Genomic DNA, 72,089 nt, shown 5'->3' on the forward strand with positions numbered 1-72,089 from the left:
AGCGTACGATCACACCGGTGGGATCAGTCTTGCCTGGTCCCTGAAGCGTACGATCACACCGGTGGGATCAGTCTTGCCTGGTCCCTGAAGCGTACGATCACACCGGTGGGATCAGTCTTGCCTGGTCCCTGAAGCGTACGATCACACCGGTGGGATCAGTCTTGCCTGGTCCCTGAAGCGTACGATCACACCGGTGGGATCAGTCTTGCCTGGTCCCTGAAGCGTACGATCACACCGGTGGGATCAGTCTTGCCTGGTCCCTGAAGCGTACGATCACACCGGTGGGATCAGTCTTGCCTGGTCCCTGAAGCGTACGATCACACCGGTGGGATCAGTCTTGCCTGGTCCCTGAAGCGTACGATCACACCGGTGGGATCAGTCTTGCCTGGTCCCTGAAGCGTACGATCACACCGGTGGGATCAGTCTTGCCTGGTCCCTGAAGCGTACGATCACACCGGTGGGATCAGTCTTGCCTGGTCCCTGAAGCGTACGATCACACCGGTGGGATCAGTCTTGCCTGGTCCCTGAAGCGTACGATCACACCGGTGGGATCAGTCTTGCCTGGTCCCTGAAGCGTACGATCACACCGGTGGGATCAGTCTTGCCTGGTCCCTGAAGCGTACGATCACACCGGTGGGATCAGTCTTGCCTGGTCCCTGAAGCGTACGATCACACCGGTGGGATCAGTCTTGCCTGGTCCCTGAAGCGTACGATCACACCGGTGGGATCAGTCTTGCCTGGTCCCTGAAGCGTACGATCACACCGGTGGGATCAGTCTTGCCTGGTCCCTGAAGCGTACGATCACACCGGTGGGATCAGTCTTGCCTGGTCCCTGAAGCGTACGATCACACCGGTGGGATCAGTCTTGCCTGGTCCCTGAAGCGTACGATCACACCGGTGGGATCAGTCTTGCCTGGTCCCTGAAGCGTACGATCACACCGGTGGGATCAGTCTTGCCTGGTCCCTGAAGCGTACGATCACACCGGTGGGATCAGTCTTGCCTGGTCCCTGAAGCGTACGATCACACCGGTGGGATCAGTCTTGCCTGGTCCCTGAAGCGTACGATCACACCGGTGGGATCAGTCTTGCCTGGTCCCTGAAGCGTACGATCACACCGGTGGGATCAGTCTTGCCTGGTCCCTGAAGCGTACGATCACACCGGTGGGATCAGTCTTGCCTGGTCCCTGAAGCGTACGATCACACCGGTGGGATCAGTCTTGCCTGGTCCCTGAAGCGTACGATCACACCGGTGGGATCAGTCTTGCCTGGTCCCTGAAGCGTACGATCACACCGGTGGGATCAGTCTTGCCTGGTCCCTGAAGCGTACGATCACACCGGTGGGATCAGTCTTGCCTGGTCCCTGAAGCGTACGATCACACCGGTGGGATCAGTCTTGCCTGGTCCCTGAAGCGTACGATCACACCGGTGGGATCAGTCTTGCCTGGTCCCTGAAGCGTACGATCACACCGGTGGGATCAGTCTTGCCTGGTCCCTGAAGCGTACGATCACACCGGTGGGATCAGTCTTGCCTGGTCCCTGAAGCGTACGATCACACCGGTGGGATCAGTCTTGCCTGGTCCCTGAAGCGTACGATCACACCGGTGGGATCAGTCTTGCCTGGTCCCTGAAGCGTACGATCACACCGGTGGGATCAGTCTTGCCTGGTCCCTGAAGCGTACGATCACACCGGTGGGATCAGTCTTGCCTGGTCCCTGAAGCGTACGATCACACCGGTGGGATCAGTCTTGCCTGGTCCCTGAAGCGTACGATCACACCGGTGGGATCAGTCTTGCCTGGTCCCTGAAGCGTACGATCAGACCGGTGTGATTAGAACTTTCAGTGTGTCACGTTATCAACTGCTGAATTTAAATCCACTTTCGCGCTTTGGCCGGCGCGGAGCCAGATCGGACACGCTGAGCGCTTGTCATATTATCACACATATTCAGCGTTTTCAAACATATAATGCTTATTTTAGGTTTCAGACATTTAAATACACATAAGTACTAGCAAAACCATACATTTACAGTATGTAAAATACACGCTGATGTCTATGGAAACGGCAATAATGATCCTTACAAATATAATCTGACGACATGTTTTTATTGATATCATATACAGCTTGTGTAGGTAACTATAAAGTTTACTCTGCTCTTCTCCCAGTTTACTGGAGAACTACTTTAACGTGTTTCGGGAGGAGAGGATGAATTTGCGTGTTGTAAACACGTATAGATCAACTAACACGGTCGATATAAAAGTGTTTAAACTACAAAATAGATTTACTTGCACATATTTCAGAATCGGAATATCAGATATTTCATAATATAGTGAGCATGTTTGTGAATCTTTTGAATAAAACAGGACAAACTAAATAAAAGCTATACATGTGTCATACAGATCTATTGTGGCTGCGTTGTGTCACATGACAAGCATGACGTGTTGCCATGGAAACAATAAGGCAATACATTCTAAAATAACGGTCGCCTAAAAAAAAAAAAAATCACGCCCAGCTAGAATATTTTAAACTCAGTGCGAAAGGGTTAATACTGTTCCTCGCATCCCCCTGCTCTGCACACGCTCTGCATCTCTCTCGCTCTCATTCAGCTCACCTCCAACAATGAACTGTTACAATTATACACTTATTTTCACATAGCTATGAGAAGCGTTAAACATGAACGCGCGTGCAGTTGCCGTACTGTATTAAAGCTTTAATCAGGATAAAACCGTATATTAAAAGCTAACATAAGCAGTATCATTTACAAATAACAGCGTATCTAAAAGTATGAGACTACAACAAACAAAAAACATAGGCCTACCATTAAAAGCCATGCTTGCACAGGTTCTGCACGATGCTCTTCAATAATATCCTGAGGTGAGCATGTCATTCCACCAGGAGGGAACATTTCATTTAAAAGTCCGTAAAATAGATTTTGTGCTTCTTTGGGATGGCACAATAAAGCGACGTTCACTTGCAGAACGCAAGCTTCTAGAGGGCACATGAGTATGAAGTAATGAATTTAGGTAAAGGGGTGCAGAGCCAGTGGTGGTTTTGTAGGCAAACATCAATGCCTTGAATTTTATGCGAGCAGCTATTGGTAGCCAGTGCAAATTGATAAACAGAGGTGTGACGTGCACTGTTTTTGGCTCAAAAATTAATCTTGCTGCGGCGTTCTGGATTAATTGTAAAGGTTTGATAGAAGTGGCTGGACGACCTGCCAAGAGAGCATTGCAATAGTCCAGCCTGGACAGAACAAGAGCTTGAACAAGGAGTTGTGTTGCATGTTCCGAAAGAAAGGGCCTGATCTTCTTGATGTTGAATAAAGCAAATCTGCAGGACCAGACAGTTTTAGCAATGTGGTCTGAGAAAGTCAGCTGATCATCAATCATATCTCCAAGGTTTCTGGCTGTTTTTGAAGGAGTTATGGTTGATGTGCCTAACTGGATGGTGAAATTGTGATGAAACTATGGGTTTGCTGGAACCACAAGCAGTTCTGTCTTGGTAAGGTTGAGTTGAAGGTGATGGTCCTTCATCCAGCAAGAAATGTCTGTTAGACAAGCTGAGATGCGACAGCTATCGTCGGATCATCAGGATGGAATGAGAGGTAGAGTTGAGTGTCATCAGCACAGCAGTGATATGAAAAGCCATGTTTCTGAACAGAACCTAATGATGCCATGTAGACAGAGAAGAGAAGTGGTCCAAGAACTAGGGATGCACCAGTATCAGTATCGGGCCCGATACTGCGCTCCTGTACTCATACTCGTAAAAATGCCCTGATACCAAACAGCGATTTTCAATAATTTAAAGATAAATGATATTAATGTTTTATGCCTTCATTTGATAACCAGATACACAACACAGAATTTCTGAGGAAAAATAAAAAAATTCATAAGGCTATTTTAAGAATAAATAACAATAAAACATTAGGTGAGAGAAAATAAAACATAACTTTATAACTGTCATTTTCTTTAATCATAGCTATAATTATTATAACACCTAAAATATGTTGCTTGTAAAAAGTGTTTGTTTCAGCCACTTGAAGGGTGGGTACATTGAGTGCACATGATCAGGATGGTACCACCTCCGCCTGAGAAAGGAAAAACCCTGTTTGCAGGACTATACATTATTTGGATAATTAGTCAAAAACAACAACAACAACAGTTATGTCTGATTCTGTTGCATAGAACTGAATAAAAATAATACATTGATATTTAATATTAATATATTTTCGGTCCAATTTTCTTTCAATAAAAGTGTTATTTTATTGGCTTGTGTTTTTTTCATTCCGTGTCATTAAAATTGAGTTAAATTAAAAAGTCTTACAAAATTACTTTATATTATTTAATAAAATAAATAATTATTACAAAGCATTTTCGGTTTCGGTTTTCGACCAAGCACATCCAGAATTCTCGGTTTCGGCCCAGAATTTTCATTTCGGTGCATTACTGGAACTACATACAGAGCACTGTGTTTGCAACCACATGCTCCTTTAAAGGATTACACACACAAGTATGCAGAGAGACATTTAAGAGGGTTTATTCTCCAAATAACTTTAAATTCATGTTACTGAAAAATGTGTTAATAAATGTTGTGTATGGACCCTTTTTTTTTGCCCTGCCCACTAATTTTTGCCTCTTACAAAAGACACAAAGCCTTCTAAGAAGACAGTAAAAGCTTATGTCATGCCCGAGCTGTAGTTAGGCTAAAACTTGAAAGTTAAGTTGCACAATGTTTAGGTTTTATTATTATTTTTTTATTACTATTATTCTGATTTATGTCTTAGTTTTTGGTTGTACGAACCACTTATGTCACATGGACTATTTTAACAACATCCTATACCTTTCTGGGTCTTGAACGTGTCAGTTGTGTTGCTGTATATGCAGGGTGAAGCTCTCAAATTTCATCAAAAATATCTTAATTTGTGTTCTGAAGATGAATGAATGTCCAACGTCTCGAAGGTCTTGGAACGACATGAGACTGAATAATGACAGAATTTTCATTTTTGGGTGAACTTACCCTTTAAGTACTAAAATTAATAAAACCAAACCTGAAATAATAATAAAAGCCAATAAAAATGATAAAAGCACAAAACAAAAATCACTAAGACTAAAACTAAAATTAAAATGAAAAAATATAAAAATGAATGTTAAATCAGTTTTAATAAATATTGTTTATGTGTGTAGCAACCACCCAAAATTAAATCAATTTCTAAGACAGTTCAGCATTGTTTTTAGTGTTTTGAAGTGTAGTTGCTAAGGTTTTTAATGTAGCCTGTTACTGTGCTGTTTCTAAGGTGTTGTGGGTGGTTGCTAGGTGGTTATGCGCTGGCCCTGTTTTAAATTTCTTGTCCCTGTATGCTGGTTCTCTCTTTAAACTGTCCAATCACTTTTTCTCCACAAGTTACACATTTTAGGTATTATTCATGCATGTGGCACAAGCATTGCAAGACAAGTTCACAGCTACAAGTCTAATAGAGAGTCATATGTTTGTTCAAAACCCTCAACCCTCAGTAAACCTATAACAGTGATTCTTGCCTTAGCAAGCACCACTAATAACACACATGCAGATCTAGCTGGGATAAGTCTGCAAACTCAACAAGGTCACTATGACAAAGCAAATTACATACTATAAACTCACTGTAAGGGCTTATGTTTCTACCCATTTTAAGCCAGCAATTCTAGATCTTGAGCACTGAAAATATAGAGCAACATGTCACCACAATCCCTGATGGGTTCATTTATCCTGAATCGAGACCTGCACGAGTCTGAAACATTCTGCGATTGATTTGATGCTATTTTTACACGTCCCACTTCAAGCAACTGGTTCAAATACACGGTCCATTTAAGTACAGAAAAAGTCTTTGAGAAACTAGACTCGCTCTGTAAAACTACAAGGCTTAACCCGACAATTTGACAGAAGTTTTCCTCTACTATCTCGCCATTAGTGGAAAATATTCTTGAGAGCAATGAAAATAAACTCTCAGTTGCACAAACAAAGTGCTTCAGGGTCATAAGCAATGCTTTAACCTGCACTGAACCTTGACTGACTGGATTTTTCTGAAGATCTCAGGCCTGAAGAACTATCATTCAGTGGCAGTAAAGTTTATGCTTCCATACCAAGCATTATAATATATATATACATAATTATCCCAAGCACTGTAATTTGGGCAATAATAGCGTGCTATGGAAACACTGCGCGCTGTGGGAGTGCTGGCATAGATTATTGTCTGCTGGGCCTTCTAACCTTCAAAGCATCTTTCCTGTAGAGTGCAGCCGTTCTGTAGAGTCGCCAGGCTGTTCCTGAACCTGAGGTGCCAATGAACGGCTGTAGTCTTAAATGATCCGGTCGGTGCCAGGCGGAGGGGAGGGGAACAAAGAGACACTGTGCTTAACACACACACACAAACCAGCTGTCCCTTCTTCCTCCCAAACCCCCATCTGTATCTGGTCTTTCACCAACCATCCCCCCATCATTATGGGCCGAGACCAAACACAGCCCTTTCCACTGTCCATTTTCCGGATCGTCTCCTCAGTCAAACCGCCTTCACTGGAAACGCCCAACGCAATGCCAGCCTTCATTATGTGTGTGTGCCCACACACGCTTTCATCTTTGGGCCTCAGCCCTGCTCTACCCATTCATTGGGGTTTGCTTTGGGCTGTTATTCTTCATGGTGGTACCGTTTATATCTCTCTGGACATCCTTCAATTGATGTAGATCTATTATAGGCATGGGCATGGCTACCTTTTTTCTTGTTGTTTGATTTTGGGACAATGACAAATAAGACATGAAATCTAGTTTAAAGCGTGCTTCAAGTTAAAACTGTCATGTGGTGTAACGATCGAGAAAAAATGTACATATACATCTTTTTATAAACCTATTTAAATTTATTTTTCAAGGTTTTTTTTTTTTACAGATATTATAATCTAATTGATAAATATCAATTGTTATTGGTCAGTCGCACCACATGACATTTTAATACATTATCTAACCCTTAGTTGTCAAAATGTATCTAACATCTGAAGTGACTTCACAAACAGTAATAATGGGCTATCTATGAAATAATTTCCTGTTTTGTGTTTCTTTTTCAGCATGTTTCTGAATGTTAGTTGCACCACATGACTTCATTTTTTTTTTTTATATTAATATGTAGAGAAGCACTTTTGTTCAAATATTTTTGAGAAGTAACAATAAAAAAAAAACTATGCAAGGTTCTTCTAAAAATCTTATTCTTCTAATGAGACATTTTTTCTTCATGCTATCAGGACAACTGTTTCTGGAAATTTTAATAAAGTTCAAACGAAATAAATATGAAAACCGTAAAGTTAAAAACCTAAATGAAAATTAGAAATGTCTTTGCAACTAACTGAAAAAAAGAAAAATTACAAAAGCACAGAACTAAAATTAAACACTTAAATTAAAACAATTCAAAATAAAACCAAAAATATAAAAGCAAAAGCTAATTCAAAAAACAATAAATACTATAATATTACATAAATAATAACAAAATTAACAGTGATTGTATCACCCTGACTCCAGAGAAAAAAAAATTATCAAAATGAATTTTAATGTAGAAAATAAAAACATGCTCATCATAGAAGAGGTGTATTCAAATCATAATAAGTGTGAATAAAATTTTTTATGTATTTTAGAACAAATTTACCATCCATACAAAAAGGGGCATCATGTTATTGACACTGATCCAGCTGGTGAAGTGTGGCTCACATTTTCTTTTTAGGTGAACCAGAACGATTTAAAAATGCATCATATAAAATTACCTTCCTATGTCTGCCACTGTTCTCAAAATGTTGAAGATTCTCTTTTTACACAATTGTTCATATTAAATCCATTACATCAGCGATAAAAGGCACTCTCAGAGTCCTGTTCTGGCCATGGAGAGAGTAATAACCCTCTTGAATGTCATTACGATGCGATCAAACATCAAACAGGAAAGAACATAATACTCATCTCTGGAAAAACATTCTACGCGTCCGTTATAACAGGAAATAGATGAGCGTGCGCTGTAGGCGGCACAGGAAGCAGCTCACCTGACTCTCTACTCAGATTTCCTCTCCGCTGAGGACGGATGTGCAGTTTCTTTTGTTTTTATTTTTTTCAGAAACAGTGGCTCTAACGTGACTCCAGTTCAATCATGTAAACAAAAAACTACAACAATAAAAAGCCTCAGGTAACTGTTGAAATAAAACTTGGCCTGTATTGATAGATTTAATAATACATAAATAATTCAAGATCTAATTTTGATTTTATTTGATTTTATTATTTAATTGTTATAATTGTATTTTATGTTTATTGTTTTGTTTCATGTTTATAGTTTTGTTTCATGTTTATTGTTTTGTTTCATGTTTATTGTTTTGTTTCATGTTTATTGTTTTGTTTCATTTTTTTGGTTTGCCACTGGACAGAGTTAGATTTCTGCACCAGTGCTCACTAACACACACACACAAACATGCCTTGCAGAAACGGGCCTGTCAGGGGTCAGACACTGTGACAATGTCTACAGCAGGTGGTCAGCAGACAGATGCACCGTCTGCCAGAGTTCAGAGCAGCCTGACAGACTGAAACAAATGGATAGACACAGAAGAGTGAGAGGAAAAAAGAAACAGCAGAACAGTAGTGAAGAAAACCACCTGCAGAACATTCCTAGCAGAAGAGTAGCACAGGTCAACCATGTTTTCAGAGGAGACATTCCAGCACCTCAAAAAAACAAGCTTCTCCCAGCAGCCACTGTGTCTGCAGCTTTAGGCCCTGCAGAGGGGTACATATGGCCAACGTCTGCAAATGTGCATATCTTCTTCACAAGCCCCAGATTTTGATCAGTATGACTGTAATTTCAAGAGACACAACTTGACAAGCTCTAGTGCATTTAGACAAGTTATGTTATCGCAGAGCCGAAACTCTAGACATCTTATGAAGCACTAAAAGGAGTGGTTTAGTACAGATACCAGCTTTATCCTCACATACGGGCAGCACTAGACACCCACCAGCAGGTTCACAGATGCATGCAGGTTAACCAAACAATCCTGGACCATTTCAAGACAAGGAAAAACCCACTATGTGAATCAACATTTAGATGACTTAAGGTAGATTTTTGGCTGAGACTGCTATAAATAATCTGCTTGTTTCTGCATGTCTCTGATTGGCGCCATTTTATCTACTGCATACTGAAGTGCGCATACTGTACATAAATGGTGTTTTCAGCGTCTACATAAACATTAACATCAGCAGAGCTCAAGAGAGAAAACGTAAACATTTTCTAGTTTTATTTGAGAAAAACCATTGTCAAATACACAGGTCCGCTACAACCAGTCAAAATAAAAGTTCGATTTAAATTGAAATTATGACAGAAATATATTAGCATTGTACAATGTACTTCAAAGTTATAATAACAACAATAATAATATTCTTTATAATAAAATAATTTATTTAAACATCGTTTTCAAGGAAAATCATGTTTGTCCATGTTTTAACTTTGCCAAATGTTCATTTGATAACATTTTAAAACATTAATAAAATGTTAAAGTGTGATATAGATATACAAAAGTTGTACAGCTTTATTTTTATTTATTACTTATTTATTTTTTCGGAAGGGAGACTTCAATACTTTCATTAAAATGGTTTCAAGTTTGTTGTAATAAAGGATTTGTTCACGTAAATGCACAATATGTAAGATTTTTTTATTAAAATATCCAAAAACCACTAGAACAGTGTTATATATATTTTGCTGACTTGTGTACTTACATTATCCCAAATGTTTCGAAGAATGTTTAAATCCAGAGAAATAAGCCATTTTAACTAGTGACACGGACCGTGTCCATAGTGTCATTGTGTCGCCTGCCAATGACGTCATAACACCTCGATTTCCGGTTTTGTTTTATTGAAAATATGGAAACACCAAATACGCTTTAATATGTTGTGCATTTTAATAGACCGGTGACGACCACACAGAGTAGCATTATACCAGAACTTTCGAAAAGTATCTAATATGATAAAACATACTGAAGATCTCAGAACAGCACTGCTTTTTTCCTCACATACGCACGACCGGAAGGAGCAGAAGCGGTCGACTGTGGCACAATAAAAGCTACGCTGCTTTTGAGCCGTGTGTCACGCTCGTTAAGCGGCCTCGTTTCACTTCGACAGCTTTCAGCCTCACCCTGCTTCATTCTACTACATAATAAATCATTAGCTCATCCGTGAACATGATTTCTGCCCGAGTCCCATCGGATTGCTTCGGCTGTGGGGATGAAGACCACAACTCCCATGATTCCACACTCAGTCACGACATCATCAAACTAGCCTTTGTCTCTTTGTTTGTTTTGAATATGCGCCCTCTAGCGCGAAAAATTACATATTGTGTCTTTAAATAACTTGTTCTTGTTCTTTTAAGAGTTATTGTTTAAAGGGGTCATATGGTGCTGCTAAAAAGAACATTATTTTGTGTATTTGGTGTAATGAAATGTTTATGCGGTTTAAGGTTAAAAAAACACATTATTTTCCACATACTGTACATTATTGTTTCTCCTCTATGCCCCGCCTTTCTGAAACGCATCGATTTTTACAAAGCTCATCGGTCTGAAAAAGCGAGGTGTGCTGTGATTGGCCAGCTATCCAGTGCGTTGTGATTGGCCGAATACCTCAAGCGTGAGACGGAAATGTTACGCCCCTTGCCATATTGTGATGATGCACTGTCAAGGCGATGATTCAAAAACATGAAAACCCATTATAAACGAGGCATCGTTTGCAAAATTCGTTGCATCCAGTGGGGACATAATTACGGATTATAATGACTTATACTGTCTTTTTACACGTTGCGTTGCATCGCGCAGCGTAAACATAAAACCATGTCTGCATTTGTGATCGGAGAAATGACAAACAACAAGCCCTACTCTACACTGCCCAAAAATATATAAAATATAAAAACTCTTTAAATATAAAAAACGTACTTACAGTCTTTGAGTCAGAACAGCCGGCACTGTAGTCTACTCTACTAGGATCAGGAAACAGTCCTCCATAAAATGTGCTGCACACATCTGAATATTTGGGTTGAAGTGTTCTGGAACAGTGTCATCATATGATCCGGTAATAGCATCATATGACCCCTTTAATATAAACCGTGAAACCGTGATATTTTCTGAGATGATTGTCATACCATGAAAATCTCATACCGTTACAACCCTAGATTGCATAATTCCTTAGATAAATAAAAGCTCTGTTTCATTGAATTACAGACCACAGTGGAATAGCGATTTAAAATATTACCACAGAAATCACCCTGTTCTTCAGTTCTTCCATCTGTAAAACACTCTGCAAATGTAACTGCATTTATACTGTAGTGTGCACTCATCACTTTCTGCAGTGATACTGCTTCATTTGTTTACACAGAGACACCCGCTGTTTACTGCTGTACATTCACCATCACACTGTAAAAAAGATTCTCATCATCTCTGATATGCACTCCAACAGTGAATAAAATTCCTTGCTAGCACATTACAGTCTCCTAGATCTTTATCCACAAAAGTTTTTAAAGTCAAAACCAGACAGCGATGACAAATTCAGTCCCACTGTATGTGTCTATACCCGCCTCAAATTGCAACCAAATACAGCCTGATGCTGTCACAAAAGGCACAGCCTGTGTCTTTTGTGACAGTATCAGGCTGCATTTGGTTCTGGTGAAACACAAATCTTTTTGATGAATCATCCGTCTTTAAATGAAACCTTGTGAAGGATAAAAGAGCAACGTACAGTCTATCCACTGGATTCATATAGCGCATGTCCGACCCACCTAGCACAAACATCTCTACTGAGGCTTGATGTAATTAGTCTTAATGATGCTCATCAGCAGGAAGAAAGCCAAAATGGGGGTGCAGTGTTTTCCTCTTTATACAAACAAACATTCTTGGAAAGGCATGCAACGCTGTTAGACCTCACTGAACCTGAGAGAGAACGAGACAGACACAAAGACAAAGAAACCTAAAGCTTTCATGACAGCAGCGCTCCTAGCATCCTGTCCAGACTTTCACTTCCTCTTCCTCTCATCCTTATGTCCTACATTTACATGCATGAATTTTCAGATTCATCCAAGGCGGAGTATTTAAATGGTCAATGAAACATAGAAATGTACTCTATGTTTTTATGTTGGTTTCTTTTGGTTTTGATAGCTTTTACAACAAAAATAAATAAATAAAATGTATTTAATGACTCTTAATCTTAAAATGTTAATCAATCGGATGCAAGCACAAACAAACTTCTGGTATTAAAAAAAAAAAAAGTAATTATTTGTTTTATTTTTGAATACTTATGAATAGTAATATTTATTCATATTTAATTTGACATAAGATTTTATTAAATTGTTTTATTAAGTTAAATTAAAGGGTTAGTTCACCCAAAAATGAAAATTAGCCCATGTTTTACTCACCCTGAAGGCATCCTAGGTGTATATGACTTTCTTCTTTCAGACGAATCCAATCGGAGTTATATAAAAAATTGGCCTTGCTCTTCCAAGTTTTATAATGGCATAGTGGTGGGTGTTTTTGTTCAACAGTCCAAAAGTAGTCATATACAGTATAGGGCTGTGTATTGGCAAGAATCTGATATGTATCACGATACAGGGGTTACGATACGATATGTTGCAATACTGTAAGCAAGGCGATATATTGGGATATTTCTTATTTTAAGAATAGGATATATTTTTAGGAAAGCTGTCATTAAGAACACACCACCATATGCAAACCTTAGCAATAAATGATTAAAAAATAAATAAAAATGATTTAACTAGAACACAGCGGGATCTGCATTTGCAAGAATCAGTCCCTGTAACATTCAATGTTATTGAACCACTTTTTGTGCAGTACGAGTAAAGGGGAAAAAATGTAAGTGCTTGCAGGATCCTTTAATTAAATGTATAATACGTATAAAAGGTATTTTATAAAAAGATCATATATATTTTTAGACCCTGCTTTAAAGGTTCACAGTTTAAGTTTACATATGTAACATTCAATGTTATTGAACCACTTTTTGTGCAGTACGAGTAAAGGGGAAAAAATGTAAGTGCTTGCAGGATCCTTTAATTAAATGTATAATACGTATAAAAGGTATTTTATAAAAAGATCATATATATTTTTAGACCCTGCTTTAAAGGTTCACAGTTTAAGTTTACATATGTAACATTCAATGTCATAACATTTTGATCTGAACAAAATAATTAAATCTGCTTAATATCAATGAAAAATAAAGTGCATGCAGGATTCCTAAAGAAAACAAAACAATTGTAAAACAATAAAATAAATACAGATGTTGAACATTCTCAGAACCTTTCCACTTGGATTTCTCAGGTTTTTCAGTTTGTATTTATGTTCTGCGTGGAATCGCCGAGACCATGACACGAGCACCGCTCGAGAGAAAGCTGCAGCCGCGACCCTACCGCCCGCCGCGCGAGACTCTCACACGGGACGCGGCAAGCAGTGGAACCGAGGTGGACGTTACGTTACCACAAAAGCCCAAATGACGCCACACTTCAACCTTGTACACCGAAACAGGAACTGGGACAATTCTTTCATCCTCCATTACTAGCAGCAAACTATATTAACATGCCCTAATGCTAGTATTTCCTATCACTGTTTAAGTTCAGAGATAAAGACTGCTATCTAGCCGTCGGGATATAAACTCAAAATGAAACAACTGCCATGTATCTTGTATGATTTTTTTTTTAAATATCGATATTCTGTTTTTGAGAATTGATACAGTATCGCCAAACAAAATATTGCAATACTCACGTGTATCGATATTTTCTTATTGTTCTGTTGTATTTATCTATACTTGTAATTTGTGAAGCATATTTGTTCTTATTTTTACTGGCTGTTCACTTGTCTCTTTAATAATGTTTGAACTTTCTTAGGCTAAGTGTTTTTGCTGTGGTATCGTACTTATGGAAAGCAAAGTTACATAGATTTTTTTTCTTGCCGATCTGAAAAACGATCCAATCCGTGGCTCAAAAAGCGTAATATGGTCCGAACCGTGAGATTTGTGATCCGTTGAATCACTAAACAAAAGCACCTGCCCATGCCAATTATAAAGCTTGGAAGAGCAAGGAAAATTGCTAATATAACTCCGATTGGATTCATCTGAAAAAAGAAAGTCATATAGCCTACACCTGCCTCGAAGGTAGGCCTGGGCGATAAAACGGTATCGATATTTATCGACGGTACACCTTCTTTTTGGATTAAGCAATAATAATTGTAATAATAATAATAATTGTTTATGCAATTTATGAAATTATATTTGATTTATAGGAGTTAATTTAGACGTAATGCATGTTTTTTATAGACAGTTATTTCCTTGCGTTGACAATTTAATGTGCTGCATTATTTTGCTCATTGGGCCTTCCTGTGGCCTTGGGAAACAAGCCAAAAGTTTAACCTATTTAATCTGCATATAAAACATTAGAAATTAGATATTTGTTTAATTTTTATTTTGACTGTTAAAACAAAAAAATATTTGTTGTTTGTCTCAATAAATTTAGTTAATGAAAAAATACAGTGGTTAAATGTAAAAAAAAAAAAAAATTATATTTCTCTTTGTTTTAAAAAAGGTTATAAAAAAAATCAATAATTATCGATACCGAACGATATGAAACATTATATCGTTGATACATTTTTTAGCTATATCGCCCAGCCCTACTTGAGGGTGAGTAAAACATGGACTAATTTTCATTTTTGGGTGAACTAACACATTTTAAAAACATTTATCAGCATAGAAGAGGTTTAAGTCTTTATTTTTTTGAATGGCAAATAAATAAATAAACAAATAAAAAGATCATGTCATTAACCAATTTCTCTCAACAACAGTTACTCAGCTAACTAATCCATTTTAAAAGCATGCAGTTTTGCACTTGACCTGCGTCTCTCTTCTTCTATTCTCTCTGACTCACACTGAGCTCACGGTCTGACCTGAAGCAAAACACCACAGATGCTGTTGCAGGTCTGTATGTGTTTACAGAGAGCCAGTGAATCAGCACTCCAGCAAACACAGCCAATCCAACGGCTCACAACAGGAACGAGACAAATCTTAACCCAAGATGAAGTCCTAGAAAAGTGGATCAAGATGTGGGCCATTAGTGCCCAACTTTAAAACCGCAGGATCCTCGTGGAGAGGATCAAAGCTGGATTTGTGTTGATCCCTACACATGCTCCAACACTGTTAATACGGCCATCCCAGACCTCTTGCTCTTTTAATGGCCTAAGTCTTGGCTAAGTGACGAGATGGCATCATAACAGCATCAGGATGCAGTCTGACACACTCGCCAGAGGGATAGAGAGCGAGCCGCCCCATGTGACGGACTTCCAAGAGAGAAAGTTTTTACTGCAAGAGCACAGCTGGAGCGCACAGCTGGGACGATCGTAAGCATGCAGCTGCGGTGACCTGAGGCTCACAAAGACTATCTGTGCCAGCTTAGAGACAACAGACTGTGCCAAATCAGTACCAGCAGGACCAGTTCAACCAAATGTTGGTACATACAAGCAACGCCGCAGGATCACTGGCTTCCCGAGAGCACAGGTGCGAGGAAAAGCTTCAAATCCCGCCTAGTGTCACTGGCACACCCAACCCAGTCACAGAGGATGTTTAGACAAAAGTACAACCAAACACAAGACACTGGACCCATTTGAACAAAAACAAAAGCTTTCTACTGACCTGGTTTTTGACTCACATTGATATTCATCATCCAAAGCAGGGAAGTAATAGAATAGTTTCAACCCAATAAAACTACGACAGCATCGCAGATTCTCTTTACGCTTCCACTGACACTTATTAAGCGATGTTAACACCTTCATTTAAACCTGTCTGCATCTGTAATTAATTAATTAATGTATTGCCAGAAGCAGTAATGACATGCGCTGCAACACTATCCACTAAACCAGGAAATTGATCTTGCCAGGCTTTGGAGGGTGGGGGTGTTGATGCCCATCAGATGATATCTGGAGCCATAAGAAACAATAGCAATCTGGTTTTATGCAGTGGAAGAGATATTGTCATGCTGGAAAGCATTTTCTTGGATAGGATTTGTATATTGTACATATTTAAGTGCAAGATCAACATTTTTTCAGAAAGGGAAATGCTCAATGATGAGTGAATTTTAAATGTGTACACACATTTGGGGTCAGTAATTTAAGAGATCAATTAATGCATGGACATATTAAATTGATAAAAAAAGCAAAAATTTTAAAGTTACAAATAAATAATTTGTAAAAATAACTTGTTCTTTTGAACTCTATGCATCAAAGATTATTTCAGTGCTGATAATAAGAAATATTTGAGCAGCAAATCAGCATATTAGAATGATTTCTGAAGGACACTGAAGACTGGAGTAATGATGCTGAAAATTCAATTTTGCCTTCACAGAAATAAATTACATTTTAAAATATTGAAATACAAAATAATTTAAATTTGTAATAATATTTTACAATATTACTGCTTTTAATATATTTTTGATCAAATAGATGCTGGCTTGGTGAGCTCAAGAGACTTCTTTCAAAAACAATTAAAAATTGTACCCACCAAACATCTGAATACAGTGTATACCTGATAAAAATAGACTGCCGACATTTACACTAAGCTTACAGAAATCAGTTAAAAGCTACAAAATTCCAGTTTAAGCTGAAGAGTGTAATTTTAAAGGGGTCATCGGATGCCCATTTTACACAAGTTGATATGATTCTTTAGGGTCTTAATGAAAAGTCTATAACATACAAACCCGATTCCAAAAACAGAACTGTGCTTCACTGAAAGATACGCATGACAATCGGAGCTTCTGTCGAATCGCGATCTCGATTCCATTTCGATTTATCGTGCAGCCCTACGTCAGCCATCTCGCATTCACCATAATAATCAATGAATATTAAAAGATATACAAGAGTATAACTTGCTGTTGTAGACGCACACAGTCAATGTGCTCAAAGATTCGCAGACGGTTCCAAAAATGGCGGATGTCTTACGTATCACGGCCCATAGAAACAGCCGATAATGAGGAATCTAGGTATATATATATATCTATGGAGCATACTAAATTTCAGCCGCGAAACTGGCTAACTAGCACATTATTAGGAATGGCGATTTGCAAAGATTCAAAAATCACAAAAATAATGTTTGTTGTTTCAAACTAAAAGTTTCAAACTAATTCTTATTAGCATAAATAGCAGTTCATCTTAAAGTCAATACAACATGTTTAAGCATCAACTACACCTAAAAAAAAACATATTTCAAAAAAATATCTCTTTATTGTTCAGATGAAGTATGGCACTCATCAATGGGCAAAAAGAAATCCAAGCATGCTCTCAGAAAACATAGCCTATGTGCGGCAGTGGTAGGCATGTCCGGGTTTCATGGCATATTTTCAGGAAATCATTAATACAAAGTAATTCATTTCAGTTATGTTATTATCACAAAGCAGTTTAAATTATGCTGATTTGCAGATATAATTATATTAATGCATATTGTGACTGTTTGTGTTTATGAACATGTAAAAATAAAATGCTGAATTATTTGAATTACTGATATACGACCAGCAAAAATTTGGATGCATGCTCTTTAGCTGGCGCATGCATAAGAACATTTTCAGTTTCTGCTTTTAAAAATCCCAATTTGTTGTTCCTCAGTTATGAGTTTCGACATAGGATAAAATCCATAGAATGTAGGACCAATCTGACCATATAGCCTACAATTCTACTGCCAGATAAAATTACAAAATTAATTTTATATATTCATTAATTTTTTTAATACATTTTAAATTACAGATAATTTTCACGCAACTCTGATGCAAGTGGCTTTTTTCCTTTTTGTAAGTGCAATAGTTTCTCTATGTGACCACACTGGAGCTGCATTGGAAGAAGACAAAGCCAAAGATCCTCACTCTTATTTTGGTGGCAAGAAAGATAAGAGAAGACAGTGATGAACACATCAGACAAGGAACGGTTGAGAATCCCCCTTGAGAAAGTGAGTTTAGATCTGAGATAAGGGGGCTGGGTGGTGAGAAAGACAAAGTGAGGAAGAAGGGAGGAACGTGAAACACAGAGAGAGAGAGAGAGAGAGAGAGAGAGAGAGAGAGAGAGAGAGAGAGAATCACTTGCAGTCAAGAACTCATCATAAATTGGCAAGGTTGCACTCAGAGGTGAGAGACTGAGAGACTGCAGAAAGTAATTTATATATACACATGCCGCACATGTGCAGAATTTCAATGAGCCGTTCACACAGCGACACCTTAAACTTCAGACTCTCTTAGAAAACTCATCTGATCTCACTCATCTGATCTGCCTCCACCGCACACACAGACAATGATAAACCCCCTGACATCAACTGACAATGAAAATCAGAAGCATTTCTTACTCGATTAAAAATGCCTCCCTCATGAGTTTAGCATGATGCAAAAAATTTAAAGAGGGGAAAAGCAACTGAAAGTAGTGCACACATTCAAACCACTGTGGTCTAGCAGTATAAGCTCTGATACATTGTGTCACGTTGCTCATTTGGGCTTTGTGGGTTCAAGTCTGGCTTGCAAGTAAGCAACACTTACTATTTTCCTTCCATGCTCTACTCTCTGTCGATCCTGTCCTATTTCTCACTTTCTATATAACAAAAAATAACACAGCGGCACCCATCAGACAGCAAAACGTGCATTTGACATTAATGTTGAGATGTGACTCAATTATTTCTGACCCAGAAAACATTCTACATGCCACTAACATGCACTGAACATGCTTACATCTCAAGACCAACAGCACATGCATGCGATCTTAAGGACCAATTGGGCAAGACGCTGAACTCACACTTGCCTCCAGACACAAAAGTGACTCAACGGCATGCGGATAAAAGAAACAGACTACCACTGCAACAAAACACATTCTCATCTGGACAACACAAGACCAGCATGCATCTGAACTACAAAGTCAAGGAAATATATGCATAAAAAAGATGAAGACTTTGAGCTACTGATAGTTTTTCGAATGAAAAGGAACAAACTATTTCCTGCCCAGAGGGCATGGAAGTTTCTACAACTTAGAGATGCCATTTCTTCCTCAATTTTGACACACTTTCAGAGCTATTTTGAATAAACCACAATATATTGAGTGTATCAAGAATTCTGCTGGTATTTCAACAGTCTCAAATAAGGTTGCAACAACTAATTGGTTGATGATAAAAATAGATAGCAACAAATGTCAGAAATTGTTTGGGCATGTCAGTGGCATCAATAAATATAATTTAACCGAAATAACATCAGTCAAAAAAAAAAATCTACAAAAGTGAACCTATAGTGCAGCAGTGGCGAACTCCGGTCCTGGAGAGCCGCAGCCCTGCAGAGTTCAGCTCTAACCCTAATTAAAACTCACCTGCCTGTAGCTTCCTAGTAACCGTTCAGACCTTGATTAGCTTGTTCAGGTGTGTTTGATTAGGGTTGAAGCAAAACTCTGCAGGGCTGCGGCTCTCCAGGACCGGAGTTGATGATAAAAATAGATAGCAACAAATGTCAGAAATTGTTTGGGCATGTCAAAAAATCTACAAAAGTGAACCTATAGTGCAGCGGAGCCGCAGCCCTGCAGAGTTCAGCTCTAACCCTAATTAAAACTCACCTGCCTGTAGCTTCCTAGTAACCGTTCAGACCTTGATTAGCTTGTTCAGGTGTGTTTGATTAGGGTTGAAGCAAAACTCTGCAGGGCTGCGGCTCGCCAGGACCGACGTTCGCCACCCCTGCTATAGTGCATGAGCACCACCCTCCTAAAATTAAGTAGGCTACTTTAATTTGAATAAAATTCTATAAAGACTGTTAAAACCTTCTATAAAGATTTGACACAGCACAAATTGGCAAAAAAATTAACAAAAATTCCTTACAGTAAGCAAAATGTGTTATTCCACTAAAGTTGGATAAAAACAAAAAGATTACAGCACAAATTGGCAAAAAAATTAACAAAAATTCCTTACAGTAAGCAAAATGTGTTATTCCACTAAAGTTGGATAAAAACAAAAAGATTTAAAAAAAGACTTTTCAAAGTTGTAAATAAAACAAAGAGTACTAGACTATATATATTTTACAAGAAAATATTATTTTAATCTTTCTAAAATTTCATATTTAATTCAACATGTTACTTGACGTTTCATTGTAATGAATTGTGAAATTTACTAGCAATTTCTGAGTTAAAATTGTTCCAAAATAAATCCTACACCATTTTTTTCCAGTGCAGAGCACAATGTATCAAAAATGCATAAAAACCTGTCAAATACATAAACTGTTACTGAATGCTAATGTTTTTAAACACGGTTTTATTCCATGTTTGTTTATTGCCCTCATACAGTGTTTTTTTATTTTATATAACTGCCTATTTTTGTATGAGTCATTTTAATAATACATAGGCCATACATAACTTTCTTTCATACATTTAGATTTTGCATCTCAAGTAAGATAATTGCCGTTTCATTCAACTGGGGAAAAAATAGCCTTCTTTATTGCATTAATCGAATCGACTATCAGCACTAATCTCAGTATTTAAAGGGACATTTCACCCAAAAATTAAAAATCTGTCATCGTTTACTCACGTCCGTGGAACACAAAAGGCGATGATGTTAGGCACTAGGCAAAAGACTGACAGATTCAGTCACCATTCACTTGCATTGCATCTTTTTTGTCTACAATGAAAGTAAATGGTGACTGAGAATATCATTCTGTCTCACATCTCCTTTTGTGTTCAACTGAAGAAAGGAAGTCATTTTTGTGTTTGTAACGACATGAGTGCGAGTAATATACATAGTAATGCCATAAGAGCAAACTATGACAGAATTAGGGTGAGCTGTTTAAAGAGACGGGACCTTTAATTCACGCACAGTCAAGAAGAGTCCACGAGGATCTTCCATTAAACAAAAAAAAATCGTATTATGAGCTAAATAAGTTTCAAAGTAGCCTACATAAAAGATATTGCTTTTCTTCCCTACAAAGATAATAGAGAGGTCATTGTCATTGTGCAGAACTCTCTAATCCACCATTCTCAATTTAACTCTGTTGGAACAGGATCAATCGTAAAATGAAACCACTGATGTTTGTGACACTCTTTTGACCTCACAGTCTTTTTGCAAGTGTGAGTGCGTTTGTGGAATAAAACACGCATGAAGTGGCATGCACTGAGCTCTGTCAAACTCTCCACCCGCTGCAAGCTGTCTGTCCGCGCTCAATAGAGGGGCTATTCATGACTGTCTTACAAGTGCACACTACAGCGCTTAAACTTCACCCCGCGAGGATGAAACAGCGCGAACTGGCGTGGGATCGCACTGACACCAGATCAACATCAGGCGAATCGGCAACGCGAAATAAATCGTACGAACCTGAAGCGGCGAGACGACTTTTCCTCCTTCCAGGGATTGATGTTTGGGAGTTTGTTGCTGTCGCGCGCTCCCTCCCTTTCTCTAGCGCACTAGATAGATAGTGCTGATGTTGTTTTCACTTCCTCTTTCCTCCTCCTCCCGGTTCATGATTGGCTCCGCCGCTTCAGGAACCCACCAATCACAGCACAGTAAATCCTGATCATTCAATAGACAGACAAAAGCGCGTCAGGGTGTTTTCTCAGTCTAGTCTAGTTGTTATCTTAAATGTGATGTTTTTGCATGATATAAGATATTTGTCGGCTATTATTTAAATATATAGTAAAGAAGACATATAGGGACTTCCAACGTTAAAATGGACACACTTCATTATATATTTCATTAAGAACATTAACTAACATTACTACTTTACTTTACTTTTAGTCATTTAGCAGACGCTTTTATACAAAACTAAAAGCTAAAACTCTATAAATACTATATATATACACATTTAAGAAAATAAAATAAATTAAATAAAAATGACAAATGCATACAACAACATTTCAAAACTTTTAAATGAAAAAAAAAAGCTAAAAACAATTCAAAATATTAAAAGAACAATATGTATGAGTATAATAATGATACTACATATGCGACCCTGGACCACAAAACCTGTCATAAGGATAATTTTTTTGATTTATATATCATCTGAAAGCTGAATAAATCAGCTTTTCATTGATGTATTTGTTAGGATAGGACCATATTTGGCCGAGATACAACTATTTGAAAATCTGGAAGCTGAGGGTGCAAAAAAATCTAAATATTGAGAAAATCGCCTTTAAAGTTGTCCAAATTAAGTCCTTAGCAATGAATATTACTAATCAAAAATTAAGTTTTTATATATTTACGGTAGGAAATTTACAAAATGTCTTCATGGAACATGATCTTTACTTAATATCCTGATGATTTTTGGCATAAAATAAAAATCAATAATTTTGACTCTTTTTTTTATTAAAATTATTTTAAATATCCCCTGAACCTAAAATATAAATCACCACCATTTTTTAATATATAATATTCAATGAATAAAATTAAACTTTTTTTTTTTTTTTTGCTTTGGATAAGAATGTCTGGTAAATTCCTGTAATACTGTAAATAATTCATGATTTTCTGTCACTGGGAATTAATCATCCAACATGACTGACATATTTCAAAAGAATTCTTAAATAAATTCTTGTTGCTTTCTATCTCTCTTCACTCTTAATTTAATCATAAATTAATTAATTAAGCTTCATAATTTATGCAGGGTTTATCATCTATTGAAAATGAATGATTCATTTTTGGTGTTACAGTATAACAGTAGGAGTATATAAAATATTGATATATTTAATTAAGCATTTTTTTAATTAACACCAGCAAGTCTTTGTCTGAAGAAGAAGAAAATAGGATTAAACCAGAAAATCATTGCCTGGCCATTAGTCTTCAGGGCATATTTGGCATTTTGTAAATATCTGTCCATCAGACCTCAACATCCTCACAGTGTCCACCCACACACAGCAATAGATTATCTGTCCCACACAAGGACAGTATTCAGACCCCCTTAAATTTTTCACTCTTTGTTATATTGCAGCCAAGTTCATTTTTTTTCCTCATTAATGTACACACAGCACCCCATATTGACAGAAAAACACAGCATTGTTGACATTTTTGCAGATTTATTAAAAAAGAAAAACTGAAATATCACATGGTCCTAAGTATTCAGACCCTTTGCTCAGTATTTAGTAGAAGCACCCTTTTGATCTAATCCAGCCATGAGTCTTTTTGGGAAAGATGCAACAGGTTTTTCACACCTGGATTTGGGGATCCTCTGCCATTCCTCCTTGCAGATCCTCTCCAGTTCTGTCAGGTTGGATGGTAAACGTTGGTGGACAGCCATTTTTAGGTCTCTCCAGAGATGCTCAATTGGGTTTAAGTCAGGGCTCTGGCTGGGCCATTCAAGAACAGTCACAGAGTTGTTGTGAAGCCACTCCTTCGTTATTTTAGCTGTGTGCTTAGGGTCATTGTCTTGTTGGAAGGTAAAACGTCTCAGTTCCTTTGACCTCATAATTCTCATTTGCTCTGACATGCACTGTGAGCTGTAAGGTCTTATATAGACAGGTGTGTGGCTTTCCTAATCAAGTCCAATCAGTATAATCAAACACAGCTGGACTCAAATGAAGGTGTAGAACCATCTCAAGGATGATCAGAAGAAATGGACAGCACATGAGTTAAATATATGAGTGTCACAGCAAAGGGTCTGAATACTTAGGACCATGTGATATTTCAGTTTTTCTTTTTTAATAAATCTGCAAAAATGTCAACAATTCTGTGTTTTTCTGTCAATATGGGGTGCTGTGTGTACATTAATGAGGAAAAAAACTTAACTTGAATGATTTTAGCAAATGGCTGCAATATTGTTAAGAGTGAAAATTTTAAGGGGGTCTGAATACTTTCCGTACCCACTGTATATTAACCATCCCATGCTGACACCATTTGCTTACTCCATTTTGAAGATTAGAGAGGACACAATGTCCCTGCGCTTCAGCGGCAGAGGTGATGTTACCTTTAGTTTGGGTCTATTTAAAAACCATTATCATGGGTCAGTCTCTGCGTCAGCTCTTCTCTGAATGCTGTGACATGCTTCGGATTTTTCTTCGAACTGTGTGAAATGATGAACAACTTCTTTAGGAAATGAATCTGCTGAAAACCAACACCATGCTCTGCATCACAAAAAAAATGCACTGATGATTAAATCAAATACTATTTCTGGTCATGATCCTGATGCAACACACACACACACGTCATCAGGATCATGGCCTCTATAGGGCTGGGTAGTAACTTTGTATTTTTTTAATCAGTTTGGTATGAGATCATTCTATTTAAATCAATGTAATAAACAACTTACATAGAAAGTCATCTAAAAGTAATCAAAAAGTAGTCTGATTACATTACCTAAAATTTGGAATCTGTAACGGCTTACAATTTGCACAGAGTGGATGAACTCTATATATATATACTGTATATATATAATATGAAGAGTTCATTTGCAAAAACAGATATATATGAAGAGTTCATTTGCCAAAATAGATAACTCCGTTTTTAACAATTTTCAATAATCATGATTTTCATTGTGCATTCCAATTAATCTCAATGAAACTGGGTTATTTTGATTAGGTAAAAAATAACTAAAATAACATCTAACTAAATAAAACACACACACAAAAAATAACAATAAAAAACATGACTTTTGAATTAAAAAAAAAACAGTTATCTGTTATTGCAAATAAACTCTTCATATATATATATATATATATATATATATATATATATATGATCATGTTTTGTCATTTATTTTATAACACATTTATACATATTTTTGCAGGCAAAACTGCTGTGCTGGAATTTTCTATCACAATTAAATTCAAATAGTGATTTAACAAAGCATAGAGCTGAACAGTGGGGAACTCATTTGTGAGATTCATGGCTTGTCAGATAAAAAGGGAACATGTCACATACACACACGTTTCTAATGGCCCTGGCCAGATCACAACAGAGATGCAATGAAAAGAGAGGAACTAAAAAGGAAACATGAGAATCCAGCTTTTATTATCAGTACGAACACATTCTGAAGATGAGAACAAGCTAACAAGTTCATACAGTCATAGACTGCATTAAGCTGATTTAATATCTGTATTATTGAAATGAATATTAGCGAATAATTCATTGTTTTCTTGTCTTTTGAAAAAGCATACATTTAAATAGTTGCTAATTGAAGCAGCATTATAAAGAGCTCCTTTGACGATGTGATGCACTATTTATCTTGATACAAAATGGTACATGTACTCCAACGACTCCAGATTTCAGCGATGAGTGACGAGATCAAAGCAAAAGCATCTTCTCCCCTCTCGTGATGTGAATGATGTGCAAACCGTTGTCAGCTATTCAAGAGGTGCTAATTGGCTGCGCTTACGTACCACGGCCAGATGCAGAAGGCCCAAACACTTCGATGGGAAATAGAGGATATGAATTCACACATGTAATTTGAGTTAGAGGAACCTATAAATGCCCAGATCCCTTTAAAAAAAATATCAGATTACCATAAAAAGAAGTTGCAAAGGCTAAAAAGCCATAGTCATTGATTTATTTACGACACTTATGGATGTCACTGTTCACGACAGCAGATGGCATGTTTTATAAGCTCTCGTCAGTTATTTTCACAATGGCACATTTGCAAAATGTAAATCAACATACATTCAGAAAGCGCTCTGTACAAACACGTTAACAGTCTGATAAGGACCAGCTATAGGAAATCTGATAGAGATGCACATATCCTAAGCATTCCAATGTGACAGAGGGGATTAAATGCATCCATGCATTATTAAGCAGATCTGAAGATGGCCTGGGGAACTGATGGGAAGTCTCCTGTGTATATTTGATAGGGCTGACGCACCACTGCAGACCTTATGAGCTTCTATGATGAGCACTGAGACGCCCAGACCAATGGCCTTGATTCAATCGGAGTCTGAGTCATCGCTAGCCTTGGCCTTGTGCTTCTTCTTTTTCTTCTTGTGTTTCTTCCTCTTCTCTTTCTTCTTCTTCTTCCGGGTGTGATCGGAGGAGGCAGAGGAAGACGAGGTGGAGTCAGAGTCAGAGGTGGTGTCTTGAAGCAGCTGTCTCAACTGCTGGATCCTACAGTGAGGTGAAAAGACATAATAAAATAATATTAATATTGTAATACGTTTACAAGACAGACAAAATAAAACTATAGTTATTGGATCTCTTTATCGAAAACAACACTGAACATGAAAAAATACACACACATCTCCTTTAAAATAATCCCATTCCAGATAATTACGTAGAGACAACTAAAAATATAAATTATGGTTTATACCAAATTCTAAAAAGCAATACTAAAAAAAATGTGTGTATTTCTATTATCATTCTACTCTATTATATATATAATGTTTTACTATAATTTATTTTACCCCTTTTTTTCTATGGTTTATACCACATCCTAAAAAGCAATGTAATATTTAAAAAATATTTGTGTGTGTGTGAATTTTGTCTTCAGCATTGCTAATATATTTTATTTATTAATAATATTTATAAGGATACAAGCATTTATACAAAACATATTGTGTATTATTTGTTATGGTTAACAACTAACATTTTATATTAATTATTAAATACCATAAAATGTAAATACAATGACAACTTTTAATGTGCTAAAATAAACATTTCCTTTAAAATAGTTAAATTCCAGATTAATAAGTAGAGACAATTATAGTAAAACAAAATATAAAAAAAATATTTAAAAAAGTGAGTGAGTGTGTGTGTGTGTGAATCTGCAAAAATGTCAACAATTCTGTGTTTTTCTGTCAATATGGGGTGCTGTGTGTACATTAATGAGGAAAAAAAATTAACTTAAATGATTTTAGCAAATGGCTGCAATATAACAAAGAGTGAAAAATGTAAGGGGGTCTGAATACTTTCCGTACCCACTGTATATACATATACACACACAAAGAAAGTAATAAATTACATTACATAAACATGTCTATAATGCTTACCACTAATTAAATAAATTTCAGTCATTATCTTTGCAATTCCTTTTGGTGGCGCTAGTAGCACAGAAATTATAATTTGAGCAATTGGATTTGATCAAGCTTATCTTTAACTAAATTGAATTGCTATCGATTTGAAGAGGAAGCAGAAAACACAAGCACGTTCTGACAGCTTTTGCCAATGCCACACTGACCTGAAACTATTAACAATTCATCAGACCACTGCTGTTCAGAGGGTTCACATCCTCTAACAGCGGCGTGTCTCCTTGGGAACCGCACAACCCCGTTTTAGATTTGCTTTCATTCACTACATGCTGTGAAGACCACATCAATGTAAAAGTGGCTGACTTCTGACTTTCAAGTTTTTTTTAACAAGCTACTCCTTGTTTTCCAACATCCTGCTGAAAAATTCAAACTGTCAAACCCCCGGGGGAATGTTTATTAACAGTTCTGTGGCATAAATGTGGAGCTCAGCGATGTACGAACAAAATAACCTGTCAAAATGGCCCAAAATGGCTTTACATCCCACATAAGGGTTTCTAATTACTCCCATGTAGAAAGAGCTCTTGTCACCACACTGCAGAAGATAATCACAGTGGAGTAAAGAGTTACGTAATCGTCTGCAACAGGCTTCTTTTGTTGAACTGACACAATTCATCAACACAGGCCTCAGAGAGACCTCAACTCGCCAAATATTTTATTAATAAGCCGATCTAGCAGAGGCTGAGCATTATATTTATCTCATATACAGACACAACCGTTCAAAAGTTTGGGGTCAGTACAATCTTTAAAATAAATGTATTCAACAAAGGCAGATTAAACTGATCAAAAGTAATCGGAAATAAATGTATAATATTACAAACTATTTATATTTCAAGTTAATTCTGTTCTTTTACATTTTCATCAAAGAATCCTGAAAAAAAAATGTACCAGGGTTTCCACAAAAATATTAAGCAACACAACTGTTTTCAACATTGATAATAATAAGAAATGTTTCTTGAGCAGCAAATCAGATCAGAAGGATCATGTGACACTTAGGACTGGAGTAAGGATGCTAAAATTCCAGCTTTGCATCACAGGAATAAATTACATTTTTAAATATATTAAAACAGAAAACAGTTATTTTAAATTGTAATAATATTTCACAACATTACTGTTTTACTGCCTTGGTAAGCATAAGAAACTTATTTTAAAGACAATAAATCGTATTGCTTACAAACTTTGGAACGGGTCCACCCTTATTGATTATGAATGTAATTTAAATGCAACACGGACTGACAAAAATATTTAATCAAAATGATTCAAACATATGATGACAGTCCCTGTACTTTAAAACTTGAAATGACGTTTGTCAGTGACACAAAGCTCAACGTACCTAGTCTCTTTTTCATTGCGTTTGTTTTCACGGATGATATCGTACATTGGATCCTCATGTGCCTGAGAAAGAATTGTAAAAACATTCACAGACAATTCAGGCTCAACATATTACAATTCAAACAAACTTGCAAAGTCAAGCAAGTAAAATATTTTATAAGTTTTAAAGTTGATAAATTATACTGCCACCTAATGGCTTGGATTCAATATCACACAAAAAGAAAAACTATTCAGTTGTGTGTGAATGAAAGAGTCTGATAATAGAAGGGACACCAAGATAAAGTGACTAGTTTTTGGCTGATCACGTGACCTCTACATGTCAGACCCCATGAGTTGACCTGCTCTAAAGTAAATAAACCAGCTTTTTAGGCCACTGATATGACTGGAGTCGTGTTTTTTTCCAGAAGTACTATTCATTTCTTTTTAAAAGAGGAAAATAATACGGAGTGCACCTTTGCACCTGGCTTTGCAAAGAGGCAAAGAACTAAAATGGACAAAGCAAGCAAGCAAAACCACAGCACGTGAATAAGCACAGGAAAGGCATGTTCATTTTAACGGTCAGGAGGAAAAATGGTTATGAAAACCTAAATAATGACATACATGAACCTCGACGACTTGATTAGATATCAGACTCTTCATGGCTTAATCTCAAAACCTCTAAATGCTGTATATGTAAGAACTGGGGTACTATACGTGCTTTTAAATAAATGGCTTCTTGACCGCAGCAGTGTAAAAGTAGGCCATTTATGTTACTCACCACTCTGAACTGCTCCAGTTTCTGGTTGCCTTTGATAAAGAAAGGACATTCTCGGTCTCCTGTTCTGTGGCCGTACCTCTTACATCTCCAGCCTACACACACAAGTTTGTGCACTTAAGATTTCTCAATCACCTTCATCGACACAGAAATACCACTTCTGGCATAACTCTTTTTTATGTGAAGGCATAAAATGCTTGCTTACATTGCATGACCTTCACCTCTTTGCCCAGAGGCATCCACAGTCCTTTGGTGGGAGCGTGAGCCAAAAAGCTCCTGGCGTCCTCATTACCAGGATCATCAGGAATACAGTCCTCTGGTCTGTCATCCTCTTCCTGCAAAAGCAGTTCTGCATGTATTGCAAAATGCTCACTCGAAAGCTTATTTCTAATGCATTCACACAATCTCTGATCACATATTGTAAAAGAGGGCCAAAACAACTAGCTTATGATGAATCTGGAGCGTTTAATGATTGCACTTCAAACTATGGCCAAACCTTTATGAACCCAGGGGGAGGATTTTCATAGCTGAAAGGGGAAAAGAAAAGAAAGTCATAAAATAACGTTACATACAGGACAAACGAGGAAATTTTGCAATCCCATGAAAAGTCCAGATTATAAACACTCTCTTCAAAAGCGTTACCAATGCAGCAAATACTCACAAAGTCTCCACATGCTTGAGTTTCTGCACCTCATGAATCAGTTTTCTGGTTTGGTTTTGGTGTTTGTCTTTATCTTGTTTTGCCTCCTTATGTTTCTTTCGTTCATGTCTGTCCTCGTGGTGCTCTCGGCTTCGTTTGCGACCTGACATTGTAGGTCATAATTTAGAGATAATTTCTTCTAAATATTTCACCACACATTAAGTCCAAAAAGTTCAGATTTTAGGTAATGATTGTAAAGGCACGTATGAGCGGTTGGCCACTTCCGGGTGAAAGAGCGAGATCGGTTTATCAGTACGAGATGTCAAAATAAAAGTCTGCATGCAAGAAGCGTTCAATGATATCAAAACCAGAGTTATATTGTGGCCTGCGATACAGACATCCATCAATACTTTTTTATTTGTTTGTTTAGGATCTTTTTAACTTTTATGGGAAAATGTACTTTTCGGCCTCACTGAATATTCTAAAGAGGATGAAATGTGCCTTTACTGAATTAATGTACTTATATTTTTGACAAAAATGTTTAGTTGCTTGAAGTTAGGCTGTATGTAGACTGTATTAGAGACTCTTTGAATAAGAAAGTGTTTATTTGATATCTTTATATCTTTGTATTTTTATACTATCATCCCCTTTTTATTTTATACTCTTTTTCTGTAGGTTTGTTTTCCTTTTTTGTGTATGCATAATTGTATAATGTTCAACTTTTTTTTTGCATTTGCATTTGAATGAAAGTGCATGTATAATGTTAATAAAGCTATCACTTCATTATACATATTATACAAATTATATCTAGAAACAATGTCTAAAAACCTGAAGTGCTCAATTAGTGGTTTTTAACTATTATCCAATTCAATATTTCAAAGAACCCCGCATATAGGCAAAACTATTTCTTCGGGTGTTTATGCTGTAATTATGATAAAAATGCTGGGTTTTGAACATTTATATTAACAGGAACTTGGAGTATCTATGTATTAACGACTATGATTTATTTTGTGATTCCAGTTTTGTACATGTATTAACACATAGTACATCAATATTCCTTTTTAAAGATCTATTATAATGCAGTTTGAAGCCAGAAGAAAGTTTTTAATGTCTTTTAAGGGGACTAAATAAACAGACAAAATTCATTAATTTACTTTTTATTGAAAATGATCTGTTAAAGATCAAAGACAAAAACATCACCTTTCTTTTTAAATGTATTGAGAAGAAAATAGTCCGTATGAAATCTTTTTGGTCTTTGCTACATAGTTTGATGGCAAATAAGCCATCAAATGTAAACAACCCAGCACAAGTTTTGCATTAAAAATAATAATAAATCAGTGTGTAAGCCAAGTGTAAAGACAATCCTTCTTTTAATATCAGTGATCCAAACTAAGAGCTGTGGATATAAATGTGTGAATTCAAAGTGTACAGAAATGAACATTAAACACACAACATATAAAAGTTATCTTTCTTAAACAAAAATGAACAAACATGAAAATAAATGGCAAATAAAAAAAGTCACAGCATGGTTCTGTAGCACAAGTTACACTCCCCTACAAAAGGACTTAGAAACAGACATTGATAGAAGAAAAGGAGATGTTCCTTCAATACAATCCAGCCTAATGACTACCCCGCTAGGTGGCATTGTAATACACAAGGAGGAGTGATCGCCATCCTCAAGTTTCCTGCTCTGAATTTTAGCAGCTCCACTCAAAGTGGGCCAGAGTCTTTCATTTTAATGACCCTGAGGTCTTCAGAGAGGCCTCACTGAATATTCTAAAGAGGATGAAATGTGCCTTTACTGAATTAATGTACTTATATTTTTGACAAAAATGTTTAGTTGCTTGAAGTTAGGCTGTATGTAGACTGTATTAGAGACTCTTTGAATAAGAAAGTGTTTATTTGATATCTTTATATCTTTGTATTTTTATACTATCATCCCCTTTTTATTTTATACTCTTTTTCTGTAGGTTCGTTTTCCTTTTTTGTGTATGCATAATTGTATAATGTTCAACATTTGCATTTGAATGAAAGTGCATGTATAATGTTAATAAAGCCATCACTTCATTATACATATACAAATTATATCTAGAAACAATGTCTAAAAACCTGAAGCGCTCAATTAGTGGTTTTTAACTATTATCCAATTCAATATTTCAAAGAACCCCGCATATAGGCAAAACTATTTCTTCGGGTGTTTATGCTGTAATTATGATAAAAATGCTGGGTTTTGAACATTTATATTAACAGGAACTTGGAGTATCTATGTATTAACGACTATGATTTATTTTGTGATTCCAGTTTTGTACATGTATTAACACATAGTACATCAATATTCCTTTTTAAAGATCTATTAAAATGCAGTTTGAAGCCAGAAGAAAGTTTTTAATGTCTTTTAAGGGGACTAAATAAACAGACAAAATTCATTAATTTACTTTTTATTGAAAATGATCTGTTAAAGATCAAAGACAAAAACATCACCTTTCTTTTTAAATGTATTGAGAAGAAAATAGTCCGTATGAAATCTTTTTGGTCTTTGCTACATAGTTTGATGGCAAATAAGCCATCAAATGTAAACAACCCAGCACAAGTTTTGCATTAAAAATAATAATAAATCAGTGTGTAAGCCAAGTGTAAAGACAATCCTTCTTTTAATATCAGTGATCCAAACTAAGAGCTGTGGATATAAATGTGTGAATTCAAAGTGTACAGAAATGAACATTAAACACACAACATATAAAAGTTATCTTTCTTAAACAAAAATTAACAAACATGAAAATAAATGGCAAATAAAAAAAGTCACAGCATGGTTCTGTAGCACAAGTTACACTCCCCTACAAAAGGACTTAGAAACAGACATTGATAGAAGAAAAGGAGATGTTCCTTCAATACAATCCAGCCTAATGACTACCCCGCTAGGTGGCATTGTAATACACAAGGAGGAGTGATCGCCATCCTCAAGTTTCCTGCTCTGAATTTTAGCAGCTCCACTCAAAGTGGGCCAGAGTCTTTCATTTTAATGACCCTGAGGTCTTCAGAGAGATGAAAGGAAGTCCTTCAGACCACCTTTCTTGCTCTGCTGTTTGTTTTCCAGCATAAGGATCTTTTTGAGGCGAGCGAAAGGCGACGATTTCACACTGCCGGGCTTTGATGATGACGAGCTGGTGTATCCTGAGAAAAACAATTTTTACTATATCAAAATAGAAAAATTACACTAAATTATAATTATATTTCACATTATTACTGTTTTACTGTATTTCTGATCAAATAAACACAGCTTTGTTGAGCGAAAGAGACTTTCAAAAACATTCAAATCTGATCGACCCCAGACTTTTTTTCAGTAGTTGTTGTACACAACAACAAAAACCTTTCAGTGGCTCATTTTTAAATCCTAAACAGAGGTTTACATTGTTGCATTACTCTAACAAATACGAATTAGTTAATCACAGGGAACTGCAAAAATGATAAAACTACTTAATCGACACCCTTCTGTGTGGAATTGAACTCACCAACACAAAGGCAGCCATTGCTTGTTGAGGTAACAGGTGGCTAAGCTGAAATGTAGATGATTTAAAATGATCCAGTCATGTATGTGAGAGCAGCTATGTTTACTACAGCACCCTTCATGTCTGGAGATATAAAGAGCAGCAACATCCAATCAGCTGCAGTGGGGGGCGGTGTCTGTCTGACTGACTCTTGACTGAAGGAATGTTCTGTAATATCCGAACAATCCTTTATGGAATTCCTCAGAAACTTAAACAAGTCTTTAAAAAGTTGCCAAACAATAAAGCAAACATAATTATTCTCTTTTAATACTATGGTAGGTTTTATACCGCACATGATAAATGTGAACTGTGGACTAAGTAAAGATAGTTTGTATGTGAATAAATGACATTTTTTGGTCACAATTTATTTTAAGGTCCAATTCTCGCTATTTACAAACCATTAACTATGACTTTTGCCTCAAACTCCTAATTTACTGCTTATTAAAGGGGTCATATGATGTTGCTAAAAATAACATTATTTTGTGTATTTGATGTAATGAAATGTGTTTATGCGGTTTAAGGTAAAAAAAAAAACATTCTTTTCCACATACTGTACATTATTGTTTCTCCTCTATGCCCCGCCTTTCTGAAACGCGGCGATTTTTACAAAGCTCATCGGTCTGAAAAGCGAGGTGTGCCCTGATTGGCCAGCTATCCAGTGCATTGTGATCGGAACAGCCGGCATTGTAGTCTACTCTACCAGGATTAGGAAACAGAGTCCTCCATAAAATGCGCTAGACACATCTGAATATTTGGGTTGAACTGTTCTGGAACAGTATTGTAAATACAACTTAACCACTGATTTCCAGTCGTGTCCTCTTTTGGAAGGCCAAACAAAGTAGTTTCGCTTTCACAATGAAAAAGCGTGACACCGCCTTGAGTGAGCGGAGGCCTAGAGTGAGCCGCAGCCTAGAGTATGCGGAGGCCGGCTTGAGTGAGCAGAGGCGGGTGGGCTTGAGAACGGCTCGGCCGGCGGATTCGACGAAGGAGCGTTCGGCGGGCTTGCGGCAACCACATGTGACGACCCCGGGCTGGACTCCGCTTCGTCCACGGTGAAAGCCGATCCGGCGATCCACAGCGCGAAGTTGATGTATTTCCTCAGCGACCAGCATGGATCAGCTCCAGGCATGACGAAGCGGATATCGTCCTCTTTTGGAAGACCAAACAAAGTAGTTTCGCTTTCACAACGAAACACAGCCCCTTCACAACATGACGGCGGCGGCAACAACAACAATACTACAGCGAGAATAAAAGTTATGCCTTCTTTGCATGAACAGTTGGGCGGCGTTATGCAAATCTTCCCACATAGTGACGTAGACATGTGGGGGCGTGTTAGAACGAGCCGTTTTAGGTAGGCGTGGCTGACTCTTAACTTTTATAAAGAATATCTCTTTGGATTTGAGACTTTAGTCTTTGCAACTTTACAGATCTTCTTTATGCACCAAGAGCTTGTAACACTCCAAAGAGAAAGGAAAAATTGAAATCGCATCATATGACCCCTTTAATAGTTAGTAAGGTAGTTGTTAAGTTGAGGTATTGGGTAGGATTGGGGATGTAGAATATGGTCATACAGAATATGCGCTTTATAAATACTAATAAACAGCCAATATGTTAGTAATAGGCATGCTTTTAAGCAACTAGTTAATAGTGAGAATTGGTCTCTATACTAAAATGTTACCATTTTTTTTCTCGTACAAGAAAAACTGATTCAGTGAAAATCACTGCTGATCTGGTGTGAATATTTAACATGAATACAAATCAAATATACCCCCAAAGTCATCTATTTTCATCTTCTTAGGCTAAATAAATAGATCAAAGCTTTGGCATCTGACTACAATGCTGACCACACTAACCAAAGAGCTTTAGGAGAACATGATATCAAGATTAAGCCAAAATAGGAAACAGCACATACGAGTTAACCACTGCTTTAAAAAGTTGAGTGATTGTCCATATAAAGACTCTGACTCTGTCATATCCTTTAATCTCCATCACACAGCTCAATCCCAAAATAGATCATTCCCCATGATCAAAATCTGCCTATTAAACAGGGTCATAAACACAATTCTCAAAACAGAGATGTCCAACATATCCGGGCTGAAAACGAATCCTTGCGATAAACACTGTGAAAGATAAGGACGGATTTAGAGAGATGGTAGAGATGTCATTCCTGACCAGGTTCTATTCCTTTGTTCCTATAAGGAAAGTTCTGGGTTAAAGGGTTAGTTCACCCAAAAATTCTGTCATTAATTACTCACCATCATATTGTTCGAAACCCGTAAGACCCGGCGCTGACCCAGATCAGGCGTAATGACGTCATCACGCCAGATCTGGGTCAGCGCCGGCGCCGCTACACGCTCGCTTCATGGTACTGTCATGAACGCACATCCAAAGTGACGCAGTAGAGACCAAAATGTGGTATAAAGTTGTAATTTTGTTTTCTTTGCGCAAAAAAAGTATTCTCGTAGCTTCGTAACTTTACAGTTGAACCACTGATGTCACACGGACTACTTTGTCAAACATCTTGGTACTTTTCTGGACCTTGAACGTGGTAGTTACCTTGCTGTCTATGGGAGGGTCAGAGAGCACTCAGATTTCATAAAAAATATCTTAAATTGTGTTCCGAAGATGAGCGTAGGTCTTACGGGTTTGGAACAACATGAGGGTGAGTAATTAATGACAGAATTTTTGGGTGAACTAGCCCTTTAAATGACCCTACTGAAAAGGTCAGCTTAGGCCAACTCAACTGAATTTCCATGCTGGTCCATATGGGTTTATGTTGGTGGATCAGCACAGTGGTGTCGTTCTCCAGCAAAACAAGCTGGTCAACCCATATGTTCTTGCTTGTGAAGCCTGTTTATTAAGAAATTCATGCTGGTTAAGCTAGTTAAGAAGCCTGATGGGGACACCAACAACAATTAACATAATGTGTGTGATATTTCCAATAGAGGCAACTTAAATTACCAAGGAAATCATTTTGATTCATACCTCAGCTAATAAAAATCAACCAAAAATAAAACTTTTAGTTACCAGCATTCTTGAAAATGTCTTTTTTAGTGTTCCACAAAAGAAATTTATTGGATTGTTTGTGAAATTTGTGTCAGAGTTCTATGAGGAAAGATATCCCATAATGCCTCATAGTCTATAAATAAAGTGTCAATGACTTCCTTTCTTCTGTGGAACACTAAAATATATATTTTGTAAGAATGTTGGTAAACAAGAGTTCTATCAATATATGTAAGGCAGTGAGAATTCACAAGCCTTTATCAGGCATGTTTATGCTGGCGAAAACCCCATGGCTCCCTCGAGTCGTGGGAGTTTCATGCAATCAGTTCACAGCAGCTGTCAAGAGAACGGAAACAAATAGGGAAAGCAAAACGAAGCTGGAATGACTGTATATAGATTAATCTAATGCAGGGTGAAGGGTCATGAATGGAATACCAATAGTGCCAGAGGTTTCTTCTTACCCTTCCAATATGCCAAAATGAATGCACATGTACAGTGGGGGCCCTAAAGTTTTCTAATTTAACAGTGTATATGAATTTCATAATATCTTACTATTGTCTCTCTCAATCTCTCACAGGTTGTGGAAATGCCTATGATCATGTTCTCCAATACAATTTTATATGTCTTTACAATGAGTCACATGATCAATGCCAAGTAATTTACTTATTTGATTAGTGACATAGAATAGTGGTTCTTAATCAGGGAGCCGAGGCCTACTAGGGGGCTGCAGGATGACGCAAATAACTTCAGCTATATTAAAATAAACTTAATTAAAAAGCTTTAATGAAACACACAAATCAAGGTAAAATATTTATTAAAAAAAACATTTCTTTTTATATTGTTATATTTATATTAAACATTTATTTTATTTACAAAAACTATTGTTTGGAATAACAAAAATAATTGTGGTGAATTAAATTAATATACTGACACTTCCAGTTTCTGTTAATAAAAAGTCTGAAAACAAGCAACACAACTGGAGGACATAGATTACAGGTGCATCTCAATAAATTAGAATGTCATGGAAAAGTTAATTTATTTCAGTAATTCAACTCAAATTGTGAAACTTGTGTATTAAATAAATTCAATGCACACACACTGAAGTAGTTTAAGTCTTTGGTTCTTTTAATTGTGATGATTTTGGCTCACATTTAAGCCTTCAAAAATTGTGTTGGACAAATGGGGAACTTCAAGTCAAATGAAGAGAATTACAGAGAATCACTGACCTAGAATTATTTCAGAATTAATATTACAATAATGCAATTACTTCTTTGCTTTAAATACTAAAACATATTTATTTTTAAAACATTACTTTACATATCTGTTTATTTCCAGGTTTAAATAAATTTGATAAATTCTAGACTTTCACTGTGGCCTCAGACCTTTTGGCGTTATAGATAAGCTATACATGATCTGTAAAAGATTGTGAATATTTTCATGATATAAAACTTGTATGGATCTATGACATAAGCCTTTTCTGCACATCTACATGTTGACCTTTGTAAATGCAATAGACATGAAGTTTAAATTACATTTTTACCAATCCACCCCTCGATTTCTAAACATTTACTGACACTTTGCCTCTCTCTCACACACATATCAGGCCAGCAGATGGTGCTTTTTGTGTTCTATTAATACTCCAGGATCCTGAAATACCCTCAACCCAGCAGCCACAAGCCAGGCTAGACTGTCGTCTCTAACCTTGCTGCTGAGATTCTAGATGCCACAGCTGCCCTTGATATGCAAGCCTGACAAAGTAATATGTGTGTGTGTGTTCAGCTATTGATATGTGGAGACCCATCTGCTTTCCAGGGCCGATCGATCTCTGCTACGCCCATCCCCCTTGACCAAACATGGAAGAGCTGCATCACTGATTCTCTTCCTGAGGGGAAAACAGGATGTCACACACATCAAGCAGAACCTACATCAAACGCATGCTGGAAAAAGCCAAGGCTGCTGGCACTGATGCTACCCAAAATGTTGAAAGATGCACATGCAACATCTGAGCTTTCTGTTGGAGGAATGGAACCTTTCCAATCCAAAGGTGACGATAACAAAGGAACTGCAGCAGCAGAGGCAGCACTGCATGAAATTTGCATACTATCAATCCTAAATAGGACATGAAATGTAACTAGTGCGCCACAAACCATGGCATGTTGAAAATACCATGCCAAACAATCTCTTGGCAAAGATGCTCAGACGGTGCCCCATTTCCATTGGATTTTTAAAGTAGGTAACCCATGCATCTGTGACTCGAAAGCCCTTTTGCATCAGAAAAGGAGTTTGAGAACATTCCGTTCCAAACAAAAGCAGAGAGAACTATTTTAAAAATGTGTGAACAAAGTGAAAGTTTACTCAGTGGCGGCTCGTCGGGGGAGGCACAGCTTCCCCATAATTTTGAGGTGAAAATGGGAGGACGACGATTTAATGTTAATAAAATTCACAATTCATTTCAGTTCATGTCTCAGAATGTGTATTTTTTGTTTGTAATTTCACAGTTGTAATACCATAATGTGAAAGCGCCGCTTTTCTATCGCGAATGTGCCGAATCTGCTGATGTAATTGCAACCGCTAGGTGATAGAGAAGGGGAGAGGGAGGCCGCGGAAGAGATGAGCTCTCGTGCCTCCGTTGGTAAAAAAAATTAGCCAATCAGCATCGAGTGTTCACTTTCAGCACTGAGGAGTGTTGAGAAAAGAAATCTCGTAGGGGAGGCTAGCCTCCCTTCTGATATCAACCAATCATCAAAGAGACGTAAATTACGTGATATTACCGTATTAGCCCGAATATAAGACGACCCCTGATTATAAGACGACCCCCCCTTTTTTCAGATGTACCTTTTGGAAAAAGGTTTTTTAAAAACCAAATCTTGTTTTTTCCTCAGTAAAACGCATTTTGTCTTCAATTATTTTCATATTGCATATTTTTCCTATTTTAATTTTTGTTTTTAAAGTATGGTAAAAACTGGTAAAATGTACCAACAATCACATTTAAAAAATATACACTTTTTGATATACCATTAAAAAAAAAAAAAAACAGGTAGCCCATCTGAATTAGGACATTTAGGCAATCCATCTAATAGTAACCTATCAAAATCTTATTAACAGTAGAAGTTAAACTTACTGTAGTCTTCAAATCTGGGTACTGTCTTATATTTTAAAAACACAAAGGGAGTTTGGTCCCATCAGGCTAACGTGACAGTCACGACTCACGCTGCTGTAAGGTTTTCTGCTTCTTTTGTTTTTACTCCAGATCTTTACAACACGCATTACATTACGTATTTCATGGCACACTCGTTTTATGCGTATTTGGCGCCACCTATTGTTGTGTGTGTATTATTGACATGTCAAAGTCTAGACCCTGAATATAAGACAACCGCGTTTTTTCAGATGTATTTCCAAGAAAAAAATTCTTATATTCGGGTCAATACGGTAGTTTGAACGTCTGCCACTGCGCTGATAATGTACCAAGTACTTATGATGAGTAGCGATACTGAATATTTGATCGCCAACAGATTTACCAAGCTGTCATTCAAACAGTATATATACAAATTTAGGGAAAACAGACTAAGCTGGATATAGGCTACAGCAGCCGGCTTAATTAAATGGCACAACAGGCAGCTCTCTTTTAACACAGACTTTTAAGAAGGGATGGATGTTTGCTTCAAGTGATAGGCCAGGTAAGTGAAATTATATTATCTTGCTGTATGTGTGTCGTTCTCTTTACGTTTTCTGACTAAAAGCAACCAAAAAGACATTTTAAAGTGGTTAAGCAAATAATAATAATCGGCAGGGATCCCAGACCAATACAATTAGAGTGCCTCCTCTATTTTAAAACTCACGAGCCGCCACCGAGTTTACTCAACCTCATGTCATTCCAAACCCATAAGACTTTGGTTAATCTAAATTTTAGTCTCCTTGATTTTCAATGAAGGGTCAGAAACCTCTCGGGTTTTATTAACGAGGTCTTAATTTGTGTTTTCGAAGATTAACTGCAGTATTATGGGTTTGGATTGACATGAGAGTATATGACCACAGAATTTTCATTTTTGGGTGATGGTGAAGAAATAATAAGTTGTAAGGCGATGAATTCAGCTAGATGCATACAGTTTCATAGCGTAGCATGTGACAAAATATTTCTACTTACAAGTATGTACTCGCCTATCGGCAGCAAAGTACACACAGTATCCATTTGTGTATGTTATAAGTAAGCAAATTGAGAATCAGCCCAGATTCAGCTAAGAACAGGGAGCACTTGAATTCCACACCATCTTTAATGCTCAGATACACGGTTATATTCGGTATACATAAAGCATTTCAAGAGAGTGGAATCACCTTGCCGTCCATGCTAAAAACGAACCTCCAAAATACCCTGGTGAACTCGAGTTTTACCCAAATCCATTTACTACATGTGTTTGGGAAGATGAAACAGGCATTAATCTCACTCAGGCCAACAAGTATATTAAAAAGGATACTTAAAATAACTTGCTAAAGACCTGGCAGAGCTGTCACAAGCCACAGCATGTCAAGCATTTCACTGCTAGAGACTGTGTGGCTCTGACTGATTTCAAAGTTCAAGACCAAGAGCTTCCAAGCAACGACAAATACCACAATTTAACAGGCACCATCACCTGGAATAAACTCTTTTACACCCACCACAATGATTCAGACAATTAGCATTTTAAAATAATGAACTTAATCATGCTTGAGACATTTTCTTTTCACAGAATTTTCTATAACGTTTAATGACACTCCATCAGTGTGAAGCTAGAAACTTCCGTCACACGCTTGAGGTATTTGGCCAATCACAATGCACTGGATAGCTGGCCAATCAGAGCACACCTCACTTTTCAGACCGATGAGCTTGGTAAAAATCTACGAGTTTCAAAAAGGCGGGGCATAGAGGAGAAACAATAATGTACAGTATGTGGAAAATAATGTGTTTTTTTACTTTAAACCGCATAAACATTTCATTACACCAAATACACAAAATAATGTTCTTTTTAGCAGCATAATATGACCCCTTTAAAATTATGGTGGTGCGATTAATCGAAATAGTCATAAAATCGCGATTTAAGCGTGCGCGATTTCTATTTCGCTTTATAGCACGATTTTCCACACCCGCCCTCCCGCAGTATGCTATCCGAACCAATCAGAATGCAGCGCACCTAATTGGAGCACGAGAACAGACCGGGCGGGCATACAAACGTAACGCCAGGTTCACACACTCCATCTGTGGTGCATATTTTTTCCCCGACCATGTTAACGGATCAGAGCGTTCACACTGCACGCGATTGCGCTTCGGCAGTGCGCTCCAGGAGCGGTGCGTTAGCAGCAGTCATGCTGCGATCGTTTCCGCACGGAGTCTATTTCTGCTGTGCTGCACGCGCTGAATTAAAGTGACAGCGCATTATTCGCGGTAAAAATTAACATGGATTGACACGGAAATTTAGTAATTACACCATAAATGCATATAATTAAAGTCTAATTTTTCACAGTCAACAGTCAACACATGGCTTCTTGGCTAGATTTAAAACAAGGAAAAGTGCACTTTTAGATAAACAAGGCAATAATAGATGGCACTCGTGGTAGTAGTTAAACAAAGTTATATTCATTTAAAGAGTTTAAACGTGAATATGTCTGTAGGGTTATTGATGTGTAACCACAGGCTGCCACTAAATGGAGCGAGTTGTATAACGTGACATGTAAGGTTGTCTTGAGAGTTTTCAGTAAAGCACGTAAATACAGTTTGAATCCAGAGTCTTTATTTACAAGACACAACATGGTGTCAGAAGTGCTGTAGTTTAACGTGTTAGCAGCTTTAGTTAGCTTGTAAAAGCCCGGATAAGCTGGGAAGGAAGGTCAAGCTGAAATGGACGGTGGAGATAATGCGGCCGCTGCGCCGAGAGCAGCAGGACCGAGTGCTACATTCAGCATACGGCTGCCCGAACCTTTCGACTTTTCTAAACCACAGGAATGGGCAAAATGGATCCGAAGGTTCGAACGATTTCGATTGGCGAGCAACCTGCATGAAAACTCGGACGAAAACCAGGTGAATACTTTAATTTACTGCATGGGAGATGAGGCCGATGATATTCTCCGGGGATTAGCGCTGGTAGACACGGATAAAACAAAGTATAATACAGTAAAAGCAGGCTTTGAGGCACACTTCGTGTGAAAGAGAAATGTGATTTATGAACGTGCTCGTTTAAATATGCGCAAGCAGGAGGAAAATGAGACTGTGGATTCATTTGTGACAGCTTTGTATGCCCTGGCGGAACATTGCAATTATTCAGCATTACATGACGAGCTGATTAGGGACAGACTCGTTGTGGGGTTGGCGGACAGACGACTTTCTGAACGTATGCAGCTGGATTATGAGCTGACGCTGGATAAAGCAATTGCAATGGCAAGGCAAAGTGAGGAGGTGAAACGACAGCAAGCAGCACTGAGAAGCGCATCAGACACTGTGGCTGTTGATGCTAGCTCTGTGGATAGTGTTTAAGGGAAAGCGTGGTGTAGGCAGACCCCAAAAAGGGAACAACCCTAAACTAAAGCCTCATGCATCACTCTCCGACAAAATGAATAGCAACCAGTGCCATAAGTGTGGTAGCTCCTCAGCTCATGCAAAGCGAGATTGTCCAGCAACTGATGTAAAATGTCACTCCTGCGGGAAAAAAGGCCATTATAAGCGAGTGTGTGCATCATTAAAAGCTGTGCGTGAAGTGTGTGAGGGTGACCCCATATTCCTGGGCAGCGTTGCAGGTCCTGGTGAACCATGGATGGTAGACATAGACATTGGTCACAAACGAATGTCATTTAAGATCGATACAGGGGCTGATGTCACCGTCATTCCAGCAGAAATGTTCAAAGAGATTTTTAAAAGAAAAATTACCTGCCCTCGGGGATGCGACGAGGCCGTTGCTTGGGCCAGGGCAAGTTCCTTTGGATGTAGTTGGAGTTGCCAGGCTTCTGCTAAAGAGAGGTGGAAAACAATAAGAGGACGATGTGTGCGTAATCAGAAATCTGCACTTCTGGGATGACCGGCTATCTCAAAGCTTGGGCTTGTGGCACGATTAGATAGCATCGACATCGAAACACTAAAGATGAGCTACCCAAAATTGTGCAGTGGCTTGGGAGAAGTACGACCATATGTGATCAGTCTGAAACCAGGAGCCACTCCACTCTCACTCAAAGTGATCCCGGATTTCGCTACCTCTAATGGGGAAAGTTAAAGAGGAGCTGCATCGTATGGAGACATTGGGAGTAATTAATAGAGTGGAGGAACCAACAGACTGGTGTGCTGGGATGGTTGTGGTCCTGAAGAAGTCGGGTGCTGTTCGAATATGTGTAGACCTCTCCAAGTTGAATGAGTCCATTCGCCGAGAAAAATACATCCTGCCGTCAGTCGAACAGACACTTGTAATGTTGGCTGGTGCCCAAATTTTCAGTAAGCTAAATGCCAATATGGGATTCTGGCAGATACCGTTGTCAGAGGAGTCTGCACGGTACACAACGTTCATAACCCCGTTTGGTTGTTATTTCTTCAGACGGCTTCCTTTTGGAATTACTTCTGCACCCGAACACTTCCAGAATGGAATGGCTACAGAAGTCACAGATGGGCTGGAAGGCACAGCGTGTCATATCGATGATGTTCTGGTGTGGGAGAGAACAGAGGAGGAGCATGACTCGAGACTGCATACGGTGCTGGAGAAAATGCAAAAGGCAGGCATCACTCTCAGTGTTGAGAAGTGCGAGCTGTCGAAGCGGAAAGTGCATTTCTTAGGACACTTCATTTCTGCCGAAGGAATTAGTCCTGACCCAATGAAGACTGCAGCTATCAGAAACATGACTGAGCCCTCCAATGTGAGTGAATTGAGAAGTTTCCTGGGAATGGTAAATCAGCTAGGGAGGTTCATTCCCTAACTGGCAGACAAAGATAAAGCTCTTCGCGACCTGCTGTCAAAAAAGAACTGATGGATATGGAGCACAGAACAGGCCAAAGCTTTTCAAACTCTGAAAGACGCATTGTCGTCTCCACCTGTTCTAGCGATTTACAACACGAACAGAGATTGCAAAGTGTCAGTGGATGCTTCGTCCTATGGACTAGGGGCCGTCCTTATGCAGAGATGGCAGGAAGGATGGAAACCGTTAGATTTTGCATTGAGATCGCTCACTCAGACTGAGCAAAGGTATGCACAAGTGGAAAAAGAGGCTTTGGGTCTCACATGGGCATGCGAAAGATTCAGAGACTTTCTATTTGGCAAGCCTTTTGAAATGGAGACAGATCACAAGCCATTACTGAGTCTCCTAGGAGCTCAAGCTCTGGATGCTCTTCCCCCTCATATTCAGAGGTTTAAAATGCGATTGATGCGGTACTCCTACTCCATCGTTCACGTGCCAGGAAAGAGCTTGTGGGTAGCTGACACTCTGTCACGCGCTCCTGTAAAACAGAGTGAGTCACAAGAAGACAGAGAACTTTGGGAGGATAAGAACATATATTTAGATGCAAGTACAATGTATCTGGGACAGTTGAGAGAGGAATTAAGGAGTGACAATGTCTGGTCCGGTGTAATGCAACTGTGCGTTGAAGGGTGGACAGAGTGCAGCAAGAGTGACCCAATACTGAAACGATATTGGGCAGAACGTGCTGTCTTAACTGTGCAAGATGGACTGCTGCTTAGAGGCATGAGGCTGGTTATTTCAGCCACCATGAGAAGCAGCGTTCTAAACAAATTGCACGAGGGACACTTGGGACTTGTGAAATGCAGAGAGCGGGCAAGTCAGTCAGTGTGGTGGCCAGGGTTAAGTCATCAGCTGAAGGAAATAGTCCTCAACTGCAGGACATGCATTAAAGAGAGACAGAACCCAAAAGAACCCCTTATGCCCACTCAGTTCCCTGACAGGCCATGGCAAAGGCTAGGGGCAGATTTGTTCATGTTGGGAAACAAGACGTACCTGCTTGTGGTAGACTACAACTCCAGGTATGTGGAGATAGCTCAGTTAACACCTACCAGGTCTACCGACGTCATTGTTCACATGAAGTCCATATTCGCGTGTCATGGAGTTCCAGAGACACTGGTTACTGACATTGGGCCACAATTCTCTGGGCACTCATTTGCATCCTTTGCAGCTTCATATGGATTTGTTCATGTAACTAGTAGCCCAAGATTTCCCCAGAGCAACGGTGAGGCTGAACGGGCAGTCAAGACGGTGAAGGCTCTTCTCAAGAAAGCCAATGATTCATACCTTGCTCTTTTAGCTTATAGAGCAACCCCCTTGCAAAATGGGTACAGTCCGGCTCAACCTCTTATGGGTAGGAGGCTCCGAATGACTGTGCCAACACTGCCATCGTTGCTAAATACAGTACTTTCTGATACCGTGGTTGTTTCTTCAAAAGAAAGGAGGGATGCAGATGCAGAGCGTTTCAATAGGAGTCACAGAGCCAGAAAGCTCAGCATACTGCAGCCAGGAGATCATGTCTGGATATCTGATGCTAAAGAATCAGGAACAATTGTTGCCAGTCACTCTGCTCCAAGGTCTTACCTTGTGAACACTCAGCAAGGGACTGTGAGACGTAACCGTCACCATCTGGTACAAATGCAAACAGAAGCCAAGGAGGACAACAGCGGAACACCTGATCAGCTTTCTGTTGCAACCTCTGAGTCACTCCCTACCACTCAGGAGTCAGAGAAGCAGGATGTTCCAGATTTGACATCCACTCCTAGAACCAAGTATGGGAGGCGAATAGTGAAACCAGTAAGACTGAACCTGTGAACTGTGGGTGGTGTGGGTACAGGTTCCCCACCACTTAATGTAAATAATTGTGGACAAATGTTCAAGCAAGCAAGCACCAATGTTGAAACTACCTGTTTGTTCAAGGAGCTAGATAAGAGCAGATCTTTCAGCAAAAGAGGCAGAATAATCCTCTAAGATCTGTTGAGACAAAGGTAGTCTACCCTTTGTTCTCTAGGAAGGGGAGATGTGGGGTTATTGGTGTGTAACCACAGGCTGCCACTAGATGGAGCGAGTTGTATAACGTGACATGTAAGGTTGTCTTGAGAGTTTTCAGTAAAACACGTAAATACAGTTCGAATCCAGAGTCTTTATTTACAAGACACGACAATGTCTATGAAAGATTGTATTACTGTACTGTGATAAAAGAGAATCACAATGCTGAAAAAGCATTTTCAGAAACAATGTTTGGATTTTGAAATCAACATAATGGATAAATGTTGTGTTTGTGGTAAACAGCCGCGGATCAGGAGCGAACTGCAAACGTGTCCTGTGCGAAAGCAAAATGAGTCCATGCTGCTTCTGCACCACATACACATACTGTATACGCACTGCAGACAGAGTACGTGTGAACTTGGCGCAACAAATCTAGTTCAACATCTGAGGCAACGCCACAAAAGGGCCTTTCGCACCGCAGGAACCTTTTCATAGTACCAGAACTAATTGTGGAACTACCCACTTTTTGGCGTGTTCGCACCGCCGGAACTGGGAGCGATTTTAGTACCGGACTGCCTTTTTTGAGAACCAAATTAGCTCCTACTCCGGAGCAGGGTATGGTACTGGGAAATAGTTCGCGCAAAATCGTCCCAGTATTTTAGTACCGTACATTTAGTTCTGGAACTAAAGCGGTGCGAAAGGGCCTAAAGAGATCTATGACCAATGCATGGCAAAAAAAAAATCCCTGGACACAGTATTTTTTTTCTTTTTCTGACATATATGTCTATTCTAGAGACATTTTGTTACACCTTTACTTAGTGATTATTTTGCCTTATGTCTGTTCTAGAGACATGTTACAGCTTTTTGATAAAGCTCTAATTGGTTTTCTTTTGGAAATATGTTTCAAAATCACACTGAATGCATTAATGACTGTAAAGCATGTCTGTGTGTGTCAAAATCGTGATTAAAATCGAAATCGCAAAATTGATCAAAGAAATCGCAAAAGGTTTTTTTTGTCCATATCGCACAGCCCAACTTAAAATATCTGATTAATCTAGAATGACAAATTGTTCTTCATCTTAAAATAGATATGAGGCTATTTATGTTCAATTCAATCTGACAAATCATCTATTCAAAGCTGACAAACAGAGCAAAATGATCTTCCATGACCTCCACAAAAGAAATGATTGCCTTGAAAGTTCCCTAAATACACTTTCCCTCACAGCTAACACGGTCCCATTTACCATATTATGGAAAAATAAGACACCGTTAACAGATATGAACTCTGCTGACATTGGCTGTCTATCAAGTCCATTATTGGTCTTGCCAAAATCTTCCTCTCCCGCAGAGAAACACACGCCAACAATGTGCACAGAATCTAGCAGTCTAACGCCTACCACTCCACCCCCAGAACCACAAATCTCACGCAGCATGCAGCTATGCATGTACACCAGCACGTAGACCTCTGTAAAAGTGCTTTTGAGGGTTAAATACCTCTACAAATAACCACATTTCACTAAACACCCCCAATCACGCAACTGATTCAGTCACACTTCAGAAGAGCCTCAGAAAATGGGAACTTTTCCGCTCTAAATAATCTTAAGCGGATCTTCCTGGCTTTCAGATGAAAGTCATCTGATGCTAAATGAATCACTATAAAAGGAGCATTTCTGTGTGTGATTAATGCCTTTCTGTCAGATAAATGATAGTCTATAACCATATCTCTAAACATAGAAATCATACTCCTGGCTAAACATCCAAAGGCTTTTAAGTGTTTAATTGTGCCCTACAGTCTTCTAAGAGTGCATCAGTAAAGTGCATTCATATAGGCCATACAACCTAAGTGCAGTCAATGAGAACTGCTTTTAGGGCCACATCAATGATCCTGTCTGTGTCTACTGAAAGAGCAGCAGACAAAGAGAAATATAGGTTTATTTGCAAACGAATGTTCAATTACCAGACTATTGTTTCCTCGTGTCCCTTAGTTTGCACTTACAATGGAAGTCTAGCAAGAAAGATGGCTAAGGGGTTTAAAAATAAAATGAGATAAGATACGCAAGAGCTGCTGCTTCACAAGGACCCCAGTTTGGAGTCTGACCTGGGTCATGTCCCAATCCCCTTCCCCCTCTTTCACCCATAATTTCCTGTCTCTATGCCACTTTAGGGTAACACTTTACTTCAAGCCTTTATGTATAATGCATTATAAAGAGTTATTAAAGGGTACAAGGCATTATAATTATTCATAATGTGCACTGTAATACTTTCTTGTCGTAAATAATTATAACCAAATTTAAAATGCATAGTTTAACAATGAATTGAATGAGATGAATTTAACAATGAATAAGTGTTAAAGTGTTACAATTATTCATGAGATTGTACAATGCATTATAAGGTGCATTACAAGGCATAACTAATGCATTAAAACTAATTTTATAATGCGTTACCGATATTTTTAAAGAAAGGATTTAAAAAAAAAAAAAAAAAAGCAAAAATGTGAACCATGTCTCTTGAATTAAAAGGTTCCATATTTAGTGTTATGGTTACGATTCAGAAACGATTGTTATGATTGAATATTTAAAATGTATTTTATGATACTGCTTTTTTGCCCACTATTGTATATTTATTACTATATATACACACTACTGCTCAAATGTTTTGAGTTGGTAAGATTTAGTTTTTCGCTTTTGAAAGATGTCTTATGCTCAGATTAAAATAAAAAATGTACTTCAAATGTACACACAATTGTGTGCTGTTATTATAGATTGAATATTTTGCCTATTATTTGTACACTATTATTTAAACGTTTGGGGTCAGTAAGATTTTTTTAAATGTATTTGAAAGAAAGCTCCATTTATTTAATCTGAAATATAGTAAAAAAAATATTATGAAATATTACAATTTAAAAATAGCTATTTTCTGTTTGAATATATTTTAAAATGTAATTTATTCCTGTGATAAAGCTGACTTTTCAGCACCATTATTCCAGTCTTCAGTGTCACATGATACTTCAGAAATCAATATAATGATTGTGTGCTCAAGAAACATTCTTATTATCATCGAATATTGAAAACAGTTGTGCTGCTTAATATTTTTGTGGAAACCAAGAAAGTTTCCAAAATAAATGTCTTTACTGTCTCTTTTGATTATTTTAAACGGTGGTGGTGACTAACCCAAGCTTTTGAGCAGTGTGTACATATAAGGCAACATGGTGTTTGTTCTTCCTGGTTTAAAATCATCCACCTAATCCAATCTCAAGTCACTCAGGAATGGGCAGAACGAACTAGGTCGGTAAAGAGACGACATTTAAACTGAAGTGGACATAAAACAGGTGGACGTGACCTCACCAGAGCATTGGAGGCTCTTTTAAACTTTTGAAGGACTACAGTCTGTTCTGCGCTCAGCCTCTTTCCTGCCGACTCCCTCTTCAGAAGTCTTCTAATCGTCGCCGTGGGCTTCCGCTTGGGCCGCAGACGCACGTGATGATTGCCCAGTTGTCGCCACTGGAAACAGAAGGGGCAGATCATAGACACCGGCAGGGCAGACGCTGGAATGGAGAGAGAAATATAGTGGAGGTTTTTAGCATGGCAACTGGTTAAAATAAAACAGGTGATGCTATGCTCTATTCTGAGGATGGTTTGGCATTTTGGACAGCTTTTCCAATATGTGGTCATCCTACCCGTCTGTCGGGCCGTCTTTGAGGTTTGTGAAGGCCGTAGAAATGGATTCTAGTTTTACATCAGGAAATGTGGTCGGACTTAATGGGTTTAACTTGGTTTACCATTCCTTTTCAAAACCAACTGTCTGTTCTGTTGCCTACAAGGTCTTATATAGATTTGGGACTATATTCAAATAAGCACTTTAAAATCCCATATGAGTCTATTAATATAAATAACAAAGCTGAAACTTACCAATGCTCTGATGCCTTTGCCTGCAATGAAAAAGCAGTAAAAGAGTTAGTCTTTAAATCTCAGACTTTACAGGAGTCAAGACTCAAATATCGCAGCTTATGAATCATTTATGAGCTTGCACGAGGTCTTGCGCCCAATCTGATGAAGTAACACTGCGGTTTGTTTAGATCTTATAGATTCCTACATGCAGGGTGAAAACTCTGCGGCAGACTATGAATAAAAATATATTTTTCTCACTACCCAATGCTGCACTCTGATATGCTCAATATTCTGTCAAATACTAAAAGTACAAGTATTCTCAGGAAGCCTCAGTAAGAATTACGATGTACAAAAATACTGAGGTCAAAGTGTTGTACACACAGCCTGCCAGTGGCCTGAACTCATGGCCATGACTTCCCAGGTGCTTTAATTTCCCTCGAGACTTTGTGTGTGTGCACCCTATTTTTGGACATGGTGCTGTTCTGCCTACCTCCTTTATCTAAGCTTCATAATCCTGTCTAAAATTAGTTCACATTGCTAAAAGCTCCATGTTGTTATTGTGTGGCACGTGCATGTTAAGGGGGGCAGGGTTTTTAATTCTAATCATCCACTGTGCCATCATCTGCAACTGTTTGTGATGCCACAGCGGATGTTTCACAGCATGCCACAGAGTCGGAGCAGACCCCTTGTTCCCAATGATAAGACATGGAGCCATTATCTGGGTAGTGATGAAGTGTGAATGAAATCATTCCTGCCTGCTATAAAGTCTGATAAATGTCATCCGAACAATGAACATCTGTGCCACAAACATTCTCTTTTTATTGAGTTCCAATTCTTTTTTTCATTAATTTTAATTTGATTTGCTTTTTGGTTTGTTTCATGTCTTTTATTTAATTGTATTATTTTTATTTATTTATTTGCTTTTTTGACAAAGTTGTACATGTGCAGAATAGCAAACAATCACACAGCACTACTTTTATTTAAGTTTATTTAATTGATCTGTTTTTATTATTTTAATTTATAGCTTTTCTGAAACTTTCTGAAGTATTTATTTGTTTATTTATTTTTGCTTTATTTCATTGTTTTGTTTACTTGTATTAAGGTTGTAATTTGCCTTTTGAAATAAGAAAAAAGCACCTCTTTTATTTTAGTTTGTTTGTTTTCTTTTGTTTAAAAGTCCTATTTATTATTTCCTTCATTTCTTTAATTAATTTATTTGATTTTATTTGTTTGTTTCTGAGAAAGTGTATTTTTTTTTAAATTGTTTTGTTTAACAGCATAAAGCTTGTTTAATTCCAAAAGGATGTTTTGTTTAATTTGAATTATTTGCCTTTTTGACTGAAAGAAAAAAAAACACAAAGAGCTTTTATTTATTCATTATTGTAATACATTTTACAAAAAATGACTTTACTATTTTCTCACTTTTATTTATACATTTGCTTATTTTTTGGAAAAAAATTAGTAAACATCCTCGCAGCACTGCCAATAAAGGCATGTAATATCACCACATGACTTCTTCCCTGTGGTACTCGAATTCAAATCATTTGTCTATTAATAACGCAGCTCCTTTTAAGTGCTCTCAGAACAAAGATAAAGAACCTTTAAATTCAGTTTACAATGTGCTGCCTCAGCTAAAAGACTAAACTCTTGCTAAACCACTTGAGATAAAAATCAAGAAAGAGAATAAGGCCACTGAATCCTCCAGCGGAAACAACAGCTTATCCCAATCGATGTGCCAGGCAGCAAAAGCCTGTGTCTTACAATGACACCTGTGGAGGATATTGAGAGTGAGCTTAACAAGTGGTTTATAAATAAAAACGCAACCTCTGTGCAATTCATCAAAAAGGGGTCTCATGGCACGCATACTTTCAGACAAAAGATTCCAGTAACTTACGTACATGTACGCTGTGAGTCAGTGCAGATGTACTGTGTACTCGCCGAGCACAACAAGTCAACTAACGCTCAAAACATGCAGCGCGCTGACCCTGAAAATGGGGTCAAGAAACATATAATCCAAGAAAAACATGCCACAGCCCAAAGCTAAGCTTCATGTATCGTCGCTCACTCTGTTGCTAGTACTATCCAAAACATCACGTGATTCATAGCAGCTTCAGAAGCATTAAATAAAGCAAGAAACTTCTGCAAATCTTTACCACTCATTTTTATTTGCCTTTTCACCATTACTTTACTAGACTCTCTGTGACGCAGACGATATATTTGAATTAGCTGCCCTTGAAAAGAATGAACAGATGACACTTATGATACTATCTAGATACTAATAATAATAATTATAAATATTTTTTTTTAACTGAAGCTGTAATCCTGTTCATTTGGATTTGATTGTTACACTAAAACACTGGTAAAAGCATTTTAAATCAGGTGTCACTGTCATTCATATATGTGGTGGTTAATCACTATGGGGTTTTCAACAGAGATAAGACATTTTCCATCCACATTTAATATTAAAGGAATAAGTATTTAATGATGATTAACTGTAAAATGACCAACACGCTGTTTAGCTGATGAGATTTGAGTGCACGCGTTTATTTCATTACCTTGATGGTGCATTTCTGCTAATGATGCCGTTATGTCCACAAATGTGTGGAAATATGATGACTGGAACTGCACTTGAAAACATCACTAAAATATTTGACACTATCTGAGATAACCGGGAAAGCTTACTGAAGAATAGTTACTAAGGAAACAACATAAAGCAACTAGAATTCACAGTAGGGAACCATTATTTATCCTCTAAAGAACAGTACCCAACAATGCCATTAATGCAACTATTCAACAGGAAATATTAGATCACAGATACTGCAAATTTTTCCAATCACTGTTTGCAGAAATTGCTCTTCTAAGTAGTTGCACTTTATTCTCAAGTGAGAAAAGTGCATAATTTTAGGTTTAGCAGTTATATTTAGCACAAAACACAGATTAAAAGACATTTCAATGACCATTAAGTTTGCAAAACAATGTTGCATAAATATTAATATTATTAACAACAATAGTAACAATATCAACAAATAATCATTATTTTTATTTACATTAATAACAATAACCATTATTATTACCAGTATTATTATTGTACTTGTTATAAATAATTACAAAAACAAGTGCGCACTTGTAAAAACAAGATTTTTTTTTATTGCTATTATGTGATTATTGTCATCATCAATATATTTATCAGGTATATTACATTTCCAGTGTTGTAGCCCAATAGCCTAAATGTATTGTGCCAAAAAAGCAGATATAAAAAATGGTTCTGCATATGAGTTATCTGATCTAAAAATAAATAATGGGTAACGGTTATAAAACTAATCTCTCTAAACGTCTTCAAATGCAACACAAAGTGCATAAAAAAGAGGAGTAGTCGGTCATCTACTGGTAGCTTTGTGGCATTACAGCAGAAAGCATGGCGAGGAGCATGTGCAGCACAGCATGTTCAAAATCCACACTGATCATGAGCCGTATAATACGTAGAGTTGAGGAAAACTGAAAAGTACTTACATGAGGAAGCGCGACTGCTCGGGGCAAATGTCTTTGTAAAGTAAAGAAGCGTTAAATAAGAATCTCTGGGTCATCGCGTCTGCTTTAACAGCCAAACCTACAACAAATGCGGCCTGGGTTCTGCATATCAGTTATCTGATCTAAAAATAAATAATGGGTAACGGTTATAAAACTAATCTCTCTAAACGTCTTCAAATGCAACACAAAGTGCATAAAAAAAGAGGAGTAGTCGGTCATCTACTGGTAGCTTTGTGGCATTACAGCAGAAAGCATGGCGAGGAGCATGTGCAGCACAGCATGTTCAAAATCCACACTGATCATGAGCCGTATAATACGTAGAGTTGAGGAAAACTGAAAAGTACTTACATGAGGAAGCGCGACTGCTCGGGGCAAATGTCTTTGTAAAGTAAAGAAGCGTTAAATAAGAATCTCTGGGTCATCGCGTCTGCTTTAACAGCCAAACCTACAACAAATGCGGCCTTAGCAGACAACTGCGGTCAGTAATGAAAGAGTGGAAGCGAAAGTGGGTCCAGCGTGACTACAGGAAATAATACCCGTGTCTTTACTTTAAAATTACCCACAATGCATCAATGCGGCCGAGGAATTATGGGAGTGCGAGTTTTTAACGACTCGTACTATACGCGTGGTCATCAGTGATTGACTGCTCCAATAAAGCGCACAATGTCTTTTATTTACACTGTAACTATTGCTGAGGAAGTTTATTTTATCCAATGCATACACTGCATCCACAACAGCACTATAATTTTAGTGACAGTTAATCACTGATCTATATATATATATATAATGAGGCCTACTCTATTATAGATCAGTGCAGTTAATCTACAGAATGTTATACCATTTTTCCAATGCAGTGCAGACCATCATTAAATATATGTTGGCTACTACTAAACATAACTATAATAAAACGTATGTTATAGTTATGTAACTATATGCTATTGCAAGGTGAGGATGTGAGAGGTTGTGCCAGCTGTTTCATTTGTCTGCATTTTGCCATAACTTGCTGCGAAACGAGTTGATATAGTAAAAACAGTAGGCTACTCTCCATCCGTAGAGATTACAGTAGCCTAACATTTCATGGTCAAAAGCTTTAATAATAATCATTATCACAATCATAAGCATATAATCAAAATCATAATAAAGTATTAGAATACTAATACCAATATATATATAATAATATAATATAATATATTGTATTTATTATTTTTTTTATATATCAATAACAAATAATAAACAATCCAATAAATATCCAAGATATATTATGTGCTTACAAGCTATATTATTTTAAAATAATTATTATAATTATTATATTATAACGCTTAATTTCAACATTTATTAACGATCCCATTTATTTTGACCAATAATAATATTAATAATGACAATAATAACGATCGTAATACTAATACTAATCATGTAAATTAGGCTAATTATTATATTATAACGCTTAATTTCAACATTTATTAACGATCCCATTTATTTTGACCAATAATAATATTAAGAACGACAATAATAACGATCGTAATACTAATACTAATCATGTAAATTAGGCTAATTATTATATTATAATATACATACATACATATGATTGTATTTATCATTATTTTTATGTATCAGTAACAAACAATAAACAATACAATAAATATACAAAATATATACTTACAAGATGTATTATATTATCTTATAATAATTATTATATTAATTATTAATTGTAATAATTATTATATTATAACAAGTGATGCCAATATTTATTAAATATCCCATTTATTTTGACAAATAATATTATTAATAATGACAATAATAATCATTGTATAATAATACTAATAATGTAAATTAGGCGACTTATCAAGTGAAGTAATAGTCATTATTGCAACGTAAATTAAATTAATTAAATGTAAATGTTTTGTCCATATTCATATGATTATTATTTGTCAAAAATAAAGAAAAGAATTTCCCCCAAAAACTGTGAAAGCGGCAGCTATCTGGGTGTAGTGACGCAAGATTGATTGTTTCAGTGAATTGTTTTACTGTCGAGGGACGTAACCCATTTAACATTACACAAGAACGGACTCCTTCTGGAGCGTTTCCCTCAGATCATAGAGAGGACATCGTCTTCTTCATCTTCATCTTCATCTTCACGCGGACTCAGATGGCCCGCGGCGCTGCGTCGATGGAATTGGATATTTAAGGCAGCGCAGAAAGCAGTTCACGTTCACTCTCCGCCGCCCAGAGAGGCGCTCTGCAACTGACTGACAAATAATATGAGACTACAGTCTTGTGAACGGACGAGGCTTCATATAACGTGACTGGAAGGAGAACGAGGCACGGACTCGGTATTATTCATATGATTATTATTTGTCAAAAATAAAGAAAAGAATTTCCCCCAAAAAACTGTGAAAGCGGCAGCTATCTGGGTGTAGTGACGCAAGATTGATTGTTTCAGTGAATTGTTTTACTGTCGAGGGACTTAACCCATTTAACATTACACAAGAACGGACTCCTTCTGGAGCGTTTCCCTCAGATCATAGAGAGGACATCGTCTTCTTCATCTTCATCTTCATCTTCACGCGGACTCAGATGGCCCGCGGCGCTGCGTCGATGGAATTGGATATTTAAGGCAGCGCAGAAAGCAGTTCACGTTCACTCTCCGCCGCCCAGAGAGGCGCTCTGCAACTGACTGACAAATAATATGAGACTACAGTCTTGTGAACGGACGAGGCTTCATATAACGTGACTGGAAGGAGAACGAGGCACGGACTCGGTGAGTCCTCGTTGAACGCGGAGGCTCTTTGAGGAGGACGGTGGATGACCGCGAGCGCTCACTTCAGAAGAGCGCGTGTCGCTGAACTCCAGCTGCAGGTAGGTGAAGACAGACCGCACTCGCACTTCTTATCGTTACGAAACGTTTAATTGTGCTGCTACAACTGTTTCTTTTTCATTTGTGAATCGCCGTTTGTTATTATTATCACCACCACCATTTCTTTCATTACTCTTTATGTATGTTGGAATTAGGCGATGGCTGTTATGTAGATTTTGGCTGCAACCAGCAAACGTTGTTTTCCATTCATTTGCAGCAAAACGGTTCCTTTTTAGCTTCATTTCTCAATTTGTCGATTAGTTACTGCAATACATAATAGATTTTTTTTAGCCTATGAATTTCTTGATTACTCTGCTGTCCTTGAACATGTGTTATTTGCATATGATGCAGACATTTGGCAGGGACTTGCTTGACTTTGCTTATTGGAGCTCAAAACGTTGCATGCCAGTGACTGCGAAACTATATGCAGGAGGGTTTGTGCCCCCCTAATGTTGCTCTGGCTTGATCAACCGTGCCTTTTTAAGAGAAGAAACCCACTTGTAGTGGAGAATAAAGCCTTTCCCCTTTTGCAGGTCCAAAATCTTGAGGGGGATGAAGTGTGCTGTCAGCATAGGCTACTGGAAATGCTAAACCGGCTTGTAGGAGGCAGAAAGCTGAGTGAGTCTCTCAACGAATATGTAATGCAACACCAACTCTGATTCTGCTGAGACCTGCGAATGAAGGCTTAGGAGGTGCAGAGGTCCGTGTGAGCCACTCTGTTAAAACTTGCAGTCCTCTTATAGTTCTGTCACTAAAATGTAGATGTAAAGTGCACACATTTGCTGGCAAAATGACAGATGGATATGAGAGCAGGGAGTGAATTGGCACCATAGTACGTCCCTGTTTTACTTGTCATATCATGCAGAAACAATTTAAAAAGCCTCTAGATAGTTTCTTCCCCATAGTGATTTTGCTTCCTCACTTACTTTTGACAGTGAAGAAAATATAGTGTAAACATTTTATTGAAACCCTGACTTTTCATCCGCATTGAAATCCCTTGCTGTGTTCAGTCCTGCGATCTGTCAGCAGGACAAGAATAGAAGTCAGCATTAAAGCTATGTGTGGAAAGAACATTTCGTTAATTGAATTGTTTAGGTACAAAAAAAAAAAAGAACCTCTGTTGCCTTCCAAGATGAATTTCTGAGAAACAGATTACAGTACTGACAAAAATAGGACAAACCAGACAAACACTTAGGTTTTGCATTATTAAAAATTATGCAATAAATATAAAATGTAACAAAAACATATAGGAAAATAGAAGCATTAATATACAGTATAATATAATGAAATATGATGCATAGCAGTGACTTATGGTAATGTTCTTTTAGGGGGTTTTATTGCAAATTGTATTTACAATTTGCAATAAAATTCAAAAATACTTTTGAATAATATATTAAATTGTAAATTAAATTCTTCCAAATATATATTTTTCAGCATTTTACAGTAAGCTTACATGCTGTCTGATTTATCTATATATATATATATGTGTGTGTGTTTTTATGGTAAAGTAACACTATTAACTAATTTTTACTATAACATAATATTTTTTTCCTGTTAAATTAATGAACATTTTTCAGACAGGAAGTGGGAGAAAAGGTGAGGCGAGATCAGAAAGGACTCAAACTTGGGTTACCAGGTCTGAGCTCTGCCTACAAGGCTTTTATTTGCAACATAACAAACACATTTACAGGGATTTTTTTTAACATCTTCTTCTTAGAATTACCTTGATCTATGAAGCGATGCATCCTTTATTTTTATCTCTTTTTTCAACTCAACATCAACTTTTTTTGAGGATTTTACCTTAAAAGAACTGTGCGCACACAGCTATTCACCAACATGCTGATATTGCCCTGACCTCTGAACCAAATGGTTTGTAAAGAGGAATAGAAGTTCTTCTTCAGACGTCTAGTGTGCATCTCAAGGGACAACAGTGCTACTGTGACAATGAAGAGAAAACTGCAGTGAGTAACAGTCTAGCAGCTCTATAGATGTTATGAGGAGTAGAATGGGTTTCATGATACTGATATACTGATGTTATTTTCCTCTTACTCAAGTAGACTCTTCAAAACCACTAGAACATTTCTGAGGAAGGTAATTAATTGTACGGTATATGCCGCAGCTAGCAAATCTATTGAACCTCATCAAGAATGGTTTCAACTGGTCTCGAACCATGAGATGCCTTGTCGCAGGTTGCCCAGCATAATTAGTTTGTTCTTTTTCAAAGAGATGTTGAGGGTTGCCTCTACCGAGATAGTCAAGTGTAACATGCTCTTTCATAATTCATAATACTAGTTGAAGCAAGTTCTGACAAATCACAGTGTAGTATTTGATAGCGTTTCATTGAGTTTCCATGATCAAATTGATTTAATAAGGCTCGCTTACTATGATTAAAACAGAATGTGTCCAGTTTGACTGCCCTGCGAATTAGTTCTCACCAGGTGGCTCTACACTTCCCCTGGCCGATTGTTCATGGATCTGATTGAAGTACAGTTCCTGTCACTTGACATTGCAGGATGGCTGAGCCTGGTACAGAATAAGGATGTTTGTTGGCTTGCGGATTGCAGTGGGCTTATTGAAAACTGTAAATCCATTGTTTTGCACAGAGGAAGAACTGTAGGACCATTTGTTGTGGGACCAAGCACAATGGACCCTCATACTGACCCCAAGGTCACTGCCTACAGCTCTATGTCGGCTTTGTAATACAGGAAAGGGTGTTTAAAGCACATCTCTGCACAGTCATTCACATAAACCCTCCTCTGTGGGATTTGGCTATTGTTTTGGTGCATACAATACACCATTGTGATCTTCGAAGGAGGCAATATGCGCTTACAAGGCAGAACACGTATATGTTTCATTCTTTACTGTGTAAGCGGTTCTCATTAGCTTACATCAATTCTTTTATTACAATTTTCATTAATTGCCTACAGCTCCCTCAGCAAACCATGAAGACTTGTTTAAATCCATTTCATTGAGGCACTGATAAAAAGCAATTCAGGTAAGCAAAGGAATAAATGGCTAAATAGATGGCCTACTTTAAAAAAAAACTTTGCTTTATTGTGAGACAAAAGTATGATTTCAATTCAATTCTACTTTTTGACATTTCCTTTTCCCCCGGGTGCCATAATTCACGCTCAGATCAACTGAACCATCTCTCTTATTTTTTTTTTGCATTAGATAGGGTATTAGTAGGACTTTTTCCTCTACAGTGCCAGGCCACGCTCCATAGAACACATCCGGACTCTCTCAGATCCGTATTATCTGATCGGGTCCAGACTGAATTTCACCATTTTGTCAGCACGTACGTTTTTCCTGCCAGCTCTTCTTTCAGTTCACCTTGCTGGGTCGCCCTTGGACTGACTGCTAAAGTGTAATGTAGTACATCTCCCTGCAGTTTCAGAAGTAGGTTGGACCCATTTTCACACTACGAGCTGCGAGATTTCAATGATTGCCGTCTTTCACCTTAATGGGAGGGAGATATAGAATGTAAAAGCGAGAGAATTAAAAGGATAGTTCACCCAAAAATGAATGGTCTGTTATTACATACTCATTCTAATGTCATTAAACAGAACACACACACACAAAATTTAAAGAATGTTCATGCAGCTGTTTTCTATATAAAACATATGACAAATGTAATTTTTGGATATTATGTTCATTTATTATTAATTAAGTTTTTTTATTAAGTTGAAAAAAAAACAGGAATATTTTAAATATTCTATAATATGTTATATATTTTACATACATTGTTATTTCATCAAAGAATGTTCATCCAACTGTTTTCTGTATGACACATATGACAGAAATGCCATTTTTTGGGTGAACTGTTCATTTAAGAAACTGATTTTTGTATTAATTTGAAGACATTTACAGTACACGGTACTTTAAGAAACTTTCATGGTACATCTAAAAAACAGGGCATTAACATGGTACCTTTTTTTTAGCATTTTTAAAAGCATTTTGGAAATCTGTATGTTCTAAATGACACATTTGTCACCAATCCTTCTGTTTCATACCTGTGGGATTTACATACCTGTGATAAAAATGGAACTGCTTTGCTCTGACTTTGTTCGATATCTGAGGAAGACTCTCGAGAGATTCTCTGTCTTTGCTGGAAGGTGCCTTTCGATGTCATTAACCTCACTTTAAGCAATTTCGGCCAGAGTGGCTGCGTTCCCCTGGCGTGGTCACACGAGAGGGGTAGGGCTACTCCGATACCAGATGAAACAGGAAGGCTATTTTCAGTGTTTGTGATGGATGTGGTGTTCTCAGTGTACACTCAGTGTGTGCCTCTCTATTTTTTTTTGCAGCAAGGCAGCAGAAGCGGGAGAGCTGAAGGTGACCTGTGGCTGGGCCGGGGGCTGCAACACAGGACATGGGAGCTGCCTCTCACTCCCGCTCGTGTCTTGTGTTGCAGCCAGTGGAACTGCTGCACTGTCCACATCAGAGATGGAAGGAAGCATCACGCTCGGGGAACATTACACCATCTTACAGTGGCTGCCTGTGAAATCAGCTCTTCTCATCTTCTTCTCAAAGGAAAACACAGAGCTGATAATGATGTGTAAGTTTTTGAATAAAAGACATAATAGCTTTAAAAATTAATATAATAAGTGCGAAGGAAAAGCAGCAAGTACTTCTTTGTAATAGGGTAAGTGATGTAACACTCATTTTTTTAAAGAAACATTACAAATTCAAAATTGAACTTAAAAAGGTTGTATTAATAGGCCAACATTCTTTTGAAAGAAATTCTGTTAGCACAATTTTTTATTGTTATTTCTTAGGGGGAAACAAGTAGTAAAGAATGTCTATAAAATATTAGTAGTAAAATGTTTATTTATTTATTTTAATTTCATATTTTACATTTTATTATAATATTATACACTATACTGTTCAGAAGGGACAGTACAATGTTTTCATTGAGAGAAATTAATACTTATTATTAATACTTTCTTCTTTCGTCAAAGAACCCTGAAAACATGTACCAAGGTTTCCAAAAAATATTAAGCAGCACAACTGTTTTCAACATTGATAATAATAATCAGGAATGTTTCTTGAACAGCAAATCAGCATATTAAAATGATTTCTGAAGGATCATGTGACACTGAAGACTGGAGTAATGATGCTGAAAACTCAGTTTTGCATCACAGGAATAAATTACAAATATGCAATATAACACTACACACACACGCGTCTTCCAGACGCTCCAAACACTAAACGATCCAGGTGCGCAGTGGAGCGGAGGCGGAACAGGGGGAGGGACGGAGGGCCAGGACCAAGGACAGGAGAGACCAGGGACTGAGGCAGAGCCGGCGGAGCAGGGAGCCAGGGTGGAGCCGGCAGTACAGGTGGAGCTGAGGACCACCACAGCAGAGCAGACGGTTCATAGTTCATAGGCGGCCTTCTTGGCCGGAACAGGACAGACAGAGAGTTCAAAGACGGCCTCCTTGGCCAGAACAGAACAGACAGAGAGTTCATAGGCGGCCTCCTTGGCCGGAACAGGACAGGCAGAGAGTTCATAGACGGCCTCCTTGGCCGGAACTGACTTGACTCATGAAGATCAGTTGTGACTTGACTTGACTCATGACGATAAACTGTGACTTGACTTGACTCATGAAGATCAGCTGTGACCTGACTTGACTCATGAAGATCAGCTGTGACCTGACTCCTGAAGATCAGTTGTGACTTGACTTGACTTGACTCATGAATATCAGCTGTGACTTGACCAGACTCAGGATAATAAACTGTGACTCAATTTGACTCATGACGATCAACTGTGCCTAGACTCGACTCAGGAAGATCAACTGTGACTAGACTTGTCTCAGGAAGATTAGCTGTGACTTGACTCAGGAAGATTAGCTGTAACTTGACTTGACTCATGACGATCAACTGTGACTAGACTCGACACATGACTATCCGCTGTGATTTGACTAGACTCATGAATATCGGTTGTGACTTGACCAAACTCAGGATAATAAACTGTGACTCGATTTGACTCATGACGATCAACTGTGACTAGACTCGACTCAGGAAGATCAACTGTGACTAGACTCGACTCAGGAAGAATAGCTGTGACTTGACTCATGATGATCAACCGTGACTTGACTAGACTCATGATAATAAACTGTTACTTGACCTGACCGTAGTAGCTTACTACTATGTAATAAATAAATAAATGGATATGAAATTTGATTTGAATTGACTTGATATGATTGAGAGACATGAAACTAGCAGCTGTTTAAGAAATCTATGCAGTATATTTATTTACACGGTTCAACATATATAATATAATATAATACAATATCAAATTTAATAAAAAGTGAATGTAATATAATTATATATATATAAAGTTAATATTATATGGTGGCCAAAATTATTAGAACACCTGACAGATCTGAAAATATTTACCTTTTTTTGCCTCCAAAACATGATTTCATTTCATAATGTTCATGACACATGCAGATGGTTGCTCTGAGCACAACAAATATCAGATAAAGTGAGTTGTACTGTTTTTATCCACTTTTAACTTTAATATTTGGTATGTCCACCTTTACAGCAGCACATCTCTCAGGCATAGTGTCAATACATTTCCTGAGAACTTCAACACAAATGTTATCCCATGCCTTCTGCAACTCAAGCCAAAGGCTTTCCTTTGAATGGATAGTAGATCTGTCCAGTTTATTTTCCAACTCGCCCCAAATTTGCTCGATGGGGTTGAGGTCCGGACTTTGAGGGGGCCAGTCCATCATTTTCAATGTTCCAGCAGATTCCTTTCATCGCAGGTAGTTCCAGCAATAGCCTAGTTCATTTTAAGGGTATTGTAATGGCCAATTCAACAAAAACCACTGAAACCTCTTAAATCTGTCTGTATCAGGCACATAGTTTGGAGAAAGTCAGATATTTAGCACAAGACAAGCCATCAGCCACAGCCGAGACAAAAGCCACATGTGACAAGCAGTGATCTGCATATCAAAGACTTTTCTGCTGTGAATCGTGAGTGTGCGTCTTTGCACCTGGCAGTTGACAGTACATCCAGTCAGAATGCTTTACTGTGACAGACCGTGTAAGTAATGGGTACAACGGTTGGATTTGTCATGCCCGTTCTCTTGATTACCCTTGCAGCATGGACTAGAAAACGCAGCGCTCTCATTGGTAGAGTCAGGTAGCTGGCTCGCTGCCATGCCCTTTAGATTTGCACTTAACCTGAGTCTGTAGCTGCATTTCATCAAACCGTGTCCAGGTGCTGGTGTGAATGCACAAAACAGTCTCCGCTCAGCAGATCTATAAATCAAGCTCTTTATCAGCGATATTTGTTCGTATCTATTTACACATTCAAGGTCAATATTGCATGTTAAGTTAGGGACCTTCAGAAGGAGTGCTGCTTTCTCAATAGCCTATATCTCAGCTTTGTAAAATATCAGTTAACATCTAAACTGGTTTATTCAAGTCAAAAATATTCATGATGACTAAATCTACTTGGCTACATTAATAAAGACATTTTTAAAGGGTTAGTTCACCCAAAAATTTAAATCATCATCATTTGAAGTGACTATTTGCAAAAACAGATAACATGTAACAAATAACATGTTTTTTATGTTATCATGGTTTTATTGTGTTTTATTGTGTTAGTTAGCTGTAATTTTTTAGTTATTTTTACTTAATCAAAATAACCCAATTGCAGTTTGAATTAGAGTCATTGGAATGCACAATGAAAAAACAGGTTTCCACCATGGAATAAAAAAAAGGTAGGCTAATTGTGACTTTTTATCAAACAATTCTGACTTTATTTCTCACAATTCCAAGTTTATATCTCTCACAGTTTCGAGTTTAAATCTCACAATTCTGACATTTTTTCTTAGAATTGAGAGTTTATATCTGTCATTTCTGTTTTTTTTATAAACTGTGAGTTTATATATCTTTTTTTCCCCTGATTTTATATCGCTTTTAAAAAAAAGTTTCAATTCCTTTTTTGTTCCATGGCTGAAACAGGCTTTCATATCAGGGTGAGTAATCGCTGACTGAATTTTTATTTTTGGATGATCTATGCTTTTAAGGGAAGAAAATGCTTCTTAAAGGGACAGTTCACCAAAAAATGAAAATTCTGTCATCATTTACTCACCCTTAACTGAAAGGAGACATTTTGAAGACTATCATGGACCCTCTTTTCCATACAGTCGCAATGAATTCCAGAGAAAAGGGAGCAGACAGGTGACCATTTTCATTTTTTGTTGAACTGTTTCTTTAAGGCAATAACTGCATGTTTTTAGGAGTTAAACAGCCTGGAAAAATAATAGTTTCAAATAACAGTGAGAGAGAGTGATGTGGGTTATTAAAAAGAGATCTCTACTGCATTTGTATCTATGTAGCTGTCTCTTGTCAGAGTGTTAAGACCTTCTGGTGCAGTAAAAAGACTAAAGCATGAGAGAAAATGGGAAGAATGACTGGATGTCCTTGACAAAGCGCTGAGCATTTCAGATGTGTGGGTGAGTCTCTGTTAAAGCATTCAGCTGTGACACAGCTCACAGACTGAGAGTTTTATTGCTACATCTGCATGCCGAAGCCGAGCGCTTGAGTCAGCCTTTGATAACACAACCATCGCCCTGTGGTCGCCTCTGTGGGGCTTATGCCTAGGCTATAATGGGAGAAATAATGGCCATTGATTTAGCCAAACAACCCGCTATTGTACTGTATAATTTTGGCGCACAAATTCTGTTATTAAAGCCAGATGCTGTGAGCTTATAAAGGACGGACAATGACTGTGTAGGTCAGAACAGCGAAGCCATCAACGTGGTCACCAATACAAAGAACTATAGGCACTGTCTCTGTGAGAAAATAGCAATAAAGAATGTGCTGTTTATGTGAGGTGTAATGAAGTGACTTTGTTGTCCGAAATGTAGCAAACAGGCTTTCATATTGACTGATCGTCCCAGTTCTCATCATAAAATATTAAACACTCGGAGTGGAAAGACGAATGCGGGAGGTGCAGCGGAAACACAGGGAGGTGAAATGGAGGACAGGGAAACCAGACAAGGTGACTATCTGTGCCAGTCTCTTTCAGACTGCTGACTAGATCACACACTCCCTCTCTCTTCTCCATCATGGTTTATTCATTCCTCACCCCAGGGCAGGGAAAATTTCTGCTAACAGCTGTGTCAAGAAGTAGCTAGCCTAAATATGCTTAGTGGCAAAAGTTAGTTGTTAATTGAGCCATAGAAGCGAGATGGCTGTAGTTAAACCAATAGGTCGGTGTATTGTGGAAAATGTGGAATATTCTGCTCTTCTATAGCTTCTTCATTGTGATACAGACAAGATGAATAAACCTGAATAAAACAAAAACTTTACTCAAAATAAAATTCTGGGATGAATTATAAGCTTTTGATTTATGTCAGTGACTCTATTCGTTCAACAAAAACGTTCTGCCAGATTCGCTTGTGTACAAATCTACTACATCATGCAAAAATTAGATTCCTTACATTTTGTTCAGCTGCTGCTCTGCTATTGGAAAAGACAACAAATACATTAAATAAAGAGTTTTAATAATGTGTTTGTAATTGTGTACAGCGATCCAGTACTTTGTTCCTATTTCGTATCTTCTTCAGTCAGCTGCCGCTCTGAGTCTCGTTCAGACCAACCAAATCTCATGGAAAAAAACGTAACTATTTCTTGAATCTTGAGGTGGCGTTTTTGTATGAATTCATAAAATGTAAATCATTTGAAAAAACCTGAGCATAAAGGTCCACTCCTAACACCTATAAACCAACACAATAGCATGGCAATTCATGATAATTGTATATTTTGTCGAATTGGTGGCTAATTTGTATGAGTTCAGTTTATCTAATTTATGTTTTATTTGCTTTCGCCTCATTGATGGTTAAGTTTAGGGGTGGGCCTTCATGCTAACTTTTTTCAAGGTGGCAAATTTGTATGAATTTGTACAATTACCACCTCAAAAAATAGTTACACTTTTCTGTGAGATTGAGTTGCCTAAACATAACCCTCACTGTATGAAAATGTGTACAAATTACATTGTATGATTTCATAGAAATTAATTAACAAAAAAAACACTTGCTTTCTAGAAGTGGGCTTTTTTCTCCAAGTAACCATGTAGCAATGTGCTAGATAGCATCTGGATGTACCCTAACTACCATCCAGAACACTTTAGCAACCACATAGCACAAAACCATGGCAAACCCACAGATAAAAATGTTACAATCATTTTGCTGGTGAAACAACTGTTTTAGTCTGAATGTTGTTGTCTCATGTAACATTTTCCAGACTGATATTTGTGCGAGCACTGGGGATGTCGGTTTGATGGCCAACAGCCATGAAAGCAACTCAGCATGCAGCAGCAGTGAAGGATGTCATTGTACTCGATTTTGATAAATGTGAGGGGGAGTGAAGCAAGGAACAATTCCAGCAGTGTTATCAGGAGCAAACAGGCAGAGTCATGGGGCCCCATCTGCAGGAACGAGATCGCAGCAGTGTTGCTCGCCTCGAGATCGATTCTCCAGAGCATCTCCTAGACCGCCATATCTTATTTATTGATAAAGACAAGTGACACTATTTAATCAGGCAGCATCATCTTTCCTTACTATCACCCCACAAATATAACCCATGTTTATGCCCATTTATTAAAAAAAATAAAAATAATATATATAAAAACATGTATAGATATTTTAGAATATGGATTTCTATTTGTCAATATAATGTAACTGTAAAACTATATGGGGGAAATTCAGGTTAATTGAGATATTTCCCAGTTATCTCAATAGCAAAAGCATCCTAATTTACCTAGTCACCCTAATAATTAATATACACACACACACGCGTGTGTTACGGGGCGAACAAGACACGAGGAGCCATCTGCAAAGCTTTTATTTAAAGGCATGGTCATAAAAACAGGCAAGGTTCTGACAATGGCAAACAGGTATGGCGTGAGTCAGTCAACAGCGAAAGTTACCCAGAGAGCTTGACGAGGGGAAATCCAATAACACGAGCAGTAGTCCAAGAGAGCAGGCAAAGGGTTAATCCAAGACAAACAGGCAAAAATCAGGTAACACGGGAACGCAGGCAAGATAAGACTATGACCTAAGGACTAGAAACTAGGGCTGCATACTGTACTACCACTAGGAGAGCAATAAACACAAACAATACTCAGCCTTGAATGGTGGTGTGAGACTGATTTATATAGTGTGTTATTGGTAGCAGCTGTGTGTGATTGGTTTCAGGTGAGCTTGTTAAAATATAAATAAAAATATATAATAAAATATTGTGAAATATAAAATAAATAAAATATGTATTATTTATATAAAATTATATTCATTTATACATACATATGTGTGTGTGTGTGTGTGTGTGTAAAAATACATACAATTTTATACATAGAAAAGTTTCATTTTTGTTACACTGCTTCTAATTTTAATCACCTTCCTGTTTCACCTCATGTTGTTTGCACTCTTGATTATTATTAATGAAATGAATGTGACAGCTGAGCAACTCAGGAGTCCTTTATAGACTCTCAGTAGAACAACATGGCCTCCTTCATTCACAGAGGACACCTAGCAAGGCTTCCTCTTAGCGTCATGCTTCATTCCATCTACATTTTCACCCTTTGTCTATAATTCAGCACAAACAAACAGTTCTGGCTGTTGCCAGGATGCCGAGATCAGGTTTCTAGGGCATTTGATAGGGTTTAGGGGGGTCAGTGGTTGAGGCTAACACCCTGAGAGGACTGCTTTTGTCACAGCCACTCTGTTAGCCATTCTGTGGTTTCTTTAACTAGAAGAAAGTAAGAAATGAGGTAAACTATGCTAATCCTACATACAATTTCTACTCTGCTGAAACACAATAATCAGTGCAGACAACTCACAATACTGCTATCCTGGCCGGAGAATGACTGCATGGCACGCTGCTTTCTGTAACCCTGGAGCTGCTATGCCTCCTCGAGATTAAGAACGCCACAGCGACCCTTTCTTTAGAAGCAGAACACAGAGTGCTCACTGCAATTAGCAAACGTTCTGTTTTCCCTAAAAATTGAAGTATTGTACAATGAGTGTTGACTATTAAAATGCAAACACCTTAGTGTGTGATTGTGAATATCTGCTCCCCTGGGAAATTCACCAAATAACGAGTCAAGTCGCCAGGACTTTCTTGCGTATGAATCTTTTCAGACTCGGCAGTCACAACTTGTATTGTTATTCTTTGGGAGAACGAGCCAAACTCCATATGAGACAGTTACAGAGTAAATCTTCAATAAATTCATCAGCCGGAGACATTGTTTTGAAGTCTGGCTATGATTTATTATGCTGTTAAATGCTTGCGGCCTTGCATTTCCCAGCATATCTGATGGTATGCCAATAGATCTGGCGGGAAAAGTTGAATATTCTCGGTTACATGCTATAAAACTTGACGATTTTGCAGAACTATACCTTGGTGGGGGTTTTGGAGAATAATGTTTTCCTTTTACCCTATTTGTTACAGAGATGTCAAATTCTCACGTTATGCTAATTGCATATTTAGTGAAAGAACGGAGTTGGTCTACTGTAGGCTATAATAAATCTGTTAAATGTCATGAGTTTCATACAATAACCACTAGGTGACAGCCTTCACTTCATCAAGATAGCAGGGGAGTGCGACTCTTTCTGTGGACATAGCCTATACAGTATGACAATATAGGCCTACACATTTCAAATTAAACTAAATTACTGGTGCTTTACTGTAATAAAAAATAAAAAATAATTTCTTACTTAGTATTTTTTTGTCTTGTTTTCCAGTTTAAATATCTTATTCTTAAATCAAGATAAATTTACTTGAGAAGCAATATTACTTAAAATGCATCAAAATTAGTAATTTAATGCTTAAAAAACTATCCGCCAATGGGGTAAGAAAAATAAACGTAACTTTTTCTTACCCTAATATCCGATGTTTTTTCTTGTTTTAAGGAAAAAAAAATATTTAATAAAAATGAAAATAAGTACTATTAAATTTAATTAAATAAAAACAAGTTATAATAATACCTTATATCTTATGCCATTTTGATTCTAAAATTAAAAATAAAATAATAAAACGGCACACCTCAAGGTCTAGCACAACTTTGCACAGGCTTATTAAGTTTGTGCACTGAAGAAAAGCAGTAATATAAGACACATACTGTACAATGTGTGCGCCTAGCTAGTAAAGGTTGCTGGAGATCTTATCATGGAAATAGAACTCCTTCACTTGCAACAAGCTCCCCCGGAGACTAAAAAGGAAAATCAATTGGCTTTGGCATGGAAAAGACAGCAACACAACTGGCAAAATATCAAGCTCTACAGGTTCTTGGCAAACATTAAACCTCAAGGTGCAATCCAAAATCCTAAAGTGAAAACTGAAAACGTCTGGTACTGAACATGCAGTACATCTGCAGACAAACAGGTTTAACGCCACAATAATAATTACATATGTAGATATTAGATGTTAAAATCAGTGATTCTAAGAATGTCTAGGATTGACACTTACTCAACTATTCAGCTGCATCTGTGATTGTGAATTTGTTACTTTGAAGCAGAAACTCATTTCATGTGGTGTTTTCTTTAGTGCTCTGTCACACAGCAGCTCTGAAATGAAGGGTTGTGTCTTTAAAAGCTGTCATGCTTCACAAGCACCAGATGGAGTCCGGCACTAGCAGGACATGATGGGGAGGACACACCAATCCTTTCCGAAGAAAACAAACTGGGTGTGGAAGGATCTTACAATTGCCTTTGTCACTGTAAGGGCATCGCCGTACAAGAGAGACAACAAAGTTCTCTTGATCTTGCACAACAGAAAAATTAAATAAAAAATATAAAAATGTTAATAAATAAATAAAATAGTTATTTTTAGTGTTTAAATACAAATAATTTACTTTTCCAGTAAAAAAATATATTCTTTTTACACACCGCTCTGTGTAAATTTTTGCACTGCAAAATAAAATAAAATAATAAAATAAAAGAAAAAGAAAATTCCTGAAGGTCACCCTGTCTGTGGAGAAGATAAAACATACAGTACTGAAATGAAATTTCATGCCAATTTTTAAGTATTAACTAATTTAGTTTGCTAACTACTGATCTGCTGCACATTTTATAATATAGAAATATTAGTAATTTAGTAACAATTCTAGTAGTTTAGTTGATTTTTACAAAATACTATTGCAGTTGGACAAACAAAAACGAACGAACAAACAAATAAATAAAAAAGGATTGTTTTAAAAATAAAATAAAATACAAATCATTCTAGTTTTCCAGTAAAAAATATCTAAAGATCCTTAAAAGAAAAAAAATGCTCTTTGTAAATTTTATAAGAATTGATTTCAGATCATTTTAAATTACATTTCCCATTGGCCTCATAAATCTCACTAAATATTCTAATATGCATGCCTAAACATTTAGAAGAGAATAACAAATATAACATTTATTTATAAAAAACTTTTTTGTATTGAAAACAAGACAGTGATTTACAGTGTAATATTATACAAACATTGTATATGGTTGTTTATACATTAATTCAATATTTCCTGTGAAAACCTTGTTTTCTAATTTCGATTAGAAACTTTTACTGGAAAACGTGACAAAATGCTTATTGAGAAGATGATTTTTACAGTGTCATGTTTTTAAAAAACATGGTTGTTTAAGTAAATGTGGTTAAGTAAATTATAGTGGCAACATCTTGGCTATACATGTAGTGTCTCAGTGCCCATTTGAATTTTGTAGCATATAAAACTATCTGAGACATAGTTCTTAGTTTGATAGCTGCTTTGGGACAGATGAGAATGAGCATAAATGATTCAGACAAGAGTCATGCAGTGCATTGGCAGGGCAGCGCAGCTCAGCTTTCTGTTCAACATGCAGCTCTACACCGGCCAGCATGCAGTTCATGTTCCGTCCTTGTCAATAATTACTTTTGATCTAGATATTATAGTAACAGTGATCATGTGCAAAAAAACCCCGGACATTACAGACAATGGTTATTTTATGGTGACCAGTGACCACACAATATGACGTGTCATGGAAATAAAAGACTAAATGAAATATCTCTCTACATGAGTCTGCTTTGGGCTTAAACTGTTTAATATATTGTATTTAGTAAATTTACACTCGTTGGTAGTAACAATAGTAATAGGATTATGGTTTGTGTGCAGAGCGGGGAATGATTTACACCAGGGTCCAGATATACCTGTTTCACCTGTACAACAGAAAGGACACTTAACCCTATTGTGTCCAGATACAGAGCGTCGTTTAGAGTCTAACCTTGAACATAAAAGTCTTGCCACATTGCAGGATGGGAGGTTCTCTGCAAGTTTAGGGCGTTGATGAGTCAACATCTGAAGAATTACAACATACTTACCCATCTTGCAACAACAAAAACTTCAATGCTAAGATTACAATTGGTTTTAACTATGTGTGATTTAGACTTTTTTTAATAATAAAAACCTGCTGTATTCCTTTGGCAAGCACTGTTGTTATTTGCAAAATTATCTTCATAAATTTTCTCTTAAAATGGGCTTTTTAAAATTGGTTTTTGTATTCTCTACAGAGGCTGAGGTTTATCATTTTGGTCTGTGGTTTTCCATGTGTTCACTGAAACTGATGAGATGTTA

The 72,089-nt window shown here is 37.5% G+C and overlaps 3 protein-coding genes across 5 annotated transcripts in view; all 3 read right to left on the reverse strand.

Moving 5' to 3' along the window:
- LOC107556334 (engulfment and cell motility protein 1-like) overlaps window positions 1-21,494 on the reverse strand; it is a 109,010-nt gene extending 87,516 nt beyond the window's left edge. Inside the window, exon 1 of the mRNA XM_016239421.1 lies at window positions 21,371-21,494. The gene's annotated coding sequence lies outside the window, so the exon portion shown is untranslated. The remainder of the gene's footprint in view (window positions 1-21,370) is intronic.
- Window positions 21,495-24,802: 3,308 nt separating this feature from the next.
- LOC107556335 (retinitis pigmentosa 9 protein homolog) lies at window positions 24,803-30,030 on the reverse strand. The gene is made up of 6 exons (XM_016239427.1): window positions 29,739-30,030; window positions 29,574-29,604; window positions 29,283-29,412; window positions 29,081-29,172; window positions 28,325-28,386; window positions 24,803-26,074 (listed from the first exon to the last, which is right to left on the reverse strand). Exons 1-6 carry the CDS (start codon window positions 29,885-29,887, stop codon window positions 25,897-25,899), a joined length of 642 nt encoding a protein of 213 aa, XP_016094913.1. The 5' UTR covers window positions 29,888-30,030; the 3' UTR covers window positions 24,803-25,896.
- A 19,330-nt stretch (window positions 30,031-49,360) lies between these two features.
- On the reverse strand, window positions 49,361-54,205 carry LOC107556336 (UPF0711 protein C18orf21 homolog). Of its 3 annotated transcripts, none has more exons than XM_016239428.1 (4): window positions 54,090-54,205; window positions 53,611-53,723; window positions 50,122-50,141; window positions 49,361-49,757 (listed from the first exon to the last, which is right to left on the reverse strand). In XM_016239428.1, the coding sequence occupies exons 2-4, from the start codon at window positions 53,682-53,684 to the stop codon at window positions 49,474-49,476; spliced, it is 378 nt and encodes a 125-aa protein (XP_016094914.1). In that variant the 5' UTR covers window positions 53,685-53,723; window positions 54,090-54,205; the 3' UTR covers window positions 49,361-49,473. The 3 variants fall into 3 exon arrangements, with proteins under 3 accessions (XP_016094914.1, XP_016094915.1, XP_016094916.1); XM_016239429.1 differs by having other exon boundaries at window positions 53,611-53,730; window positions 54,069-54,205; XM_016239430.1 differs by lacking the exon at window positions 53,611-53,723 and having other exon boundaries at window positions 53,977-54,205.
- Between the last annotated feature and the right edge of the window lie 17,884 nt (window positions 54,206-72,089).

The sequence above is a fragment of the Sinocyclocheilus grahami genome, unplaced genomic scaffold (genome assembly GCF_001515645.1).
Source record: "Sinocyclocheilus grahami isolate Dianchi unplaced genomic scaffold, SAMN03320097.WGS_v1.1 scaffold565.1, whole genome shotgun sequence".
NCBI lineage: Eukaryota > Metazoa > Chordata > Actinopteri > Cypriniformes > Cyprinidae > Sinocyclocheilus > Sinocyclocheilus grahami.

What these genes read in the sequence shown, in the direction of transcription:
- LOC107556336 (XM_016239428.1), bottom strand. Translation starts at nt 53,684, where the DNA reads ATGACCCAGAGATTCTTATTTAACGCTTCTTTACTTTACAAAGACATT. An exon ending in GAGCAGTCGCGCTTCCTCAT is followed by an intron (nt 50,142 to 53,610) that starts GTAAGTACTTTT and finishes TTTTCATTGCAG; the next exon opens with GCAAAGGCATCAGAGCATTG. An exon ending in GCAAAGGCATCAGAGCATTG is followed by an intron (nt 49,758 to 50,121) that starts GTAAGTTTCAGC and finishes TCTCCATTCCAG; the next exon opens with CGTCTGCCCTGCCGGTGTCT.
- LOC107556335 (XM_016239427.1), bottom strand. Translation starts at nt 29,887, where the DNA reads ATGTCAGGTCGCAAACGAAGCCGAGAGCACCACGAGGACAGACATGAA. An exon ending in CTCCCCCTGGGTTCATAAAG is followed by an intron (nt 29,413 to 29,573) that starts GTTTGGCCATAG and finishes CTGCTTTTGCAG; the next exon opens with GAAGAGGATGACAGACCAGA. An exon ending in CGCAATGAAAAAGAGACTAG is followed by an intron (nt 26,075 to 28,324) that starts GTACGTTGAGCT and finishes ACCTCACTGTAG; the next exon opens with GATCCAGCAGTTGAGACAGC.